Here is a 60,948-nt window from a genome sequence, read left to right on the forward strand (position 1 = left end):
CTGGCAGCACCCTGAGCAGGACACTTGAGCAATCACAGATTACTCCTCTGTGGAAGTTGCAGAAGAAAGTATCAGGACATGGGAAAATGTTTGTGATGTATTGATAAGTGAGAAAAAACGAGGTTACAAAACAGGCCATGGAGTGGGCTCCCTATTTTGTAACACTGGCTGGAAAGACACCAAGACGTCAGCCGTGGTTATCCCTGCTAGAGCAAGGATGACTTGCATTTCTTCCTGGAGCCTTGCTGTATTTTCCAGATTTTCTACAATAAACTTGGAATGTGATTTTTGTGCCTACCAGGAAGGGTTATTTTAGAAGAAGATTCGTTGACTATTTATTGAGCGCTTGTTAAATTCTGCGGTGTTGGAACCACACATGATGCAGAGAAATGTCAGCCATGGCCACTGCTCTCAGATGACCCTTAAATCCAGCCATGGCACAGGGGTAGAGATCAGTGCACAAGAATGTGGCCTCTGGAATCAGACTGCCTGGGTTCAAGTCCCTGTTCTGCAGCTTCGTAGCTGTGTGATCTGGGCAAGTGCCTTGACCTCTCTGTGTTTTGGTTGCCTCATCTGTAAAGTGGGGATAATAATAGTACCTGTAGGGTTAGTTGAGCTGATACATGTGAACACTTAGAAGAGCAGCTGGCACAGGGTGATCACGACCTCAATCTTAGCTGTGACTATTATTAGTGGTTAAGATCTTTGCCTTTGGAGCCACCCTGTCTGGGTTCAAATCCTTCTTTGGTCTCTGTCTGGCTCGGTTTTCTAATCTTTAAAATAGGGGTGAACGTCACGATGCTTTATTCATAGAGTTGTTATAAAAATGAACCGAGTAACTACGGATAAAGTACTTAGAACAGTGCCTGGCATGTAGAAAGTGCTCAATAAGTGTGAGCTGCTATAATACTAATTATGACTGTTACTATTATTATTATTGTATTAGGGGAGGCAGGAAATGGGGTGAGGAACCACTGGAACACCCTGTGTAGAGCCAGCACAGGGTCCAGGATGCATGAGCTGGGCTGAGCTGGGCTCTGCGGGATGGCCCCAGCCTCTCTCTTGCCTCTCCTGTGTCTTCCTCCAGCCCGGGGAATTCTGGTCCCTTTAAGTTTGGGCCCAGATGCCACTCCTCGCACATACACCACTACCTCCCTAATCCGTTTTTGGCCGCACACACTGGTGGATATCTGCTGAAGCTAATGAATGAAGGGGGCTTCCAGGACTCTCATCTGTGTGGGGTGCCCTTACAGTACGTTTATAATTGTGTCTTCTCTTTCTTGTGGAAGACTTCTGTCATTGCATAAATTTCAGCCCCACCTGGGTCCTCCCGGTTTTAGGAGAGGGACTCCTCATTCAGACTTGCAAGGCCCATCTGCTGAAAGCCAGCCCCTTTCTTTAACTGGGCCTGGTCTCCAGACACCTATCTGGGTTGTATCTTTGCCCAGGTGAGCATGCTTTCCTTTGTTCCTGATGCACAGTATTTCACGTCTCCTCCTGCAGCCATAGCCTCTACCTGTCACCACTTGGGCTGGTAATATCATGAATGAATGGTTGGATGGATGGATGGATGAATATACTCTGCGTCTGTTTTCTTCTCAAGGAAAACCAGCAGGGAAATGACTGCGTCCTGGGGTGGAGCAAAGCCCTTGGCAGACAGAAGATGGAAGGCCTTTTGAATCTGTGTGGGACAAGAAGCCTCTAAAATCACACAGTGTTTGGCACTTAGACGCGTGACTGCAAGTCTAGCTGGGAAAATGTGTTAAGTGTGGAGTGTTCGCCAGAAGCTGAGACGGAGGAACAGTCACAGGTCAGGGAGAAAGGAGCCCTGTCCTACTGTGTTCTTGATTGAGAACTTGTGTTCTCCTTACCATTAGGCTTTATTGATCCTTGTCCACTTTATTGAAGATTTATGTTATTTAAAAATGAGTGAAATCCATAGAAGAGGGGCCTGCTTGTCCCAATTTTAGGCATGAACTCCCAGCGTCTCTCTGGACTTCATTTGAGGGGACTTTTCTAGGCTGTGTTCAGAACCTCACACTTTATCCCACACTATACTTCTTCATACTCTGGGATTGTTTCATGTGCCCCAGCTTTATCTGCTCTGCAACTCACTCTCTCTCACATCCGGTCCCTGACAAACGCTCAAAGTGGAAGAGTTGGGTGTTAAACAGGAGTCATGGTTAATTTGTGTCAACTTGGTACCCAGTTGTTTGGTCAAATGCCAGTCAAGATGTTGCTGTGATGGTATTTATTAGATGTGATTAACATTTAAATTAGTAGACTCAGAGTAAAACTGATTACTCTCCATAAGGTGGGTGGGCGTCGTCCAATCTGTTGAAGGCCTAAGAGAAAAGACTGAGGTCCCCACCACAAGAAAGAATTCTGCCTCCAGACTAACTTCAGACTCAAGTCACGACATCAACTGAAATTGATAGCCGCTTGGCCTGCCCCACGGGTTATGAATTTGCTGGTCCCGGTAATTGCATGAACCAATTCCTTACAGTAAACCCATCTCTCTGTCTCTCTTTCTCTCCCCTATCCTATCAGTTCTGTTTCTCTGGAGAACCCTAATACAGTGGGTCTGAATGTAAGCCATTCTCTTGCTTGGAAAAATCATTCTTAACGTGAACGACTTTTCACGGTGTAAGTGGATGGACAGGTGCAGATGGCCCATGGGCCCTCAGCAGGTCTTCTTGTCTCTCCCCTCGCTTCTGAGCAGGCTTGGACTGTCACTTTCAGTCACAAATAAGCATCAGGAATGAAGATCCAACTCCTCCTCTGCTACCCCCTGTGCAGTTAGCTACATCTAAAACTGTGTGTGTTAGTGAGAGCAGAAGGCTGGGGACAGCCTGAACATTCACCCACATCAGCAAGAAGGAACTGAGGGCTTTCTCTGGACCGATGTGGAACAGCTCTAAGATAAATTTAGTGAATAAAGCGAGGTGCCCAACACTGCGTTTCCCTCCGGGCTGGTGAAAAGAAAACGTGCATATTTGCTTACAGGTCCACCGTCCCTCCTCCGCAATTCCAAAATCCAGAAAACTCGGAAAAGAAAAAGGTTTTTCTTTGGTTTGTGGCAAATGTATTTGGTAGCGAAACCAGAGCCGAAAGGGTGTGAAGCTGTTTGCAGTTGCTCTCCCTGTTGGTGTGAAAAACCCACACTGCAGACCTGGGTGATGATCGTCCTCTTTCCCTGGGACTGAGGGGTTCCCCAGGCATGGAACTTTCGGTGCTAAAACTGGGGTAATGGGTCATCCTATACAGAGCCTATGGGAGGTGGGGGTTGTTACAGAATATATGTTATACAGCCCAGTTACCTATCTAAAATCTGGAAAGTTCTGGATCCTGACACTCATCTGTCCCAAGGGTTTTGGATGAAGGGCTGTGGACCTGGATGTTCATAGACCATCTCTGGAAGGAGACACAGCAGCAGCCACGGCGTCAGGGGAGGAAACGGATGGCTGGAGGGAGCGTTTCCACCTCACATCACTGTGCCTCTTTTGACTGTGAACCATGTGAATGTATTATCTCTGCAAAAAATAAATACAGGAAATTATGGAAAAACACAACTCTGCCCTTTTGACTAAACTACAAATAGAATTTTAAAGATTTTTGAAAAAATAAGTTACTGTGCTGCTGTTACTGATGCTGTCAAAGCAATTATTTGTCTTTCTGAGTCTGCTGATTTCAGCGTATCCTGTCCTCAGAGCCGCTTCATTTATTGAGCCCTGATTTGGGGGTCAAGAGATTTGTTTGAGTTTCCTAGGCCGAGTGCCGGGTAGGTCTCTCCGGGAGCGGAAGGTGGACCCCTGGCTTCAGCAGTGTGCTCCCCAGCCCCAGGCGATTTTTTTCCTGGTTGGTAATTGTTATTATTATTTTGAAAAATCAAGAACAATCATGCATAGCGAGTAGAAACAGGCTGGGTCAGCTGAAAAATGCCCACATGCTCCCACCCTGGGTCTCCGGGTGATATAATTAGCTGGTTTTATCCAGCGGTGAGTGGGTGGCTTGCTCCCCGGGCACCCAGCAAGGCCAGAGGATGATGCAATGAAAGGCAAGCCCGGGCAAGGCCAGGCCTGAACGGTGCTGGCCAGAGATGCTGAGGCGACGCGCTGGGGCGGGGAGAGGGCGGGATGGAAGCGGGGTGTTTCAGGGCTGAGGGGTGTGGGGGACCCAACTGCCCACCAGGCACAGCTGGGCTTCTGCTGCCTCAGCCTTGAGCTCCCAACCCCCCTTCCCCAAATCCTGGCTCCCTCCTCCCTTTCCCCATCCCCGCTTGGTGACAGAATCTATTCTTAGTTCTCTCATTCTCCTGAGATGCAAGGGTCTGCTGGGAGCTTCTAGAGGTGAGACCGGGGCCCTTGGCATGGACAGAGCCTGAGGCTGGCGGCCGGGGAGGTTTCCATTACCCGGGGAGGTTTTTCAAAAGACCCGTACACTTGCATAGCTGTCTGACCCTCACTCAGTTTTAATTCAGTAGGGTCAGATAGGGTCAGAAATTAGAATGTGTTTTTAAATTGTGTTAATTATTATCTGAGATAGTATTAACTATTTAAAAAAATATATGATGAGGCCTTGCACCCTGAGAGGCAGACTGTGCACAGCACAACTCCAGGGAGCGCTGTTCCCCCAGACTCGGATGCTGCTAATGGTGCCCTTGGAGGTGGGCAAGACGGTGGACCTGCTCCTCTCCCCAGAGACCACCACTGTCATTGTTTCTTGTTTCTTCTTCCAGAGAGAGCCCACATGCATGTTGGACCTGAGCAGTTTTTCAAAAGGGTTTTCCTCTCCTTCCCCTCCCTGTGTTGAGAATCACTGAGCTGGAGGGAGGAAGCTCTAGCAGGGAGTTCAGGCAGCTGCCAGGAGACAAAGGAGGACGACGCCCTCCCTGCAGTCTCACCAGAGCCAGCCCCCTCCCTCCACCCAGTCAGGGATGGGTCCCACGCACCCTGTCCAGACCCTGTCAGTCTCTGTATCTGCATTTTGGTCAACAAAAAGAGGCCGCCTTTTCTTAGTCATCCTCCTGGGCCCCCAGGCCGTTTTCAGACAGATTTGCTGAGTAAGGGATTTTCCTGCATTTCAGCCCCAAGACTTCCAGGCAGACTTTGATGTTGGCTAGTAAAAACAAAACAAAACAAAACAAGCTTGTGTATCAGAAAGGGGAAATTGGGTCCTGCTGTGTGACTTTAGGAAAGTCACACTGTCTCTTTGTGTCCTCGTTTCCTTCTATGGGAACTGGGGACATCACATCTCCCTCATTTTTTTTTAACCTCTCAGGAAGGTTGTAAGATCCTAGGCCTGAGAGCACCCATTTTATAGACGAAGATGTTGAGGCCCAAGCTCATGCAGCTCAGGGGTGGCACTGTTCTTGTGGCCAGGTCCAGAGACTGGGCGGGAAGAGCCCTTGTAGGGAGAGTAGGGAGGTGAACGGGGTCTCATCTCCCTCCCTCCCCTGCTGGGGCAGACAGCCAGTAGGTCACCACAAATCTGTGCCTGGACTCTCGCATCCAGGTGGGGACACATGACAAGTTCTCACTAACGGAATGTGGATAGGCAATGATGCGGGTCACCTCTGAGACGGGTGTGAAGAAATTCATATGCCTTCTTTATGCTCTTCTTTCTCTTTCCTCCAGCTGGAAGCAGAGCTCCTAGGGCCCTAGGATCTGGTGCAGCCTCAGGATGGAAGGCGCCTGAGTCCCTGAGTCAGTGCATGGAGGTCTGCCCCTCACCAACCAGAACACCTCAACTGTACTCACATGTGAGTGAGAAATAAACTTCTGTTGGGTTGTCACTGAAATTTGACAGTTTGTCTGTTACAATGGCTAGTGTCATCCTAACACAACCCCACTTTTCTCCCTAAGTCCCTCCCCGAGCTGTTTGCATGTACCCGAGAGGAGACACCAGCAAGTACCCCTCCCAGCAGGTGCAGGGCTGTCAGAAGCCACCGAGGTTGGGGAGGCAGAGGCATCCTCTCCACCCGGCCTCTGATTTTGGCTCTAGTGAGGCCACCAGCATTTGGGGCTTAGGGGTTGCAGCTGTTGCATTCCACAGCGTCTCTGGTGGCGTTATGCCTTGTGTGACGCTCAGAGCCATCCTAGGGAAGCAGAAAGAAGGACAAGCAGCTGATGGGGGTGGGGAGCAGAGGGGCCACAGCTAGAACCTTGAGTCTGCCCTGAGTCCCTGCCTGTGCCACCTCAGCCAAGGCCCACACCTTCTGGAGCCCCCACTTGCCCGTCTGTAATATGAGTCCAAACCACCTGTCCTGGATAGAGGAGGGCGGGGTGGGGAGGCTGAGGAGGCGGATAATGCCTCTGAAATCAGAGGATCCAAACCCAAGACCCTCAGAACGTTCACGTATGCTGGGGGTTTTTCTTGAGAGGCGCTTAAAGACAGTTTGTGAGGGAAGAAAAAAGTGAAGGAATGCATAATTCCTACTCTTTTGGAATCATCCAGAAGGCTGTTCCCAGCTAAAGGGCCTGGGATGAGGGGCGTCTTGGGGGCTTTGAAGGCCAGCTCAGGGCACTAACTCTGTGTCTGTGGGCAGTTCCTTTTGCCACCACATGTCTACTCTCAGGTGTCACAGTCTCTGAAATTCCACCATTAATGCTTCATTCCTTTGGATTCCTTTTTGGTCCTCTACAAAAATGCAAGCAATGATAATCCCAAACACGTGTTCTGGGCTTTATACTTGTTCCAATAACCCTGAAAAAGACCGACGGCAAGGCCCAAACACCTGGTGCGGGCGCTTCTCCATGCACTTTCCTTGAGGCGGGAAGGTGGTGAGCCGTTCTCCCCCTGGGCGGACATTCAGAGAAACTCCCGCACAGGTGCCCCAGAGACCCGGGAAGGAATCGTCACAGCAGCCCTGTGCATAGTAACACGGAACAGGAAATAACCAAGTGCCCTTGACAGGAGAAGGGGTTACTGGATGTTAAATAACAGTAAAGAGGATGGAGCCCTGTTTTAGTTATGCCTTGCTGCGTAACAAAACGTGTTCAAACGGAGGGGCAACCCCAGTCATTTGTGTGCTCACAATTCTGCCATTTGAGCGGGGCTCAGGAGGGGCTCGTCTCTACTCCACGTGGCTTCATCTGGGGACCCTCAACTGGGGCTGAAAGATCAGCTTTCACGATGGTCCGGCTCACACGCCGGCACGTTGATGCCGGCTGTCGGCCAGGGGATCAGCCGGGGCTATTGGGGGTGGGGGGCTGGGTTATCTCGGATGGCCTCTTCCCACGACTGCTCGCAGCACAGTGGTCTCACAGTAATCCAGCTCCTCAGAGCGGGGCTCAAGGCCCCCAGGAGTGGAAAAGCAGAAGTTGCTAGACCTTCTCAAGGCTTAGGCCTGGAATGGGCACAGGGTTACTTCTGTCCCATTCTATTGGCTAAAAGTGTCACAAGCCAGATGTATTTCAGGGGAGACGACTACGAAAGCGTGTGACCACCCAGAGGTGTACTTTCCTGGGTGTCACAGGCTTCCTCAACCTCCCTCCCAGCCATGCGGATCAACCTTGGGTAGGTCATACTGCAGAACAAATATCCTCTACGTTTCAGTGACGTCACACAAGGGTTCCTTCTTTCTCACACACAGATCCCACACGCTCTGCTCCACACAGACATTCAGGAACCCAGGCCGACGCAGGGCCACTGGGTGGAGGTGGGACCGTCTGGGACATGAGACTTCCCTTTTGCCACAGCTGCAGGGGACGACAATGCTGGAGAGTTTCACTCAGCCTCAGCCTGAAAGAGACAAATGTCACTTGTGCTCATATTTCATGAGCTAGAACTAGTCACATGACCCTATCTAGACTGCAAGGCTGGGAAATGTGGGAGAGCACGTGGGAAAACGGGTGAGCAATCCTGTCTTTGCCACAGGGGATAAAATTATTGAAAACAAGGGAAAGTTCAACGTAAAATTCAAGATGGTGTTTACTTCAGGGTGGGGGAGGAAGGGCCAGGATAGTAGGGGACCTCACAGGGAGGTGTCAGTGATCTGTAACGTTCTAGTTCTTGGGTTGAGGAGTGAGTGTTAATTATATTATTATATTTTTAATGAAAAGATGAGTGAATAAATAAAAGAGAGGGCCCAGAAGCAGTGGCACTAACGCCTCAGCTTGTGAGCCAAAGAGAGCCCTTCCATAACCGAGCTCTAGCTGAGGCTGCCGGGCCTCAAAGGTACAAATAAATAAGTGAATAAAATATGGGCTCATCCCCTCAGGTCCCAGCTCAGAGGATGTAGTGGGCATGTAAACCCAGCAGGCCAGCAAAGCACAGTGGCGTGGATCCCTCAGCAGGAGCTCTGGGAACCAGAGGGGGTCCCGAGAAGGCCTTCCCCCAAGGGGTCATGTAGGTTGGGTCACAAAGGATCAATAGGCGTTCAGCAGGTGGAGAAAGGAGTAGAGGTGGGGTGGGATGGTCAGGAACACTCATTCCAAGAAGGGGGAACAGTACGTGCACAGGCACAGAAAGCCCTTCACTCCTCAGGTGGCCTGTGTTCACGGCATTTCCTCACCACATTCTAGGCCCTAAACGATCTGATCGACTCATTCGCACCGTGCTGTGCCGTCCAGGAGTTCCTGCAGGAGCCGGGCACTCCTTCTCCGCACTGGCTGTTGGGAACGTTGGCTGCTGACGCTCCAGCTGAGTCCTCCTTCAGGACTCATCTTCAGATAAGGGAGCTCTTTTGGGCAAGGTCACGCCCCCCTCTACCCCAGGGGCAGCCACATCCAAAAGACTGGTGGAAACAGGAGTATAAAGGCCCAGCCCTCTCGCTTAAATCCAGGGAACTCTGGAGGACCAGTGCAGCTCCAGAGCTCCCTGTGGGGTCAGCTGAGGCCTGTCTAGGGCCTCCAGCGTCCATCACAGCCCGACTCCTCTCTCTGCCCAATCCAGTTTCCTTTATATGCCCACGGGGGTTGATTGCAAAGGCCCTCCCCAAGAAGCCTCCTTCAAGCAAGTCTGTACTTTAGAGTGTGTTTTCTGGGAAACCTACCTAAGATACCCACTAAAGTATAAATGATTACTCAGTTCCAAGGGATGTCTTCCCTGGGGGTGTTTGCATAGCAAGAATAATAGCTAACATTCATGGAGCAATTTCTATGTGCCAGGCACTGTGCTAAGCACTTTGCCTGTATCACCTTATTTAACGAGGAATAGAACTTACGCCAAAGGAATGAATTTCTAATGGTGAAATTTCAAGCTTAAGGAGGCTGGAAATGTTTATGTGGCACAAATTCTGTTACAAATTTCTCTGCCTCACGGTATTCTCAGTCCTGATCTTTGTACTGGCTGAGTAAAGCCCCCAGAAGTTCAGGATGCGGGCTCCCAATCTCATTCTTCCTCAAAAAAAAGCATTTTTTGTTCTGCTGAGGAAGATTCTCCCTGAGTTAACATCCATTGCCAATCCTCTTTTTTTTGCTTGAGGAAGATTAGCCCTGAGCTAACATCTGTACCAATCTTCCTCTATTTTTTTCATTTTGGGGGATACCTCCATAGCGTGGCTGGTGAGTGGAGTAGGTCTGCACCAGGGATCCGAACCCACAAATCTGGGCTGCCGAAGCGGGGTGTGCATAACCTTAACCACTCAGTCACGGGGCCGGGCCCAAGAAAGGCTTCTTCTGCTTAGTCACAAAATAATATTTCTGTTCTGCCTCTTTTCTGGGGTCTCAATTCTTGGAAGCCTGTGTGAAGGCTAATTCCTCTTAAAGCTGACTGCCACTGTTTGGGACTCCCCAGGGACTTTTCTGAGAAATGGTGACATTGTTCCCAGCACTTCCTCTCCCTTCCTAGGCACTCCTGCACCCACCACTGAGCCCTCCTCACATCCTCTGTCTTCAGGCTCAAACTTTCCCTCTTTCCTTTCCATCATCAGCTCCCTCCTGGGTGGGACTGACCTGGCCCCTCTGGTCCCCCAGGCTGAGCCTCGCTCCATCCCTAAGCCGCCTGCTTCCTGGGGAGCATGCCCGGGCAGCAGGCTGGGGCCCTGACTGGCTCTCTGGCCCTCGGGGACATGTCCCAACATGCTGAGCCCTGAGACTTAGAAGAGGCTGGGCTTGTCCTCGGGGCAGCCTGCTTTGGGGGAAGAGGAGGGTGGTAGGAGACAGAAGACCCCCCCCACCAGAGACCCCAGGGAGACCCCAGGGAGAGCTTGGTCTGAGTTTCTCTGAAAGGCTCTGTTCCGTGCACACATGTGTGTATGTGTGTGTGTGTGTGTGTGTCTTGTGTGTGACTTTAAAGAACCTGCTCCTTCCTTCCTTCAGGAGGACCTCCTCCTGAGGCAGGAGCCCTCCTTAAGGGCATGCCTAACTACACATTCAAGTGTATGTATGGTTGGAAAGAGTTTTTGTTTTTGTCTTTTTTTGAGGAAGATTAGCCCTGAACTAACTGCTGCCAATCCTCCTCTTTTTGCTGAGGAAGACTGGCCCTGAGCTCACATCTTTGCCCATCTTCCTCTACTTTATATGTGGGACACCTACCACAGCATGGTGTGCCAAGCGGTACCATGTCCGAACCCAGGATTCAAACCGGCGAACCCCAGGCCACCGAAACAGAACGTGTGCACTTAACTGCTGTGCCACCTGGCCGGCCCCAGAAAGTTGTTTCTTAAAGTACTGAAGTATTAGGCACTTAGTAGGTGCATAATAAATATTTGTTGAATTCTGTTGTGGTGGTGGCATTTAGCTAGAAGTTATATAAAAAAAAAAACCCTCTCACTTCCCAACAACAACAACAAAAAGAATTATTTCATTGTGAAGCTCAGTACCACAAAACTTTAAGTAATTCAATACAAGCTTTCATTAAAAATTTTTTTTTCCCAAAATAAACAGACAGACAATGTCAAGTCTATTTGAAACGCCTGAAAGCCAAGGGGATTCAAGGCAGGAGGAGGAGATGCCTGTGCTGCTGGACATTTGACACCCCAGCCTTTGGGTGGTGGGGGTGTGTGTGTTGGGGTGGAGAAAGGAGCTGGGGAGGAGGGGCTGCCCCGGGGGTCCTGGCCTTTTTGAGGCCCTCCTGAGGTTGGGCTGCAATCCCAGCAGACTCCAACATGAGGCATGCCGGGGTCAGGTGCTGTGCCCTCCTGCCCTCCCCCGGCTGCATCCCCGCAGTAACGGAGGAGCCTGTGCTCGAGGTCAGCTGCCTTAGAGGAAGGAGACCGGGCATGTCTGGGCAGAGGTTTCAGACACCCCATGGCCCTCGATGTCAGCAATTGCAGCCGCTCCGCTCCAAGCCTCAAGTCCGTTTTCTAGTGGGAATTCTGTTCAGATTAACGCTCTGCTCTCTGCAATTTTTTAAGAGCAGAAACTGCAAATGTTTTGGGTAAAGGAAAGAGGCAACGGTCGGGGGCACTGGGGGCAGGGGGTGTGGAGGTAGGCAGGAGCTGATGGGCGCTTCACTGGCCTCTGTGTCTGTCAAGAGCATCAGTGGACATTTCCAGAATTGTCCTTCGTCAATGTCACCTCAGCAAGCTGCCTGGAAATGAGGGGTGCTGGCTGTGTCCCCCGTTCTCGTGTTTCTAGAGCCACTGAAATAGAAAAGGCAAGAAGCAGAGGGCTCTGGGTGAGAGGCAAAAGCCCTCTGTGCCAACCATAGCCATTTATTTGCTGTGTGACCTGAGTCAGGTCAATGAACTTCTCTGAGCCTCAGTTTCCCCAGCAGTGTATGTGGGCTGTGTGGGGAATATTCAGGAGCTAGCTCATCAGATCCTTCTCTCCTTCCCAGCTATCAAATCAAATCACAGTCACATCAAATGCAGTCACAGAGGTTTCATCTGTCGAGGTGAGACAGAGCTGGGTGTGGGGAGGAGGAGGCAGCAAGAGCTTGGTTCAAGGTCCCATTTCCCCTGGAGACCACATTGGCCCTTTCTGGGAACTGTCCCCAATTCCCTCTTTTTGCGAAGCATTTGACAAGCAATAACCTTGCATCCCTTTAGTTCTGAGGGCCTCAGTTTCCTCGTCGGTGAAATAAAGCGGATTGAATCCGGTTCAGGCCTCCACGATGCTTTGCGCGGCTGTCTGCGCGCCCCAGCTGCTTGGGGGGAGAGCTTGTCTGGGGACGGATCCGTGGGAACAGCGCTGGTCTAGTGGGGCTTTTCTGGGAAAGGCAAAGTGAGACGCATCATTTTTATTATTTAAGGATTTTCATTTATGAAGGTCACCCCTGGTCTTTTCAGCTGCTTTGGGTAAATCCTTGCTCACAGTCGGTCCGCAGCGGTCCAGAGACGGGCACATCCTAGCAAGGACGTCCCTTCCTGGGGAGCGCCAACTCACTCCCCAACTGAAAAAACCCCAGATTTGTGGCTTGGTCCGTGGGGAAGTGTGTCAAGCGCACACCCAGGCGCGGTGGGGGGGCGGCAGCACGCGCCGGTGGCACCCGCGCGCCGAGCCGGTGGAGCGCGGCCAGGGGGAGCGGCCGCCGGCCGGGGCGGGCCGGGCGCGGGGGGCGGAGCCAGGCCTTTTTATTGGGGCTGCGCCGGCGGCGCCAGCGGAGGTGTGAGCGGCGGCCGCGGTCGGTGGCTCGGAGGACCCAGCCGGGCGCGGATTCACGGAGACCCCGAGACCCTGAGAGGAGGTGAGGGAGCCGTGGGGGCTGGAGCGGACCCCAGGGGGGCGGCTGGGAGCCCAGCGGAGCGTGGCGGCGTGTCCGTGTGTGTGCGTCCGCGGGGACGCGGGTGTCCGGGGGTGTGTGCCGGGTTCGCAGGTGAATGACGCGCGTGGGTCTGCGCGTGGGTCTCGGTTTTGCGCACACGGGTGTCTGTAAGCGCGCGTGTGATGGCGTCGGGATGTGTCGGGCGGGGAGCACAGAACGAGGGACCCCTGCCACGCTCGCGTCCCCTTGAAACCCAGCCGGCCCGAGGGAAGGCGTGGGCCCTCCGCCCCCGGAGCTCTCCGCCCGCGCCGTTGCGCCCAGGTCCCCCTCGCGCCCGCCCGCGGCGCGGGCAGGACACCCCGGTCCGCCGAGGGTCCGGGAGGGGCGGGGAGCGCCGGGCCGAGCAGGTTCATCCGGGAGCCGCTCCCGGGCGGCTCTCGGACCCGATCGGTGCCGCCCCGGCCCGGCCCCCTGAGGTCTGGGTCCTCGACGCCGCCGTGTCCGCCACCCGCCTGGGTGCTGAGGTCAGCGCGGGCTGTGTCCCCGGCCCTTGGGAACGTGTCGAGACACGTCCCTTAAGGGCAAGCGAGGAGGTGACTCACGGTGACAAGGGGACCCCAGGGAACGGGCCGAGTGAGGTCAGAACCCCGCCCGGGCTCGGGGACAGTGGCGACCCAGAAGTCGCCTTCCCTGCCCCTCTGCGCCTTGTTCCCCCATAGACACAGTGACCTATCTGGCTGGCACAGAGTGTTCCCAGGGAAGCCCGGACACCGGGAGGTCCAGGACCGGGTGTCCGGTCCCCGCCCCGCGGCGCGCCCTCGGGCACTCGGAGCCGCGGCCCCGCGCTGAGTGGGCTCGCGCCCGCCGGTCAGCTCAGTAGTCCGCCTACCTCTCTCCCGCCCCCGGGAGCCCCGGGCCGGGCCTGCGCTGGGGTCGCCGATGGACTCCGGGGCGCGCAGCCCCCGCCGGGCCGGGAGGGGGGAGGGGTCGTATCTTTGAGGGGTGGGGCTTCAGGGGGCGCGACGCTGCTCGGGGCCTCTGTGGGCTGCGTACCCGGCCCGGGCGCCCCCACCCTGGTGGAGATCCCCCCTCCGAGGGCGGCTGGACTGGGCGGAGCAGGAGGGGGAGTCGCCCTTCGGGCGCGGCTGCCCCGCGCGGACCACAGCGCGTCCGCCCGGCCGCGGGCCTCGGGGGACCCCGGCGCCCTGCTCGCGGGGGAGAGAATCTTGGAACTGGTTTGGCACTTCAGGGCGCCCGGGCAGCTCCCCCGATCCTCCCCTCCCTCCACGTCGCGTTTCGGGGAGGACTTTCGAGCGGTTTTGTTTTCCTTGCTCCCGTCTATTTTTATTTTCCAGGGGTCTGACTCATCCCGTGCTTTGGGCGTGGAGATAAGGTGGAGGGACCAGATCCCTGCGCGCCTGTGCGTGCGGGGGGTGTGTGTGCGCGCGCGCGTGTGTGCGTGTCACGGAGACGGCGCGAGAGCGCGCGGTTACCCAACCGTGGCGGGGGTTTCGGGAGCGGGGCTGGCTCAGCGTGACGTGTTCGCGGCCCCCAGGCCCCCTCCCGCTCTCCCCCTCCCCACCCGGGGTGACGCGCAGCCGGAGTGGAAGCGAAGTTTTGGCGGGCGGGCGCTTTACAGGAAACTGACTCATCGCGACTCCCTGCCCCTGTCCCCGGCCCGGCCCGCGCGCCTCCGCCCTGCGCGCGATTTCCTGGAGACCGGCGCCCCCTGGCGGCCGGCGCGAGCGCCCACACGCCGTCCCGCGCCCCGCCGAGAGGACCCCACTGGCTCCACGGTGTCCGCCGAGGGCTCGCTGCTTCCTTGGGGGTTAAAATATGCTTGGCGTCTGAGGCACAGAGGCCTACAAAGGAAGCCACTCTCAGTGACTTGTTTGTGAAACATCTTTGTGTTTCTGAGTTTGCTCTGAGCTGGCAGTTCTGGCAGTGGGCGCGAGAGCAGATTTTGATGGGGGGCCTATGAGAGCCGCAAGGGAGGAGGTGGTGCAAGGAGAGAGGGCTCCTGCCTGGAGGCCGGTCCCCTGGAATAGCCAGCTCCCGGAGAATGTCCCAGACACATGAGGCACTGAGACCCACAGTGTCCATGTCACCCACCCTGTGTGTCCTCTCTTGGCGGGCACCCCGAGAGCGCCCATCTGGGGAACTGCCGAAGGCTTATTTAAATCCTCTTGAATTTGAATTAAGTTGGTCTGGGGACGGAGGGGCCTATCAATCTATATTTTGAAAAAGCTTCCCAAGTGATTCTGCTGGGCGTCTCTGGTTAAGAAACCACGAAGTTAGAGAGTGTGCTGGGCTCAACACCAGAGCACAGAACCCAGGGCAGATAGGCCTGGCTTCAAATCCTGGCTGTGCCACTTGCGAGCTGTGTGACCTTGGGCAAATTACGTAACTTCTCTGAGCCTTGGTTACCTCTTCTGTAAAAAAGAACGAGTATACCCACTTTTTAGGAAAATTCATATTTGTAAACTTCTTAGAACAGCCCTTGGCACATAAAAATACATAAGTAAATATCAACCGTCGCCCTGAAGAGAGTGGACAAAGGTTATTTTAGGGCTCTGCCCACTGTACTGGGTGACCCCTCCATGAAGCAGTGGCCTTTGGCCTTTTGAGCTGTGTGGCTTGGGGACAAGTCTCATATCTGTTTGAACTCCTGGCCCTTAAACTTGGTGTAAGGTCACCTGGTGCCTGTGCTCCCTGTCAGCTGAGACCATGGGCTCCACTCAGTGTGCGAGGTGGAGTGGGGAGGGTAGGTGTGGCTCGGGGCCAGGGCTTCCTGCCCCAGGAGGCCACTCAGCACAGCTTTCCCCGTCAGAGCCTGCAAATCCGGACTTGTCCCCAGGAAAACCCAGTCCTTGCTAAGGGGGAGCCAGGCCAGAGCAGGGCAGGTGGGTGCCAGCCTCGCTCGTGGGCACGCTCCCCTCCCTCTCCTGAGGTGGGAGGGGAGGAACCGGGCAAACCGGATGCCTTTCATTTTCTTCCCCTGCAAAACTTGGATGCAGGCACACGGGCAGGGGCTTTGAGGTTGTCTAGACGTCTGTCACCTGATGTGCCTGGCAGGATGTGGCCCAGCCTGGGAGAAATCGTGGCCCTGCCCTGCCCCACCCAGCTCCTCCTCACCCCCAGGCCGCCGCCTGATGACATCCTTGGGAAAGGCCCTCGGCCCCCAGCACCTGTCAGCTGCTGTCTGAGGAGGGTGGTGGCCCCGGGAGTGCTGGGGAGGAGGCCCAGCCGGAACTGAAGGCGGAGTTCTGCCGCCTGTGTTTTCCCAGGACTTCTGTAAACCAGGGGCCCCTCCGGGCACGTTAACGCCATTAGCTCAGTCGGTGCTCACATCTGTCCTCTGAGACATTCGCTCTTCCTGTCTCCATTTTACGGTTATGGAAAATAGAGCCCAGAGAAGTTAAGCCCTTTCTCCAGGGTCACCCAGCAGAGCCTGGGTTCCAATCCAGGCAGAGCTCACAAGACACAGCCTCTCAACTCTTCCATCCGCCTTGCTTGGAGGGACGCCCCAACAATGGCTTGAGCTTGCTTCCTCACCCACGCTCTTTAAACCTTCACACAACCCTGCTTTACAGATGAGGAAACTGAGGCCCAGAGACATTAAGTGGCTTTTTAAGTGGCAGAACTAGCAATAGAACCCAGGTGTTTTTTGCCCCAAAGTCTGGATACTTTTGAGATGCAGAGCAGGGTCACCCCACATGGGCATCAGGTGGCTGGAGGACCTGTCAGCCTGTCCGTTCATTTGGGAACTGACCTGCTGGACCCTGGCAATTCACACCTACGAGCTTGGGGCATTCACACCCAGGAGGGACACCTCGGGCGCAAACAAATTGATTTTAGCTGATAAGACCGGCAAACAAGCAGGCCCCTGATCCTGCTGTCGCAGTAGCCTTGCCTTTGTTGACACAGCTTGCCCTTGAGCTTCCTCAGTGACCTTGGGGTGCCAGGCTGGCTGAACTCTGCCCCTGCCCAGTGTCTCTGGGGAGGGGGGAGCCTGTGGGGAGGAGATGATGGGAAATCAGCTGGAAGGAGCCGGAGAGACCCTGTGATCATGCTCTCCTGGGAGGACCTCACCTGAGGTCGCACAGAAAAGCCCGGCCTGGGGAGGGAGGGTCGTTTCCCGAGTGACCTGGGTCCCCTGTGTCTCAGCAGCAGGCGCCATGTCGGAGCCGGCCAGGGATGCTCGTCCGATCCCGCGTGGCAGCAAGGCCTGCCGCCGCCTCTTCGGCCCGGTGGACGGCGAGCAGCTGCGCCGAGACTGTGACGCGCTGATGGCCAGCTGCGCACAGGAGGCCCGGGAGCGATGGAACTTCGATTTTGTCACCGAGACACCGCTGGAGGGCGACTTCGCCTGGGAGCGCGTGCGGGGCCTCGGCCTGCCCAAGCTCTACCTGTCCCCGGGGCCCCGGGGGGGCCGGGACGACCTGAGAGGGGGCAAGCGGCCCAGCACGTCGCCTGCCCTGCTGCAGGGGACAGCCGAGGAGGACCACGTGGACCTGTCGCTGTCCTGTACCCTCCTGCCTCACCCCCCTGAGCGGCCTGAGGGGTCCCCGGGGGAGCCTGGCACCTCTCAGGGCCGAAAACGGCGGCAGACCATCATGACAGGTGAGGACAGGTGCAGGGAAGGACACTGCAAGGGACCAAGGCTCTCAGAATTCATGGTGCAGGGGCTAACCTCTCTGGTCCAGCTTGCTCATCAGGCAGAGGGGGAAACAGGCCCAGAGAGGGGAAGCGATTTGCCTGGGGTCACACAGCAAGCCTGCAGTCAAGACCAACTAGCAAGCATTTATTGGGAACATTCATTATATGCCAGGCCCTTTGCTAAGTTTCTAAGTGGATTTTGTTTAGTCCTCATAGCAATCCTGTACCAAAGGACATTCTTGCCCCCCTTTTATAGGCAAGGAAACAAGGCTCAGAGAGCTGGAGTGATTTGCCTAAGGTCCCACAGTGAATTTGCAGTGGAGAGAAAACGAATAACAGTAATTTCCTGACTGTCCTGTCCCGTCTTAACTCCCCTTCCCATCACACACACACACACACACATACACATACGCACATGCACACACACACGCACACACGCCCCGTCCCCCTTCCCTGCCGATTTTGTTCTCTCTGGCACTTTTTTACTATGAACAGCTCCCTCCTTATCTTGATATTGTCCTTGTCCCCAGTAGGATCTTATCTCCACCAGAAAGGGGTCTGTATCTCTCTTGTTCGTTGCTGAATCCCTGGCACCTAGGATGGTGTCTGGCACATAGCAGGTGCTTGACCAATGGCGAATGAGTGATGCTGACGTTCGAGCATTGCTCTGCCGGGCCCTGGGCCAAAGTCTTCACAGAGAGCATTTTATGAATCCTTAGAGCATCACCCTGGCGTTGTCCCCGTTGTTTGGGTGAGGAAACTGAGGCTCAGAGATGCAGCCAGGACCCCACTGCAAATCTGCAGCTGAGTGAGAGCGAACAATAGTGATGATGATAATAATAACTAACATTTCCACGGCCCAGGCACTGAGCAGAACACTTTCACGGAGTATCTAAGGGAACTCCTAGAACAGCGTGGTCCAGTCGAGCTCGGCAATAATGCACATGTCCGGGGCCACGACCCCGTCAGCCGTTGAGCGCCTGACGTGTGGCAAGTGCAACTGAGGAACTGAATTTTCCCTTTTATTTGGTTTCTGTAAAGTTAAATAAGCTCGCTGGGCTAGCGGCTCCTGTCCTGGGGAGTGTGGCTTGGAGCCAGCCTGGGATGGAGGTCCCATCATCAGTCACATCTGTGAAGCTGGCAGGAGTCTCCGTAAACACCCCCTGGGAGACAGGGTGGAAGTGGCCAGAGCTGTCCCTGTGCTTGGCGACATGTCCCTTTGGCCTTAGGGTGGGGTCCCTGGCTGGCTGGGTGGCTCTGTTGCGCCTTTCTCCCCCCGGCCTGGCTGACTTCTGTTCTCTCTCCCCAGATTTCTATCACTCCAAACGCCGCCGGATCTTCTCCAAGAGGAAGCCCTAACCTTGCGCTCCTGGAAGCATGGGGCTCCCGTGGGCCCCTGCCCCATCTTTGGCCTTGGTCCTTCAGTTTGTGTGTCTTAATTATTATTTGTGTTTTAACTTAAATTCCCCCCCATGTACATACTCTGCTTGCCACCCCCGACCCCAGCCTCTGGCATTCTAATTATTTAAAAAAACATTAGACAGCAGAATGATAGGCTGATTAGAGGGCTAGGTATTTTTATTATGCAATTATTTAAAACCCCCTCATCCTCTGCTCTCCGTTTCCTCTCTCCCCAAGTCAGGCGGGGCTGGCATGACCCTCAGCCGCTGGGGGCTGCTCTCCAGAGGGGCCTGGCTCCCTCGGCTCACTATCTCCTGGGCTTTATAAGGTTCTGCCCCTTTCCTGCATCCTCAGATCTGAATTCCTTACAATTTGAGAAGTAGACAGATAGCACTTTGAAGGGGGCCCAGCAGAGTGGGGGCGTCATCAAGACTTTGGAGTGCCCTTGCCTCCTCTAAGGTGGGCAGGGTGACCTTGAAGTGGGCACAGCCTAGGACATGGCTGGGGACTTGGCACCCTCCTGGCCCCTGACCCCCCACTCTGTCCTGTGAAGCCTGGGGTAGGTAGGGTCCCGTAGCAAGCCGCCCCGCCTCCCCGCCCGCCCCTCTGCCGCCCACAGGGTAGCCAGCCTCAGTGTTGGGCCTCTACCCTGTTGGCTTCCTCTGCACTTTTCGAGGAGCCCAGGTGCCCCTCTTTTTTTTTTTCTGTTTGAGGAAGATTCGCCCTGAGCTAACATCTGTGCTAATCTTCCTCCACTTTGTATGTGGGTCGCCGCAACAGCATGGCTGAAAGGTAGTGTAGGTCCACAGTTGGGATCCAAACCTGTGAACCCAGGCTGCTGAAGTGGCGTGTGCCAGACTCGACCACTGCACTACAGGGCTGGCCCCCCAGATGCCTCTTTTCAAGCTGGGCTCTCCCCTCCCCCTCTGCTCCTCCCCTCTCCCCCCGTCCTTTCGCTCCAGTACCCTCTCAGCCCTGGATGGCAGCTCTGGGGTGCCTGTCCCCCCAGCTCGGTGGACTGGAAGGGAGGGCCGTGCTCAAAGCAGGGCTCTCCAGTTCTCCCTCAGGCAGCTCGAGCAGCGACCGCCTGCTCCTCCTGGCTCGCGGGGTAGGGGTCCTGGGTGGTTGGACAGGCCTCCTTGAGAGGGGAGCTCTCTGTGTTAGGGGTTTGTGTGGGGGCAAGCAGATTTTTCTAGGAGGGAGAGGGTGCCCTCAGCCCCTGGACCTCATCCAAGGCCCTTCCCATCTGCCCCACCCTCCCCCGTGTTGTTGCACTTTGAAAAGCAGCTGAACAAGGAGTCAGATGTTTGAAGATGGCGGGAGGAGAGGCTGTGGCTGGGGCACACCAATGGGCCACTCTGGGCCCGGGAGTTGGGCGCTATTGTCTTTCCTGGCCCTGAACATGGAGCCCCTGACTCCAGACAGCTTCCAGCTCCCGTCACATCCTGGCCTGGACTGTTTTCTCCTGGCTCCTCGTGTGTCCTGGTTCTCCCGTCTCCACCTAGACTGTAAGCCTCTCAAGGGCAGGGACCACGTCCTGTACTGCTCTGTCTCCTTTACAGCCTCTCCCCCAGTGCTGGTATACAGCAGGTGCTCAATAAATATTTCGTGATAACTTTCCTTGTAATAGTATTGTTGTGGTCAATATATTTCGTCATTCATAAGAACAAGTAGGTGGAGGGTTTTTTTTATTGTTTTTATAATTTTAAAAGTTAAGCATGTAAATTTAAACACAGAAAGCAAACAGAAAGACCATGAGGCAAAAAAGACGAACAAGGAGGGGCTGGCCCCGTGGCCGAGTGGTTGGGTTCGCGCGCTCCGCTGCAGGCGGCCCAGTGTTTCGTTGGTTCGAATCCAGGGCGCGGACATGGCACTGCTCATCGGACCGTGCTGAGGCGGCGTCCCACATGCCACAGCTAGAGGAACCCACAACGAAGGATACACAACTATGTGCCGGGGGGTGTTGGGGAGAAAAAGGAAAAAATAAAATCTTTAAAAAAAAAAAAAAAAACGAACAAGGAAACAAAAACAAGAAATCATCACAGCTTTGCAAAGATCGCCAACTGTCAATATTTTGGTTTGTTGCATTCTTTTTTAGTAAAGAATATATCATAGCTTGACATCATTAGTCATCAAGTAAATGCAAATTAAAACCACAATAAGATACCACCGAGTACCTACCAGAACCACTAAGATGAAAAAAACTGACGATGCCATGTGTGGGCGAGGGTATGGAGCAGCTGCAATTTTTAGACCTTGTTGGTGGAAGTATAAAATATTTCAACGACTTTGCAAAAACCGTTTAGCAATAGCTTCTAAAGATGCCTCCCCTCGTGCCCACTGCATGACCCAGGGATGCCATACCTAGGTTTGTTCTCAAGAGAAATGAGTACATATTTCCAGCAAAAGACATGTTTATAGCAGCATTATTCTTACCAGACCCAAACCGGAAACAACCCAACTGTCCATAACAGAAGAATAGATACGCAAATGGTGATATATGTATGTAGTGGAATACTGTACAGCCTGAAAAAGAACAAAGTACTGTTACATGCATGTTCTGATGATCTATTTATAGCTAATCACCTCAAGACTTAGTGGCTGAAAACAATAATCATTTATTTGCTCTCAATTCTGCCATTTGGGTGAGAACTACTTTTGAAATGCTGAATAATTCCTTGCTGTACAGGGCTTGGCTTCGCTCCAGCGCCCTAGTGGTCTGAGATAAGACTCTCCCATCGGGGCTTTTCAGAGAACCCCCCACACTGTCTGCTCATCTCCCGTGGATGTTCCTAGTACGTGGGATATGCTGGGTCATAAGTCCCAAGCGCTGTGCCCTAGCCTGGACCTGTTGCAGAGCTTTTCTCTGGACTCTGCTCAAACATGGCAGCTTCCCGAGTCACCCAATAAACGGGCTGGAGAAGTGTTTAGTAAACGGCCTCCAGAGTCCAAATTGGCCTGCCAGTGCTGTGCCTCTTTTTGGTGGTAGGATGTCCACGGTATGTCCTTCCCCATAGAGGGAATATCCCATCATGCCCCAGTTCATTTGACTGCTGAAAACTTAACTAACGTGATGGGTTTCAGAATTTTTGTAGGGAATGTCAACATGACCCACTTTTTTTTTTTTTTTTTTTAAGATTGGCACCTGAGCTAACATCTGCTGCCAATCTGTTTTTGTTCTTCTTCCTTCTCCCCAAAGCCCCCCAGTACATAGTTGTATATCCTAGTTGTGAGTGCCTCTGGTTGTGCTGTGTGGGCTGCTGCCTCAGCATAGCTTGCTAGTTGGTGGCATGTGCTCGCCTGGGATCCGAACCAGCGAAAACCCGGGCCGCTGAAGCGGAGCATGAGAACTTAGCCGCTCCGCCACGGGGTCGGCCTCCGAACATGACCCACTGTTGATCCCCTTTCCTGATATGGGTTGGAAAGAAAATATTGGCTATATTATTAGCTTCTTACAGTCAGAGGCGTGTAGACTATTCTAGTAACAATACCATATCTGATATAAGGGCTGCAATTAGGGCCACCACGTGGATAACCATCGATCACCACGCTTCGTTTCACCTTCACAGGAGTAGTCTGGGGTGGATGGCATGGGGACATGATGAGGACCATCTTGCAGCCTTTACGTCTTTGCGGGTGGCTCTGGTCTCTGCAGTTCCACCTGGGATGCAGTATTGCTTCTGACCTACTATCTTGGCTAGTGGAGTAATTTTAAAGGCTCCTGCTTGGTCCTCTTTCCCATAGATTAGGGAACCAATGTGAGAGTTCTGTCAACTGCTGAGTAAACCCATCCCAATTTGCACTCAGGGACGAGGAAATAGCCACAGACCCATGGGACCCATTCATCACCTGGCCTCGTGTGTCCCCTACTCTACGAGGGGGTTATAATGGTATTTGGGGTCATCTGGTACCAGTGTAAACTCAGACTCTGTATCCAACCGACCTCAAAAGATCTGGTTGTTCCCTTTTCCCCAGGTGGTTTACTTGGGAGGTGGTTCCTGGAAGCCCAAGGAGAGTGGCAAGTGGGAGAAAGGAAAGGAAAAAGCCAATAAAGGTGTTGGTGAGCAGTTCTTCTGTTGCAGCTGGGACCTAAATCCACTAGAGGTCTGAGGAGAGCATGTGGAACATGCCCCAGAATTGTCCCTCTGGGGCACTTGCCTAGCTACCTCTGGGGTACTTAACTCCCACCGCCATCCATTGCAAGCCCAGGCTGCTCCTCACGGGCGGAGCAAGTTCCCGTGAGCTGGAGAAAACCAGGACTCTCTCATTTGAGGTGAGAAGCTGCATCCCTGCCAGGAACTAATTACCAAATCTTCGGGTGAACACAGAGGCTGTCGGGAACGTGGCTGGGGCATCAGCAGTGCTGCTGTAACCACCCTTCAGCCAGCCTACTGCCCAGGTGAGCATGTTGGCAGAAATCACCGTAGCTTCCACCTGGTGCACAGGAATGTGAGTTCCATGGCGGGGGGTGGTGGGGAAGGGGAGGTGGAGGAGTGGAGCGGGGGCTGGGGTGGTCTTTGCCTATTTTGTTGCTGCTGTATCCCAGCACATAGTAGGTGTTCAATAAATGTTTGTTGAATGAATGAATGATTCACCATGGCTTGAATCTCCTTCCTGATCCGAGCGCTTATCTCCCAAGCCCCACCCTAGGCCCCAGCCTGGACCCTATCCCATACTATCCCAGCTCCCAGGTCACTTGACATCACTTGACAGTCAGTCTGGCACATGAACCAGGCCATCTGCCCATCGGTAGGATGGAGAAGTTGGAGATTCTCTAACTCAGTTTCCTTTCTTTTAACAACCACAAAAATAACAACGGCTCACGTTGATTATCACCTGCCTAACGTCGTTCCAAATGCTCCCTATGGTTTATAGCATTTCATCCTTACAACAAACCTATGAGGTGGGCCCTTGTATGGCCTCTATTTACAGATGAGAAACTGAGGGAGCAAGCCCTTCAGCCCCGTGCCTGAAGTCACGCCCCTAGGAAGTGGTGGGGAGCAGGATATCCACGCTGCCCTGCTCGTGACCCAGGTCACACCGCCTCCTCGATCAGCCAGAAAGGGGAAGTGCCTCGCCCAGCCTCTACAAGGGGGCGCGAAGAGGAGGCTGCCGGACCATCTCCTGCGTCTTTAAGGTAACCTAGGTTTTCTCAATCTTATGTAAAGTGTGCTGTACAAATGCAACTTCAGAGCAAGCTCCCTGCCTGGTTCCCTGCACGACTGCCAGCCTCCTAAGCTCCATCTAGAGGTGGTTTAGAGCCGGCAGCTGGAGGCAGGGGACCCAGGCCTCCTGGTTTGAGCCCCCCGCTCCCACCACTGCACCCCAGCACAGCGCATCTTGCCTCAGGGGCACTAAACCATGAAGTGAAGTCAAGCATCTTTAGGGAATTGAAAATTCGTGAGTGTGAAAACTTTCCCATTCATAAACTGTCTGGCTGTCTTTGATCCTTGTTCATTAACTCAGTGCTTGTAAAATTTAGTTTCTGAGCTCAGTGTTTTTAAATCTGGCGAGACGAGATTTTAAAACTAGCTCCACTGTTTCCAAAAAGGAAACTTTCTGGATCTGACTTTTTTCCTAGCACTTGCTGCTGACCTCGTGCCAGTTGGCTCTGGGGCGGGTTTCTCCCCTGGGGCTGGTGCAGAGGGCAGGCCGGCCGGGATCTCACCGCCCCCAGACTCCGCTCGGGGCACTCTGAGGGCTGTGCACCCTCTCCCGGGCTCTCCCGGCCTCTTTTATTTCTGTGGTTAGGAGGATAAGGGGCACATGACCGGGGAGTGCCTTGAGATCCTTGGGCTGGGTCTGGAAATCCAACCTCGCTGTGTTCCCAGAGAAGTGGAGAGAGTCCCGAGCTGGAGAGACAAAGTTCTGGATTTGCTGTATTTGCCCAAACCCAGCAGCAAACGCTGCTGGCCCTACTCTCAGAATTTATCCAGGGTCCAGGCACCTCTGGTCACCACCTCCAGTGCTGCCTCCTGTCCGAGCCATCGCTTCTCGTCTGGATTATTCTGACAGCCCCCTCACGGTCTCCCTGCTCCTGCCTTTACCTCGTACAGTCTATTCTCCACAAGGAAAGCAGCCAGGGGATCCTTTTAAAACCTACGCTGGATTGTGTCATCCTCCAGTGGCTTCTATCTCACGGTAGAAACCCAGGTCCTTACACGGCCAACAGGTCGTACTCTTACCTCTGACTTCATCTCCACCTGCCCTCCATTCCCTGCTCCAGCCACACTGGTCTCCTCACTGTTCCTCAAACACACAAAGCCTGCTCCTGCCTCAGGGCCTTTGCACTCACTGTGCCTTCTCCCTGAACACTCTTCTTTCAGGTCTTCTTCCTTGTATACTCTATTCCACTATCACCTCCTCAGACAGGCTTCCCCCAGACTACCCATCTAAATACACTTCCCACCATTCTATCCCTTCACCCTGATTTACACCTCTTCATAGCACTACGTTACATATGGATTTTTTATGTCTTTTTCCCCCCATTTTTGTATTCTCAGTACCTAGCACAGTGTCCGGCACATATTAGGTGCTCAATAAATAATTGTTGACTGAAACAATGAATGCCTTATTTGGTTAAATAAAGTCACAGAAACTCTCTGAGTATCAATTTTCCAGTGGTAAAAAAAAAAGGGGTGAAAGGATGGTTGGTTGTGAGAATGTGTGTTTATTTAGAAATTAAATTTATTACTTTTGAAAACTTTGTTTTGAAATAATTTCAGACATACAGAAAAGTTGCAAAAATAGTAAAATAATTCCCATATACCCTTCCCCACCAGTCGTTGAATGTCACCATAATTTTACCATGTTTCCTTCATTATTCTCTCTCTGAATACGTACAAATTATTCTCAGATTTAATTTTGAATGGGTAATGTATAAAGATGGCACATCTTCTCCATCCTTCTCCGTTCCAACACTTTTTCTCCTCAGCCCTACTGCTACCAGCTTCTTGGCTCTTCCGTCAGAAATATTCTATGCATTTACAAACAGATATGAATACCCATGCATTTATATAGCATTAATTTCATCCACACACATACAATTTTTTCTTCACGCAAAGCATACTACGTTCACTGTTTCCCACCTTATTTTTTTCATTCAACAACATATTTAGAAAGCCATTCCATATCGATCCACCTGGATCTTTCTCATTTTTCTTCACAGTTGCATAGTAGGTCGATATGTGGACGGATCAGAGCTCATTCAACCAGCTCCCTGTTGATGGAAACTTAGGTGGTTTCCAGTCCTTTGCCGCCACAGACAATGCTGTGATGAATGTCCTTTCATATCATCATTTTTTACATCACCTGTGGGACGAATGACTGGAAGTGAAATTGTTGAGTGAAAAGCTTTTAGCCTTCTAAATGCTGATAGACATCACCGCATTGCTTTTCATGAACGGTTTACCAGTTTATGTTCTAACCAACAATGTGTGCAAGTGTTTTCCCACATCCTTTATAACATAGGCTGTTATTTTTTTTTAAATCGTGTCAGTTGGATAACTTAAAATGATATCTCATTGTAGTTACAATTTTTATTTCTTTTATTATGAGTGAAGATTAACCTTTTTTTCACGTGTTGAAGAGCAATTGATGTTTTCCCCCATGCATTGTCTATTCACACATGGTGCCAATTTCTCTAATGCATTATTGATTTTTCAATGATCTGTAGGAACTCATGATATAAGGAGGAAATTAGCTTATTTTCTGTGATATGGGAATATTTTTTCACAATTCGTTTGCCCTTTGATTTGTCAATGGTGACTTTTTTTTTGCTACTCAGTCTTTTTTTTTTAATTTTAAAATTTCTGTATAGCAGAATATCTCAATTTTTTATGGCTTCTAATGCTTTGTGATACACCTGGAAAGGCCTTGCCTGCTCCAAGATTATTTTAAAATTATCCCATGACCCCTTATGGCATTTGTGCAAACATACACAAAAGTAGAGCGAGGGATGGAATGAGCCAGTGGTTCCCCCACCAGCTTCACCAGAAACCAGAACCAGGCCAGGGCCTGTGTATTATTTGGTCTGTGTCCGGCTCCTTCCCCACATCCCTTGATTATTTTGAAGCAAATTCCAAACGGTATATAATTGTATGATTTTTATTATTATTATTTTTTTGGTGAGGAAGATTGGCCCTGAGCTCGCATCTGTTGCTAATCTTCCTCTTTTTGCTTGAGGAAGATTGTCACTGAGCTAACATCTGTGCCGGTCTTCTACTTTATGTGGGAGGGTGCCACAGCGTGGCTCCATGAGCGGTGCTAGGTCCGTGCCTGGGATCCGAACCTTCAAACTCTGGGCCACCAAAGTGGAACCTGTGTACTTAACCACTACACCATCCAGCTGACCTCCAACTGTAAGATGTTTTCAATACTTAAACTTTTGATCCACCCGTAATTATTTTAGAGTTAGACCTCCACCTTGGTTTTTGCAGATACCTAGCCCATTCTCCCGGTTGTTCAATGAAGAAACCATCTTTTCTCACTGATTTGAAGTGTCACCCTTATCAAACGCTAAATTCCCACATATGTTTGAGTCTATTTCTTTATTGTGTACCATTGTTTTGTCCACTTAGCTTCACGCTCCAGTACCACACAGTTCTGATAGTCGCAGCTCTACGAGACGCTTTGGTATTAGGTTTGACTATTCTGTAGAAGACGACTTGGGTGTCAGCCTCCCCTGGTCTTCCAAGCCGCTGTCAGAGAGTGAGGACCTGAGGTCAGACCCGGGGTGCAGTTACCTCAGCTTGTTCTGTCCCCGGCTTTAGCCATAACTGTGCCCATCAACGCTCCAGCTGGGATGAGGCGTGGCATCGCCCTGGCAACCAGAGAGTGGGATCTGAGTCCTAGCTTTGCCGCTGAGGGCTGGGTGACCTTGAGACTTCTACCTCACCCTTTGGAGTCTCTGCTCAGAAGGGCCTCCCTCCCGTCTCCAGCAGCTCCAAGATTCTAGGGCGAGGGGGCCTTGGGAGTACCAGGCAGCATTGTGAAAGGATAAACAGTGGTCACTTCTACAGGAAGTCCCATAGATTAACACAGGAGATCTGCTCTCTGGGGAACGGAAAGAGTGGTTGGGCAAGAGACAAGACAGTTAACAGCTCCACAGCTCGTGGGCACCTTGGGGCAGTGGCTGCCTCATCACGAGGCCAGGAGGCACGGGTCTGCAGGCACAGCTGGGAGCCTTCAAGAGGTGGGAGCCACCCGGGGTTGCAATACTTCTTTTCTGTGGAGGGGTGAGGCTTGGGGAGGGAGCAGCGGTCCCTGTCCAGCTCCTGTGACAAGGCTGTGGGTTTGGTCTAGTGCATGGTCTGCGTGGTCTGGTGGAGGGCACCGGGGCATGAGGCTGGGGTCGATTACCGACCCTTCAGTGGTTGTGTGACCTTGGGCAAGTCTCCTGGCGTCTCAGAGCCTCAGTTTTTCTGTCACGTTAGTGAGGGGAAGAGAGAGGGGAAGCAGACCAGAACAAGGCAGTAGGTGGTCTCTCAGACCAGCCAACTGGACAGTTGGATTCTGTAACCGTTGCCATTACGTGCAGTTGCTGGAGTAAGTGGGATGGAGAGCAGACCCAGGTCCTCGCCCATTCGTGAGAGAATGATGGCCCTGGGGAAGCCAGAGGTGCCTGTGGAGTGTATTGCACTCCTGCCACTGACGCCCACCCCCCTCTTGTGTGCTCTGCACTTCCTGACCTGCGGTGCCCACTCTCCCACCCAGATCCCGCGAGCCCCCGGCAGGGAGCCGGGCCTGCAGACGCCCGGGAGGGGATCTGCTTGCTCTATTGTTTGGCTTCAAGCTTCATATGATTTCTGGGGAACATGGGGAGAGGCGGCAGTGCTGAGGGGTGTGCGTGTATGTGTCCCTGGTCACAAGGGGGCTTCTGGCTGTTAAGGGGGTGAGATAGCGATGATCCGGTCAGGGGAGTATGGCAGAGGAGGGGCGTGACGGGGTGCCCCCGCTGGCTCACTCAGAGGGCTGCTGTTCTGAGTGACTCTGAGGGGGCAGGGTCCTTTGGGCATGCCGTGAGAGGTGTCACATCCGACTGTGAGAGAGCTGCCCGTGAGGGAGTGGTGGGCGACGGCTGACTGAGTGGGAGCCGGCTGAGGAGGGAGGGCGTGTGTGTGTGTGTGTGTGTGGGTGGGTGGGTGGGTGGGTGGGTGTGGTGCACGTACAGGTGTGTGAGGATTGACTGAAGGATGTCTCCACTCTCTCTGCATGGCCATGCCTGGCCTCGAAGGGGGCACAGACTGTGTTTAAGATGTTCTGTGAGGCCGTGAGGGGGAGCACACCACACCTGGCTGACGGTGACAGGATCTTCGAGGCAGTGCTGGTGGTGGGACACCCGCCTTCCTGCCCCAGGCCTCCTGACAGGCAAGGAGGGGCCACTGAGTGACCCTCCAGGGAAAGAAAGACAGGCTGGCTAACGGGGCAGATGCTGAGGCCCGTGACAGCATGGGGGCTGGCCAAGATGTCCAGAAGGCGCCGCTTTCTTACAAAGTGCCAGGGGACTGCTGGAAATGGGCAAGGAGGCACAGCTCAGCCAGGAACTCCTCGAAAGGGATGTCGAGAGTGTCCCATGTCCTGGGATACAGCCACACAGGATTTATTTCAGGATTCTAGTTTCCTTTACTTGTGGGAGCCTGACAGACTCAGCGACATGGCACCCACGTCACAGGAGACTCTTCCCCTAGTGCTTTGGTTCTAGAAACTTCCGCACTGGGGATCTTATCTCGCTGCCTCGCGTGTGTTATCTCCATCAGCAAAAGTACAGGGGAAACTTCTTCTAAGTCTCACAACCCTGCTCTGCCCTGCTCCAGCGAGGCCTTTTGTGCTCCCACAGAGGAGCCCCTGTTCAGGAAGTGGTCTTGGGGGAAGTCCCTCCCATGACAAACCGGGAGAGTGGATCTGGTGCCACCACCGCTGCTGATGTCGTGGCTTGGGCCTCCATCCCTCAGTTTCCTCATCTGTCAAGTGGGGATAAATCATATCTGTACAGAACCTAACTTTTATGACGCTCAAATGGAATTTCACCCTCATCCGTGCTGTCACCACCATTGTCGGGGCACCTTTGCCCAGCGGTCACTCTGTGCATGGCAGAGCCAGGAGTAGTGTACATGGATCATGAGTTAACAGACCACATGTGCCGAGCGCCACCTGTGTGCGAGGCACCGGTCTCAGCACATGGGATGGAGCAGCGATCGGAAGAATAAACTCCCTACTCACAGGAGAATTGCGTTTCAGTAAGAGGAGACGGAAATTTACAAAATAAACGAATAAGGTGACAAGTGCTAAGAGACCGTAAAGCCAGAAAGGGAGGTGGACCGTGCTGGGGAACGGGAGGTGGCGTTTCAACAGCAATTATCTCGTTTAATCCTCATGGCAACCTTGTGGTCAGTATGCGCCTCATGTTCCAGTGGGGAAACTGAGGCACAGGGACATTGAGCGACTTGCCCAAGGTTGCACAGCTAGCGAGCGGCAGGCCTGGGAGACGCAGAGGTCTGTCTGACTCCAGAGCACCGACTGGAAGTCCTGGGCCTCCTTTTCCACATCTGGGTGTCGGGAGGGTGGGATGGACTGCCAGGAGAAAGGGGCACCTTGTCCTAATTCAACTGAGGGGACCCCATGTATCGTGGCAGGCCCGCTTACCACTTCACCGGCATTCAGCTGGTGCTCGCTAACTGCTTGACACTTAAGTGAGTGCTAGATCTCGGGAAGGGTTTGGGCAGAAGGAAGGCTTCTCAGAAGAGGTGTGTTGGTAATGGCTCTTTGCGGGGAAGAGGTCCTGGTTTGCAGCATCAGCCGGTTCTCGTGGTGTGAGTGCTCCCCGGTGCTGATTCCAGCCACTCGGGGAGGAGGGAGGAGCACAGGTGGCCTCGAGAGCACCTAGGCTCTGGCTCCAGGACACACTGCAGTTTTACATCTGTGATCTCAGAGACGGAGAGAAGGAGAGAAACAGAGAGACAGAACAGACAGGAAGAAAGAGAGACACAAAGACTGGTGGAGAGAGATTCTACTTCACTTTAAAGTTTAGGGGCCTCCCCAGGGTGAGGGGTTTCTTCATTCAAGTCCTAGGCAACCTCTGGGAGGGAACTTGCCCGAGGCGAGGCGACCTATGGGCTCTAGTCCCCTGCAATGAGCCCATCATCCCTGAAGCAGAGCTCCCAGACTCCTCTACTCAGCCTGTCTGTGATCTTTGGCTCCAATGGGGGCCTTGTTCCCGTTGCCTCAGTTCCTTTGCACCTGCTGTTCACTGCTTTTAAATCCTGCCTGCCTCCTTTAGAGCTTGGCTCAAGTCCTCTGACCTGCAGGAAGCTGCCTGACTGTGTGCACATTAAGCCCCTTCCACTCCGTACAGTTTTCTGTACCCCAGACTTAGTCCCCCCAGGGCAGGCCCAGACTCTACCCCTTCCAGGCTCCACCTCCCTTTTTCCTGGCCTGGGGACTCACCTGGACAAATCCTTATCCATCAAAATCCTTATCAATTGACTGACCTAAGACCTTCAGTGACAAATGAAAGAACCTCAATTAATGAATTGGACAACCCTTGCTTGAGCACCTACTGTGTGCTAAGGAGCTGGGAGCAATTTGGACCAAGGCATACGGTGACATCCATAGGGGGAGCCCGGAACATCATGAGGCCACAGACAAGGGGGCACTGAACCCTGCTTGAAGTGTGGGGGTGGCTGCAAGGAAGGCTTCTTGGAGGAGGAGGCCTCTAAGGTGAGGGAGGAAAAGGTATCAGCTAGACAAGGGGGTGAGAGAATTGGGGTGGTTTGGGGCAACACAAGCAAGGGTGGGAGGGAATCTGAGATTCCAGGAACAGTGTGTGGTTCAGAAGGGTTGACGTGGACCGTGAGGATGTGGGGGTAGACCCCGGCCGGCACAGGGCTCTCTCATATGACGGCTGGAGAAGACTTGTGACAGTTGAGGATTCCAGGCAGAGGGAATAGAGGGCGAAGGCCCTGAGCAGGATGTGCTGGAGGCCATGGTGGTGGTGGTGGGACGGGGGACAGGGGGGCGTCAAGTCAGAGAGTCCAGCACGGTCTGATCAGGCAGGGCTGCGTCCGCCGTGGTGACGGGGCGCTGGGGGAGGCTGGCAGCAGGGAGTGGCTCTGCTCAGCAGCCCAGTGCCCCCTCATGTCTCCTCTGTCCCCAGGCCAAAGCAGCATGGAGAGTGAGAGAGTGCCCCGAAAAGGCCGGAAGCTGGGCTCCAGCCGCCGGCGCCAGATTCGAGAGCTGGCTGATGGCCAGGATGCCCCCGTGGCCCCAGAGACAGAGTCCTGGTCCTCCCAGGCAGCTGCAGAACTGCAGGGCTTTTTCAAGGACTGTGGTGCCAAGGAAAGGGGCTTTGTCACCCGAGAGGACCTGGCGGTGAGTCTAAGACCCCCTCCCACCCCTGAATCCCTTTTCTACAGCCTTCTGAGAACTCCTATCCCAGGAAGGCAGGGCTTGCCTGCTCCTTCCCCTTCTCTCTTCTAAAATTTGCTGTCAGAAAAGACCAGGAATTTGTTTATACTAACGTGTAAATGACTGATAAGGCTTTATGTGTCACTCTCTTCCGGAAACACTAGCATTTTAACAAAGGAAAGGACTTTAAGCCAAAGAGGTAACTTGCAAATGCTATAATTCTAGGTCCATTGAGTAGGAAAGTTTATCTTGGAGAGCAGTTAGAGCCCTGGAAATCAAACGATGTTGACGACTGATGAGTCTTTAGTTTTTCCTCATTCCCTGCAAAGGGGCCTCCGTGGGTTGCTGGTCTCCCTGGGCCTGCCGTCTCCACGCTCCAGACTTTGTCCTTCCCCCATCAACACTGACTCTCCTTACATTCCACCCTCAGGGACACAACAAAGTACAAAGAGCTGATGTTAAAATATAATTTTCAAAAGGGTTAAGAAAAAAAACAAGGACTGTTGAGTACACTTATCCAAGGTCTTATCTAATTAGTTATTGTTATTAATTAATGAGAGAACCAGTAACATGTTGTGACAGGTTCAAGAGCATTTGAGAAGCAGGATTTTTAGGGGCCATTTGAGACAAGAGCGTTAGGATAAGATCACTGAGTTCAACTTTAAAAATGGCTAATGTCCAACTGGCCGTAAATCTTTGGGGTTATCTGTTCTACTAGACGAAAATTCTTCTCATGTCTTCTGGACAAAAATCTACAAGTTAACAAGTAACTTCAGTAAGTCTGGGACTTTTAATTAAAGGTAAACAATGAAATGAACTGAGTGAATTCCTCCGGTCTAGACAACGCCTGGGTAGTCTTTACCCCCATATATTATTTAAAAGATGTGCTGCCTTATTTCCAAGTTTCAGATAATTTTTCTTTGATCATAAATAACCTCCAGAGTTTCTTCTTGCTATAAAAAAGGCTGGTCTCGTTGGGTTTGGCTTGACCATTTCCATAAGGGCAGGGAGGGTGTAAATGAAACAGCGGGGCCTCCTTGAGCTTACTCTGCAAACCTGGGCTTTCGAAGTGTTGAGCCATTTTAGCTTCTGTTCAGAAGGTTTCTTAGGGAATCTCAGGTTGGACTTTTAAAACCTCTATTTGCTCTTTTATCTAGAGTGACCACCTCTCCCAGTTTGCCTGGAGGGCACCTGGGATGTGGCACTTTCACTGCTAAAACTGGGAAGGTCTTGGGCAAACTGGGGTGGGTTGGCCACCCTACTTCTCGCCTAAGGTGAGGAAACCACGCCCAGGACTCTCTCTCCGCCAGCTTTCACCCATAGCACCTGTAAATGTGAGTGACTGCCTCTCTTCTTGAGGTTCTCACTTTTTCTAAGGTCCCTCTCCTGCCCAGAAGTGGCCTTCCTTATCTCCTGGTCCAGCCACCCTGCTGGGAGGGCTTTGCAGGCATCGGCTCCATGGGTGTTCCTTACAGTGGACATGTCCCACCCGATTAAACGAGAATTATTCCCCAGTATGACACTCCAGTTACACAATTGATTTATCCAACTATAGCCCAGCTAGAGGGAGGGCAGATTCTCACTGAGCTTGTGTAAAGAACTATATTGCCACGGACCCTGTGTAAATAACTATATTGCCATGAAATTATATTGCCAGTAAAAGTATTGGTTTCTAAAGCAGGAGAGGGTCAGTAAGATTCAGATACCATTTAAAATGTTTAATTTCAGTTTACAAAAGCATAATCTACTAAACCAAAGGTTAGAGACAGCTCAAGAAGACAAAGAACTTCCTTATAGATCCATAAAAATAGAACAATAAAAAATAATGCCAACTATATTCCCAACAAATAACCACAACTAGATTTCCTCGAATCATTCTTTCAGTTCCATGTAATTAATTCCTGTTCCGCCGGATCTTGGGTGAGCTGGCTGTTTCTGGACTCAAAGAGACCCAGAAACTGTCAGTCGGCTAGCTCAATCTGAAAGTCAGCTAGTGTCAGCTCAGAATTGTGTATCTGAGGGAAGCATCAGTAGTTCGTAGAACCTGGTACCGGCCTTTCCCACAAAGTTTTGAGGCTGTCCTTTGTGGAAGACAGAAACTGTGGCCTGCAGCTTTCAGCTGAGCCCTCAGGCAAGTGTAGGAAACAGAAACTTATTTAGTAACGAGACTGAAAGGCTGTGGTTATTTATGACAGTAACCAATAATATCAGAGTGGAAGAGAGTAAAGTTCCCCATTGGGATACAGTACATCCCTAGTTCATAATGGTTTGATCAGTGTTTCCCCTGAAGACAAGAACAAATTAGGAATGGCAGAGGTGTTGAAAGATCTCTAGGGCCTTTCCATAAAGCATGTAATTTCTGAAATATTTATATTAATAGCATTTACCTGTGTAAGCTTACCCTAGGAAAGGCTGAAAATCTCTTCTGATTTGACGGTTCTTCCTATAATGCTCTTTTGTTTTTTGAACTCAAGTCATGTTTAATACCAGATTTCGTTACAGGTTAAAAGTCTGAGTTTTTGTTTTCTTCCCCATGCAACAAATATCACAAGATTTTTCTTTATTGAGAATGATCAGTTTCTCATCTTTTAGGAGCAGGTGTTAAACACAACTGTCTTAATTAATCTTAATGAACTTTTAAAATACATTATAAGTTATCTATATTGTCCAAAAGAACTTCAGAAATATTTTAGCTTCAAGGGTTTGAAGTAAGAATTTCCCTATAATTTTTGAAAATCATTTTTTTCATATGTTTTTAAATTGAGGTATAATTGACATAAGCTTATATTAGTTTCAGGTGTACAATGTAATGATTTCATATTTGTATGTTGCAAAATGATCACCCCAGTAAGTCCAGTTAACATCTGTTACCATACATAGTTACAAATTTTTTTTCCTCGTGACTAGAACTTTCAAGAGCCACTCTCCTAGCTACTTTCAAATACGCCATAAAACATTGTTGGCTGTAGTCACCATGCTGTCTATCACATCCCCACGACTTATTCATTTTATAACTGGAAACTTGTTCCTTTTGATCCCCTACACCCATTTTTGCCCATTCCCACCCTCCGCCTCAGCCAGCCACCAGTCTGTTCTTTATATCCATGAGCTCGATTTTTTTTGTTAGATTCTACATATAAGTGAGATCATATGGTATTTCTGTCTTTTTCTGTCTGACTTATTTTGCATAGCATAATGCCCTCAAGGGCCATCATGTTGTCGCAAATTGCAAGACTTCATTCTTTTTTTATGGCTGAATAATATTTCATGGTATATATATATATATATATATACACTACATTTTCTTTATCCATTCATCCTTCGATGGACATTTGTTTCCAAATCTTGGCTGCTGTAAATAATGCTGAAATGAACATGGGGGTGTATATATCTTTTTGAATTAGTGTTTTTGTTTTCTCCAAGAAAATACCCAGAAGGATTGCTGGATTATATGGTAGTTCTATTTTTAATTTTTTGAGGAGTCTCCATAATGTTTTCCATAGTGGCTGCACCAATTTACATTCTCACCAACAGTGCACAAGGGTTCCCTTTTCTCCACATCCTTGTCAACATTTGTTATTTCTTGCCCATGATGCTCCTATAATAGTGATGAGGTATTTAATAAATATAGAGAAAGATATCTTGAAATTTTTATTTTTTTTTCCTGAATTTATTGTCTGATATTGGGCAGGCAAAATCAAAAGAGCTACCAGAGAAGATTTGGGCACTAGATTAAGATAAGATCATGAGGGGCCGGCCCAGTGGTGCAGCGGTTAAGTGCGCATGTTCCGCTTTGGCGGCCCGGGGTTCGCCGCTTCAGATCTGGGGTGCAGACATGGCACCGCTTGACAACCCATGCTGTGGTTGGCATCCCACATATAAAGTAGAGGAAGATGGGCACAGATGTTAGCTCACAGCCAGTCTTCCTCAGCAAAAAGAGGAGGATTGGCAGATGTTAGCTCAGGGCTAATCTTCCTCAAAAAAAAAAGAAAAAAAAGATAGGATCATGGGAGTTTCAGAAATATTACTTGATTACCTATTTAATCAAAGTGACAATCAAATAAAATATTTTGAAATAAACATAGAAGAAGTTAACAGGATTGCAAGGATATTTAGCTCTTTCATAAGAGAGATGCCTTAGCTTTTTATTTTTTAAAAAATTAGAACATGATAAAGCCAAACAAAGCAGAGAAAATTGTTCTGTTGACATATGAAATCAGTTATCTGGGCAACTTACACAGAAGATAAATAGTAACCTCTTTTGAACGCTTGCTAAGAGTGCTAAGATCAATTTATCATTTTAATAGAGATGGAGCCAAATTCTAGCTTTGCATTAACATAACATATGGCAGTAAAAGTTCCACAGGCTTTTTTTTTTTAATTCATTTTTAAACTCATCAAGACTGAGCCAAATTTGGCAAAATGTTAACCTATTTCAGAGCTTATTTTCAGATTAGGTGTAATAAAACAAGGTGAATAACGTGCCCTCTCAGCAAAGCCTCCACAACTCTACGTCCATTCTGCTTTTGCCTTTTTATCCTTTTTCATGTTCAGAAACAACCAGACACTTAAGACAAAACCACTCCCCTTGTCCCTGGGAAGGCAGAACAGCGTCCCATTTCGCCTGCAGACACAGCTGCGTTTGTCCGCCGCTGCTGTTCCCAGGATAGGCTCCAGCATCCGTAGTGATTACAACTTTTACAAAGCAATTAACTTCTATTTCACAGAAAGAACTGGGGGGGAAGCAACTGAGAACTGTCTGTCTTGCACAAGCATTTCAGCAGACTAGCAGAGCTCACAAACACACAAAACACAGCTTTCTACAGTCACACGTGTACCGTGCACAACTTTTTAAAAAAATTGTGATAAAATACACACAACGTAAAATTTGCTATTTTAACCATTCTTATGTGTAGAGTTCAGTGGCATTAAATAGATTCACGTTGTTGTACAGTCGTCACTGCCATCCATCTCCGGAAGTTTTCGTCTTACCCCGCTGCAGCTCTGTCCCCACGAAAGCTAACTCTCCTTCTCCCGTGTCCTCGTCCCCTGGTAGCTTCCGTTCTACTTTCTGTCTCTATGCATCTGACCCCTCTAGGGACCTCATGTAAGTGGATTCATCCAGTGTTTGTCTTTTTGTGACCAGCTTATTTCATTTAGCATCATGTCCTTAAAGTTCATCCACATCGTAGCAAACCTCGGAATTCCCTTCCTCGTTAAGACTGAATAATATTCCATTATATGTATGTAACACATTTTGCGTATCCTTTCATCTGTTGACGGACACTTGGGTTGCTTCCGTGTTTTTGTTGTTGTGAATATTGCTGCTGCGAACATGGGTGTGCAAACAGCTACTCGAGTCCCTGCTTTCCTTTGCACAACTATTTAAAGTGGCAAAAATGAATTCACTTGTTAACATGACCAAAAGATATAGCTGCTCTCTAGCGTGTAAAAGTAAGAAGTAAAAGGATATAAACTTAAAATTATGCTTAGCAATCAATGTTTCAGTATTAAACTTTTCCTAGAAATTATCCAGGTAGCCAAAAATAATTTATTAATTAACTTAACATTCAGTTTTTTCAAGTTACCTAAGGACCCTGGAAACTGTGTTTAAGGTGACACACTACAAAATTTAAGTACTGTTGATGTAAAATTTGTTAGAATAATGAATCAATTTAGTTGAACACAAATTTACATCTTTATAACCTTAAACATTATGTAAGGATAATGTTGACTTATTTGATCAGTAAGACAAAATGAAGAGAATAGGAATTCTGATTAACTAGCTCCTTTACAAAAAACAAATCGATATTTTATTAAAAAAAAAGAAGGTATAATTGTGTTATACTTAAGGCAGAGAAAGCACAAATGGCTATTATTTGTGTTTTATCAACTAGAACTATTAAGCCACTCTAATTTGTCTAAAAATTCACTTTAATTACGTGAACATAGCTCCTTAAAGGCTTTTCGAGCTAACACTTTCTTGTGAGAGGGATTAAAAACAAACATCTAGCACATTTAAGGCATTAGAAGTTGGGTTTCTGTATTTTCAGTGATTTGGGGGGCTATTAGTTTCTATAAGCACTTATTTGTCTCAACAAACCAATCGGCACAGCACCCCTTTAAGAGACGGAGTCCGCCGTTATTAATGCCCTCCACATAATATTTCACACTCCCAGTGAGAGTTAAAGGTCTCTCTGAATCACAGACATGTAGACACACACAGATGTAGAGAGTCTGGCTTCATTGCTATGACTCCAAGCCGCAGGTCAAAAGCGAACCCAGAAACACAGGAACTCGCCAATCCAGATCTCAGAGAACTGTTCTTCCCGGAAGGACAGAATTCTTAACTGATCTGAGGTCGCACCTAGAAAAACAAACACCACCAGCCGCCAACAAAAAATTCCAAACCAGACTTTCTGTTGTCTCTCAACCAACAGACCTCGGTCTCTATCATTCAGCCAAAGGTGAGACCATAAAAATCAAATTCCACATCATTGCTGCCACCAAAAACAAAAACACAAAATCAGCAAAAACAAAACAAAAAATGAGAGAAACAGAGAGCGCACAGACTTAAAGTCCTACTGCTTGGAATGCTTTCTAAGTGCCACACAGCGCCGGGGCTCGCAGAGCCCGTGGAGGGCACTTCTCCAGCAATGCCGTTGACTTGTTCTGACAGCAGAGTCCCCTGGGGCATCTCCACGGGACCTCCAAAACTGATGAAGCATCATCTCCACAAAGGTCAGATCACGACCTGGGACAAACGTAAAATGGATCCATCCCGAAGATTTTATTTAACTCGTTAATTAATGAGAGATGTTATGAATGGTTGGAAGAGCATTTAAAAACCCAGGTAATTCAACAAAGACATGTTAGAATCAGGTTGCTGGGTTAGAGTTCCCCAAGCTGGTTAATGTCCAACGGGCCATAAATCTTTGGGGTTATCTGTGCCATCAGACAAACATTATTTACATCTCTCCTGGACGAAATCTACAAGCTGACATGTGACTTTATTTAGTCTGGGACCTTTAATCAGTCCTGTCAGATGAAGCAGTACACAGCTATAGTCTAGAAAATGCTTGGGTGGCCTTTGCCCCAGGAGGGTACTGCAACGACATGCTGTCCACCTTTTGGACTTATTTTTGAGTTCCAGATGACTTTTGCACACCGATAAACACATTCTGGGGAGGATCAGCTGCTGTCCTTTATTAGGGTCCTAAAGGGATGAGACCCAGGAGAGAGTTTTGATGCTGGATGGAGGAAGGGGAAAGATTGGAGGAAGTTCGAGGCTCTGCTGAGAGGGCTGTCTTGCATGGGGTCCGGGAGCCTCAGGGGCAGGCCCTGAGTCAGGGTCTGGGTGGGATTCCAAAACTGGGGAGAAGGGAAGTGGGGATGGCTGAAGACAAACCCCTCTTTTTTTGAGGGTGGCCCAGAGCTTTCCCCGGTGGGAACAGCCACTCAGCTCCCCCCTTCCTTCCAGGTGGCCAAGTTCAGCTTCCTGGGCAGCGAGGAGGAGCCTGGGATGATCTTCGACTGGGTGGACGTGGAGCGGAAGGGACGCCTCTCCCTCGAAGAATTCAGCTCTGGGCTCCGTATGTCTGTCCCGGGAGGGTGTCTGGGGACGTGCCGCACTGCCAGGAGTCCCCTGCACTGTGCCCAGCACAGGGCGAGGCTGGGCTGACAGGAAAGTCAAGAGTGACACCTTACTAGCTAGAGGACCTTCAAACACCCCCTGGAGCAGATGCTAATTCGGATTACTGTGGAGATAAGGATGCTAAACCTGGGTGGGGACGTCAGTTGGTTCGAGGCAGAGCGGAGCCTTAAGACTGTAGCTCAGGAGACCTGCTCGCTTCCTTTCCCAACAGTGAGGGCAGTTCATTGGCTGGCGGCTCCCCTGGGCATCCCCCTCCTCCAGAGAGGCCTCCAGGCTTGCTTTCTAAGCAAGGAATTCCAGGCCCCAGGGAGCAGCAGAGGGTGATATTTAGGGGATGAGGGTTTCCCAGGCCCTTAAGACCCACTGGGCAGGGCCACTCCAAAACCTGCTTCTCAAGACAGACCCGAAGGGACCCAGAGAGACCAAGGCCAGCAGTGCACAAAGCTCCCACTGGTCTCCATGGGGAGATCTTCCGGCCCAGGGAGGGGAAGGTGTGGTGGCCTTGCAGAGACCCTGCAAAGCACAGTTCAGCCTAAACGTCTGCAAAGCCATCCAGAGTTCTCAGGTCTGCTGAGCCTCCAGAATCTGAGGGACAACAGAGGGGGAGGCCAGGAATCAGCATTCACAGGTCGGGGCAACCCCAGGAGCCAGTCGCTCCAGTTCTGGTGATTGAGAAGCTGGGAGTAGGGAGGGAGACTTGGGGCCTGGAACCAGGGGGTCAGGGCCAGGCAGGGAAGGGCAGAGGGAACAGTGTTGTCCATGTAGCCCTAAGGGGCCGTCTTCACATCTGTAGCCAGTCATGCCCACCACACCAGGGCCTTTCCGATGCCTGTGGAACAAAGTCCAAATCCTTGCCCCAGGCCCACAGGCAGCACCATCCAGACTCGCCACCCTCTGCAGCTCCCTTGGGGCTGTTCACCCCTTCCTGTGTGCCAGTCTGGCTCCTACCACAGGGCCTTTGCATGTGTTGCCCTCTCTGCCTGCAGTGCACTTCCCTAGAAATCCACATGGCTTGCTCCTTCTTGTTATTCACATCTCAATTTCATGTCACCTCCTCGGGACACTCCTGACCGCCTCCGCTGAAGTAGACCCTGTCCAATCCCACAATGGAAATTACCCTGTTTATTTCTTTAGCTCACTTAACAAATTTATTTTTTAAATATGTCCTTTCTCAGCCATCACTAGAATGTCAGCTCCACCAGGGCAGGGATTTTGGCCACTTTTGTCCCCAGCACATAGTAGATGCTCAATAAATATCCCTTGACTGAGGGAATGAAAAATCTGTTGGCTACCATGGAGCTGCTGTGTGACATCCAGCAAGTCTCTTGGCCTCTCTGGGCTTGAGGTGTTCAGCTGTAAAATGGGTACCTTGTCTACCTTGAGTCGACTCCCAAGGTTGATGTGAGGAACCTATGAACACGGCCCTGTGTAAATGTGATTGACACAGATAGAATTACTCCCTCAAGGGCTGGAGCAGGGGCGGGGCCTGGGCCTAACCCTACTCTGCTCCCTTCTCTCTCCCTCTGTCTCACAGAGAACATCTTTGGCTCCAGCCCGAGAACCCACAGGCTCCGCAGAAGGAGGCCACTGACGTCCCAGCAAAGATCCCTGGCCAGCAGCCTCCCAGCGCTGGAAGAGGCTGACCCAGAGGAGAAGGCAGCCTTCTTTGCCTTCATGCAGCAGCTGGGGGCCGGCCACTTACTTCCTGAGTAAGGCCAGCTCCGTGTATGGTGGGGGGCAAGCGCTCACCTGGACACAGAGCCCAGGTGGGAGCTGCCAGGCCGAGCTGGGTGCACATCCTGATTCAGCCCCTTGTTAGCTGTGTGACCTTGGGCAAGCTACTGAACCTCTGATTCTGTTTCCCCTGCAGAAGGAGTGTAAGAGCTGTGGGATTAAACGCAGCCGTGTGTGTGTGGGATGCCCGACTGGCCCCAAGCAGCCCTTCCCACCCCGCTGCCCCCTCTCTGTCCTGTCCTGTGGGATCACGCCCCAGAACACCCCCTAATAATCCGGGGGTGGGCAGGTCTGGAGACAGGAGAGCATTCTTCAGACTGTCGCAGTCTCTGGGCTCATGGACTTCACTCCTGCTCAGAAAAGAGGGGCCCCGCTGTGTCTGATAGAGCCAGCGAGGGAAGCACCCTCACCGCTTCTGGGGGAGGCAGGGCTCCTGGGGCAAGCAGGGCGGGACTTGGGGTGTAGGCTGGCAGGGCGTGCGGTGGGGTGCCACTGACTCGCTTGGCAGCTCGGCCTGGCTCCACCCTCTGGCGTCTGTCTTCGTGACTTAAATCTGCACGAAAGTTGCGTTTATTGAGCACCAACCTTGTGCCAGGCCCCGTGCTGGGGCTTTCACTGGGCGTGTCTCTCGTTCTCCAGCCACCTCGCTGGGCAGGTGTCAGCCCCCCCATTTTACAAGTAAGCCCAGAGGGGGCATGCAACTTGCGAAGGTCACACTGCTACAGAGTGGGAGAAGAGAGAAGGCAGGTGGAAGCCCCGGGCCATCAAGTCCCCCTACCCCACAATTAATCACCAAACAATGGAGACAAAGTGTTGTGGGGATTCAAGAAGGGAGAGGGCGCATCTGGGAAAGGATCCTGGAGGAGGCGGCCTTTGAATTGCGCCTTGAAGGGTGTCAATAGATCTTTGTGGCCCAGGTGCCCAAGTTTCTTGGAGTGGCGTCCCTCCGCTTCTCCATCCCGCCTTATATCTCAACTCTGGCCGTCTTCCCTCCCCAGGCAGGCGGAGATCTGGCAGCTGTGGGGGAAGCTGCGGCAGGAGGAGCCCCAGCTGGCAGGCAACCTGGAGGGCTTTCTGGCCAAGATGACCAGCCGCCTGCAGGAGGCTCGGGCCGACAAGGAGGCTCTGGAGCTGAGCCTGAGGAAGTGAGTGGGGCGCCCCGCCGGTGTCTGGTGCACAGTGGGTGCTCTTCACGTCTTCGTTGAATCTTAATTGAATTCCTTCAGCTTCAGAAGAGTGGAGGCCAGGGGTCCACAGCAGGGCCTGGGAGCGGGGTGGGGCAGAGCTGAGCTGGAAGAAGGGGCTTCTTAGGGGACCCGCTGGGGAGAACTGCGTTGGGCCTTTCGCAGAAAGGGAATGGAAAGTGTGCCTTGGGGCAGGGCCACTGCGGCACCACATGCTGGGGGCCCTGCTCACAAAGGTTATAATGCATGTGGTGACCCTGGGGTTGGCATGGGTGCAGCCCTGCCAGGAGGTCTGAGTTATGGGGCTAGGGGAATGGTGACAGCAGTAAGTGGGGACAGAGTGAAGGGGCGACGGAGACCATGTGATAGGGCCAGGGGAGCCACTATCCTGGTGATGGTTGCAGGAGCTGGTGTGACTAATGTCAAAGCCGTGTGAGTCAGGGCGCTATTACTGGGATGACTGTTCTCAGGGCGACAGGGTTCAGTGACCGCTGGCAGAGCGAGGTGGGCAGTAGGGTGGACTCCAAACCCAGGCCCAGGCCACCCCTGCCGGCAGCAGAGTCCCAGGGTGCTGATGCGCTGGCCGGCCCCCCTCCACCCCTTGCAGGCGGGACTCTGACCACCACCGTGAGGTCCAGCAGCTCTACGAGGAGATGGAGCAGCAGATCCGGCGGGAGAAGCAGCAGCTGCAGGCGGAGGTGGGCTCCCCCCCAGCTCTCCCCTCCCCTCCCCGACCCCTCTGCTGGCAGAGCTGCGCGCTGGGCGCGCGTCCTCTCACTCCCTGACCAGCTCGCTCCTCTGAGAGGTGGGGTGGGGTGCTGAGCCTTGGCCCCCCTGCCCATCTCAGCCGGGTCTTGCTGTGTCCCCCGGAGCCAGTCCTTCTGATCTCTGGGCCTCAGTCTCCTTGTTGCCACAATCCAGGCCTGAGCCAGGGAAGTTGTCCCAAGACCCCTCCTTGCTGGGGCATCCTGGACCCTGCACCCCGGGCACGGGTGGAGGCAAAGTGTGGGGAGGGCCGGCCACGCCCAGCTGGGTCTTGGAGTCTGTGGGGCAGGGGCTGAGCCCTCTCTGCTCCCCAGAGCGACTCCCGGGACCTGGCCCTCAGCTCCCAGATGCAGGAGGCCCTGGAGGCCAAGGAGCGCGAGGTGCAGCGGCTGACTGAGGACCAGAGGGAGGTGAGTGACAGGCTGAGGACCAGAGGGAGGTGAGTGACAGGCTTCCCCAGGGGCCCAACCTCTGAGGATTCGCAGACCCTGACACCATCTCCTGGGACCTACCGTGAACGCTCGCTGATTCCGACTGGATAAGTCAGCCTGAAGCCACCAGTCCCGCCCTGAGGGTCCACTGGGCTGGTTGGGCACCCGTATGAGAATAGCCCCTGGGAAAGAGGTGTCCTGGGCCCTTTTCTGCCGTGAGGCCAGGTAGCACAGCGGGAGCCCTGGGACTTGAGTCAGCAGGTCCCTGCTGTTCCTTAGGAGCCAGGCAGATCTGAGGAAATAACTTGGCTTGTCTTGGCCTTAGTTTCTCCACCTGTAAAATGGGAACAGCCACGTCTGCTGTGCCTTCCCGGCTAGCTGTGTCAGACGAGGCAATAAACGGGAAAACACTTTGGAACAGGAAAGCACAGCAAGCGCGAGGTCTCAGCGTTGGCGAGGCTGGGCAATAGAGTGGTTCCACTCTCGTCTCTTCCGTCAGCTGAGTGACCCTGGGCGGGTTTTCAAGCTCTCCGAGCCTTGGTTTCCTCATCAGAGAAGTGGAAATCAGAACTCCTGCCTTGGAAGGCTGTTGTGAGGACTAGAGATACTATATTTGGGGACCTAGGATGGTGCCTGGCGCATAGTAGTTTCTTTATACATCACAGTCATTACTGTCTCTGAAGCTGACCTAGCTTCCCGGTCAGAAGAGCTGCTGCCCCGACACCCCAGGTGTCGTCGCCTGCGGTCACTTCCAGTTGGCCCTGTGGTCACTTCCAGTTGGCCCTGTGGCTGAGTCTTTGGGTCTGAGGCCCCTCCCTGCTGTCCTTCCTTCCTCAACTTCCAGACCGCTGACTGTGGTAAAACCCCCATCTGTTGTGACCAGGACAGCCAGCATCCCCTGAGCCCTGGACAAGGTGCCCAGAGCCTTCCCCACCACGGCTGTGGCTGGCTCTGCCACCTGGTCTCGCCCTCCCGACACGGGCTGACTTCCCAGGTGCCTCTGCTGCAGCTGCCCCTTGGAAATGGGGGCGGGCCCCCTCTGCCCAGGGAGGAGGGCTGGGCCTTCCTCACGGGGCCATTTCATCCTGTACCCTGGGGATGTGAAGCCTCTCCCCCCAGGCCATTCATTCCTTTACCCAACAACTATTTATGATGCTCCTACTGTGTGCCAGGCACTGTCCTAGGTTCTGAGGAACCTGATCGACACAAACCTCTGCCCATGGAGTGATTGTCTAGTCACAGAAATGGATGATAAAATAAGCAAATAAAATCTAGAACAGATTAGCTAGTGGAAGTGCTAAGGAGAATAAAGTAGAGCAGGGCAGGGGGATCGAAGGACTTTGATAGGAGAGTCACGAAGACTCACTGACATGATGACCTGGAGTAAAGACCAGAAGGAGGTGATTAGCAGGCCATGTGACATCTGGGGGAAGGGTAGTCCAGGCAGAGAGGACAGTGGGTGCAAAGGCCCTGAGGTGGGCATGTGATATGAATGTTCAAGGAACAGCAGGGGACCTGGGGGCTGGAGCCGACTGAGGGAGAGGAGCTCAGGGACGTCACAGGGGTCAGGTGGGGGAGGCTGCAAGGCCCTGGAGGCCATTGGGAGGACTTTGCCGGCCACTCCACCGAGTCAGGCAGCTCTCTGTCTCCGAGTCCTGTGACTTGCTGTTGGATCAGGAGCTCCCTGCAGACCACTTGGCGCTTGGAGATGAGCGGCCATAACAGCTCTGAGCAGAGGGTGGCGTGCTCCCGTTTACGTTCGGGCCTGGTGGTACTGGCAGTTTTATCCTTACACAGGCCCCTCTCTCCTCCCCACCCTGACAATTCCAATGTCGCTCCCGGGGGGAGGTAATGGGGCTAACTAGGCCACTGAGGGGTGACCCCTCTCCCAATCCTATGCTTTAAACTGGGTGTCCGGGAGCCTGGAGTCTCTGCCCACAATGGCCCGGAGGGCATGGGGCCTCTCTCTCCCCCACCCTGCACCCCCGCAGCTGGAGGCCCAGCTCCGCCACCTCAGCAGCTCTCACCAGGCGGCCAGCTCCGAGAACCAGCAGCTTCGGGAGGCCGAGCGCGACCTGGCTGGGCAGCTGGAGGAGGTGCGGGGGCAGCTGCAGGTGACCCAAGGGCGCCTGAACACCGCCAGGAGCTGCGTGTCCTGGCAGATGGAGGAGGACCCGAGGCAAGTGGCTGCCATGCCTGGGCGGAGGCCGAGGCCCGGGGCTTCCTGGAAGAAGAAGGAAGCTCTGAGTTCTCTGAGGCTCTGGTCAGCCCCAGGACACAATCTCCCTCCTTAAACCTCACAACCCTGCCAGGCTGGGATTATCATGCTCATTTCTCAGACAAAGAATTTTGAGGCATGGAGAGGGGAAAGTTGTGTGCCCAAGATCACACAGATGGGATTCAGATACACACCCCCCCCGCCCCCCCACACGGGTGTAGCGCAGTGCTGGATCCCCGGCAGGCACTCACTCTACTTGTTAAACTCAGAGGAGTGGGATGGGCCAGAACGGTCAGGGAAGGCTTCCTGGAGGAGGTGAGGCTTCATATAAGCCTTGAAGATGGAGCAGGATTGGATGAGGGGGAGGCATGGGGAGCACGGGTCTGGTGAGAAGGATGGTCTGCCCAAAGCCTGGGAGGGCGGGCCAACCTGCAGGTGTGCAAAGGACGGTGAGGGATGAAGATGGGATTGGTACGACCTCTACCCACCCCTCCCCTGATCCTCACTTCCCTGTTCCCTTTCCAGTGGCCCCAAAGCAGGTGAAGAGAAGCCTCCAGACCCTCAGGCAGTGTCCTCTGAGGGGTCTCCCCTGCCTGGACTGTTTGGGGACAATGATGACTGGGACCAGCTCCTGGGGAGCTTCAGCAGCCCCCCGCAGAAATATTTGCAGCTCTCCTGGAGCCCACCCCTGACCCCGAGATCCCCCGCAGGCCCCCAGACACCCCGAGGGGTCAGGCAGATCTCCATCTCCGAGCCACAGGCTTTGCTGTTTGGTCAGGAGCCATCTTCAGATCCGGATGGAGCTCCCAGGAGCCCCCCGGGGGTGCCTTCCAGGGCCAAGGAAGGGGAAGGAGGGGACCCGGATGGGCAGGACATCAGTCCAGAGCAGCCAGTGCAGCCTCACAGCCTGGAACCTAAGGAGGAGTCAGGGCCTGGCCCCGAGGACCACTTCCTCTGGGGTCTCCCGGGGACCCCCACTGGGGAGTCTGGGGCCGTGGTGGCGGCTGCACTCAAAGTGCTCATTCCCTTGGAGGATGGACCCCCTCCTCGTGTGAACTCTCCCCCTCCCTCGCCTCCAGCTGGGCCCAGCGAGCAGTTCCATGCCTCATTCCTGGATGACAGGGGTCCCGGGCCTGGGCCTGTCCCAGCCACGCCACCCAGGCAGAGAGAGGTCCTCTGTCAGGACCCATACACCACTGGCTCTGGGCCAGAGCTGGGGTCCCCAGGAGCTGAAGCCCTCACCCCAGGGCTACCTGAGCCCTCCCAGGGTCTGGAGCCTGCGGGTGAGGCTCCCGCAGAGGAACTGGAGCAGGGCGAGCTGCGCCCAGACGCGCAGGAGGGCTGTCCCAGGGGGCTCAGAGAAGCTCATGGCCAGGTCCTCGCAGCAGATGGGCTGCCTGCCCTCCGTCACCAGAGTCTGGAAGAGGGGCCCAGGGCGGAGGAAAGGAAAGAAGCGGATGGAGGAGGGCAGGCTGGCAGTTCAGAGCAGCCAGCTGAGGCTCATGGCCTGAAACCTGGGCGTTCAGAACTGCCCCAGCAGGATCCTCCACCTGCCCCTCTCCCGTATGCCACACCGCAGGCTCAGGCTCCCGGAAGACCGTCACCCCCAAGGGGCTCTCCCCCCAGGGGGGCTCAGCCTGGGGATGCAGCAGGGCCCCAGGAGCCCACGAAAACCCTCCCCACCGCAGAGGAGCTGGAAGTCCCACCCACAATTGTGCACGCGGAAGGAGAGCAAGGCCCCTCTCAACGCAGAGAGCCAAGGGCGCAGAGCAGGCTTGAAGACCCAGGAATGGACTCCAGGGAGGCTGGGCTGACCCCATCCCCAGGGGACCCCGTGGCCAGTGAGCCTCTAGCCAACCCTGATTACATCTTCCATGTCGTCTTCCTGGGGGACTCGAACGTGGGCAAAACATCCTTCCTGTACCTCCTTCACCATAACTCCTTCGCCACCGGGCTGACAGCTACAGTGGGTAAGGCCCGCCTGGGAGGGCGTGGGGGTGGGAGGGGGCCCAGGGGCGCAGACCAACGAGCCGGAGCAGGCCCGGAGGGAGCAATCCCCGGGGAAACTACAGGCTCTGTCCTGGCCACAGGCCCCGCGTTAGACATGATTTTATGTGGGCATAATCGTGCTATTTTACTAATCCTCTCTAATTACAGGTAATTTGCTTTTTCTGCATTGATCTGATTAGCTTATAATGTGCCCCATCAACAAAGCACCCTGCAATTTAGGTGCCAGTGCTGGCTGAGGGTGAAAACAAGCAAGTCCCCACCACGTGGCCCATGGGCAGGCCGCTGCAGGGGCCGTGCTGGGCGGATCTGTCACGACCAGCTCCAGGCCCGTCCGCCACGCTCCAGCAGGAAGCCACCTTGGGCAAGTGGAATATTTCACACAAACTGTATTTCTAGAGTGCAAATCCCAGCTCTGCCACTTAGAACAGTATGAACTCGGGCAAATTATTTAACCCCTCTGAGCTGCCAAATCCTAATCTGCATAATGGGGACAATAGTCGTGCTGACTTCATAGAGGGGGTACAAGGATAGGTCAGTTAATACGCGCCAAGCTCTTAGGATAATATCTGGATGTAATATGGATAAATATTTTTATTGTTATTATTATAACAAGTAAATATTTGATAACGTCTAATTCAACAGCTCCTACAAATGACATACCCCAAAGCACGAAGGCTCCTCTCCCTAAAAATATTGGGATATTTGCCCACTTGATAGACCCACCGTGTAGACCACAGGAGAGCGAGCTTGTGGGAGTGAAAGGGCCATCCACTTAGGGACAGAGATGGGGTGATCCACGTCTTTGTGTCACCCAGGGTGCATGCTGACCGGGGACCAGGGCCAGGCTGGGAGATAAATGACAGCCCTCATGCCAGAGAGGCCCCAGACAAGTTCTCAAACTTTTTTCTGCCTAAGAATCCTCAACTGGGGAGCCGGTGAAAAATGCAGGGTCCTTGGGAAGGGGGAAGCCGCAGCTGGCCTGGCCTGACATGGAGCAGGGTCTGCAAGGCCACCCTTTTGAATCCCCTGAGATCCTGGTCACCAACCACCTGCAGTGCACCAGGCATCATCCATACAAGTCTTACTGCTTACAGCGACCCTCCTATAAATGAAACTCCGTCATTACTGTGTGGTCAGAAAGTTCCACAAAATTCAGTCAAGAGAAACACAGGTGCATAACTATGAAAAGACAGGGCAAGGCTGCATGCGCTGCTAGCCTGCGGTGGGTACCTGAGGGCCAGGTGCGGATCCAAGGCTGTCTGTGCCCCAGCTGCAGTTTGGTGCCCCCTGGTGGCTGCTATCCATCTGGTTTGATCATCCCTGGGGACCATTCTGGCTTCCTCAGTCGTGGACACGCCCCCCTCAGCATCAGGCTCCTCCATTCCCGCCGCCATCTCTCAGAAGATGGAAACTACGGCCTGTCCGCGTTTAAGAACAGGGCCAGGTGGAGGCCCGAGCCAACTGAGTTAGATCTGAATGTGCATTTTTGCCACGCTTTTCCACATCTTTCCCCATTTTACAGATGAGGAAAACAGAGACTGGAAGGCCTGATGAAGTCTCTTGCCCTAGCTGGGCCCCAAAGTGGATGCCCAGGGCCACCCGCCCTCATAGCGCGTGCCCCACTCCAGAAGTTCCGCCCCCTTTTGGTTCAGCCTTGCCCTCTCCCTGCGGCTGCTCGTCTGAAATCACAGATTCCTGGGGAAGGAGAAAACGTGATATTCCTAACAGTTTATGTGGTTAAGTTGTAACACGTTTGGGGGAGAAGGTGGGGACACTTGGGTGAATTGCGGAGGCGCTGGGCAGGGAGGTGGAGAAGTGGGAGTACTGGGGAGCTATTGCATGCACAGAATAATCCTTCTAGTTGCTCAATAGGTTACACGGCGGCGGGTATTTAAACAGAGGCTGGATTTTATCGGTGGTGGCTCAGATTAGGCACCTGGGGGGTTCCTGAGACCCTGGGCTTCCTAAGACCTTCAGGAAGGAGGGCGGTAAAGAGCGGTGGATGCTACAGACTTCTGCTTCAGCACTGTGCTGCGCTCAGGCCTGGGGGCGGCCACTTCTCCCGGCTTCCTATGGAGAACATGGGGGGTGGGGAGGGTCTGTGGTTCCAGTCCCGGCAGCGGCAGCAGCCGGTGCCTATGAGGGTCACCGTGAGCGACCTTGAGAAAGGTGTCCGCCAGCCCCGGGCTGATATGAGGAGATGCCCTTTTCCTGAGCTGGCCTGGGGCCTGCAGTGGGATCTGCAGCCTCGGGGCTCGGCTAGGAGAGGGGGTGGGGATGGAGACAATGAGGCCCCTCTCACACCCCCCACCCCACCTGGTTTCCTCGGGAACAGGGGTTGTCAGAGCGTGCACCCCAAAGATTCCAAACCTCCCTGGGATTTCACTCTTGCCTCCATATTTCCAGGGACAGAAAGAATTTCCTGGGCCATGTGGAATCATGGCCACAGGGAGGGGTGGAGCTGTGAAATTTGAGGGGCCGGGGTTCAGCGAGATGAGAATTAAGAATGATAATAAAAATTACCACCTCTCAGGCACCCCGCCCCCCAAAACTGGGCTGGACCTCTGACACGAGTCATTTAATCCTCTCACCCACCCTGCACTGTGGGTCGTTGTACATCGCCACCTTGCAGACGAGGAAGGCAGGCTCAGAGAGGCCAAGTGACTTGCCTGAGGTCCCTCAGCCGGTTCAGCAGTACAGGGTGGACACCTCACAGCCCAGTCAGTCACCCCTGAAGTCAGTGCTCCTTCCACCTTCCTAGGCTGCCTATGTACCCCACGGTCCGGTTGAAGGGGGAAGATGCATGCAATAAATAGGGGATGAAACAGGGAGTATTATAAAAATAAAATAATGAAGCCGACTTTCCCGAGTGGCCTGAGGAATAAATGTTGCTGTGCAGGTGGGAAGACAGATAAGTTCATAGAGGTCAGAACGATGCAAGGTGCCTTGTATTGGCACGGACTGGCAGGGTGCAGAAGTGAACCCCATGCGCTGGGTGGCAAGGAAGCCTTCTTGGAGGATGTGGGCCCTTGAGGGTGAATAAAATTTGGAGAGGGGTCTGCCCAGTGGCACAGAAGTTAAGTTCGCACGTTCCGCTTCGGCAGCCCCAGGTCTGCTGGTTCGGATCCCGGGTGTGGACCTATGTACCACTTAGCAAGCCGTGCTATGATGGGTGTCCCACACATAAAGTAGAGGAAGATGGGCACGGATGTTAGCTCAGGGCCAGTCTTCCTCAGCAAAAAGAGGAGGGATTGGCAGCAGATGTTAGCTCAGGGCTAATCTTCCTAAAAAAAAAAAAAAAAAGAAAAGAAAAAAGATTTGGAGAGTGGACAGAAGCCCAGCAGCTGGAGGTTCCCACCCCCTGGGGCTGGTGTTGGGGACAGGTATATATTCGGGCAGGCCTTGGCTTGAAGTGCTGGACGGTAACTTGGAAGTAGGCCTAACCCCCTTCTGTGTGTCCTAGGAGTGGATTTTCGGGTCAAAAACCTGCTGGTGGACGGCAAGTGCTTTGCCCTGCAGTTCTGGGACACGGCTGGCCAGGAGAGGTGACAGGCACTGTCTATACTAGAAATATTGGGACCTGGGCTGAGCCCGGGGTGTGGACGGGTGGAGGGCAGCCCAACATGAGCAAGAGGAAACCGAGTGCAAAAGCGGCATCTGCCCTTAAGGATCCAGGGGGTCGGGAAGGAGAGATGGGTCCAGCTCCAGTGGGGGAGACAGGGCAGCAGACCCAGAGGCCCCCTCGGCCTGGCAGGGCATCTGTGAGAGCCATCCCAACGTGGCCCACGGGGACAGATGCCCAATCGCTTGTCCTTCTGAAGACACTGGCCTTCCACTTTCCAGCTGGGCAGTAGTGAGCAAAACATAGAAGGCACATCTTTGACCCAGCGGTTCCACTTCCAGAAATTCATTCTACTGATAAACTCACACATGACTACAGTGTCAGGGGGACAAGATCGTCCACAGCAACATCGGCTAAATTGTGAAAGATGGGAAACAACCTAAATGGCATCAGTAGCGGACGGGTTAAGTCAGTCAGGCTCTAGCCACACAGTGGAATATTACGAAGCCACAAAAAAGACGGAGGACCCTTTTTATGGACCAATAGGGAAACACCTCCCAGCCATTTTATTAACGGGAAAAAGCTAACTATAGACTACTGAACATTAATGAGTATAGTGAGCGTTTTACACCATATTTATGTTAAACAGGGGAAAAAGTGTATGTGTATGTATGTGTATATTATATATGTATGTCTGTGTATGCTTATATACATTTATGTATATTCATAAAATACTTCTGGAAAGATATTTAAGAAACTGGAACCCCTGGTCGCTTCTGGGGAAGGGGATTGGGTGGCTGCAGGTTGGGGGTGTCCTTGAGGGGACAGACTTTTCGCTGGGTGCCCTTTGGTACCTTTTGAAATCTGAGCCCTGAGCACTGTCACCTGTTCAACACTAGCTAGGCTGTAGGAAGGAAAGCACACGCACGCTCTTCGGGAAGCAGTTAGAAGCAGGAGAGGTTAATTCTCCCGCTTTGCGGATGGAGGGGCTGACCCCCAGAGAGGCCAGGGCCTGGGGTCAGCCCACCAGGCCTGGCCTCACGCAGACTCTCTGGGCCACAGGTACCACAGCGTGACGCGGCAGCTGCTCCGCAAGGCTGACGGAGTGGTGCTCATGTACGATGTCACCTCCCAGGAGAGCTTTGCCCACATACGCTACTGGCTGGACTGTCTCCAGGTGAGCAGATGGCTGATGGAATTGGCCCCAGTTTTTGGAGTCAAGAAGGAACTTGTATCCTGACTATTCCCCCCTTTTCTCCCAGGATTACAAATGACATGACAGATATGTGGGTGACATGACCCACTAAGGGCATGTGGCTGGATGGGCTAGGAGAATAGTAGTATAAAGAAACCACAACCACATAGTATAGCCTCCAAAACAAACTACCTCCTTTGTGCTATGAACATTTCTTTCCTGCATACAGCTCTGTGACATCTTCTTAACAGCTGGGAATAATGCAATTCTAGTACCACTCTAGGTGATAATTCCTCTATCCACACATCTCTAGTTCTTTCCCCTATGTAGTTAATTGATAGACATCTATCAAAATTCTGCACTAGGTACCAGCACAGCAGAGAGGTATGCAGTAAGACATGCTGTCTTCTCTCTAGAAGTTGCCAGTCTAGTTGAAGAGATGCAAAACAAGTAGGATAAGATAATGATGAGGGGAGCTGGGCTCTGGGGTCTGACAGGACCTAGGTTTGAATCCCAACTACCCAACCCCCCCAACTCTGTGACCGTGGGCCAATGACTTAACCTCTCTGAACTTCATTTCCTGACTTCTCTCATAGAGGAATTTTGGGGATTAACTGATATAATTGCCTTCAGCAGTCCCTGGTATATAGTAAACTCTCAGTAAACAGAAGCTGTTATTATTATTATTATTGTCCATGCAACAATTAGGAAATGATCCACGCAGCCCAAGTGCTGGGCTGTTCAGCACAGGCAGGAAGGGAGGGACCTGGGCAGGAGCAAACCAGGAAGGCTTCCTGGGGGAGGAAACTTTGAGGTGGGCCTTGGAAAGTGGGTGACATGTTTTCAGGCAGAGGGAGGGACAGACCCCCTGCAGATGGAGGGGGAGGCGTCAAGGCGGAAGGGTGTGGAGGGAGTGTGACGTGGAAGGTGGGTGTGTGTGTGGGGAGGAGGCGCATGCCCAGCTTCCTGGAGGGCAGGTCCAAATCCCCCAGGGCCTGGCACACAGCAGGCGCTCAGCGTGTGTGGCTGAGGGCGTGTGTTCTGTGTGCAGGATGTAGGGTCCGGCGGGGTGGTCATCCTTCTCCTGGGAAACAAGATGGACTGTGAGGAGGAGCGGCAGGTGCCCACCGAGGCTGGGCAGCAACTGGCCCAGGTGAGCACCCGGGCGTCGGACCCTCCCCCAGCCAGCACTGGGCAGACCCCTCCCCAGAGGGTGGTGCATATGTCACCCTGGCCTGGGCACCCGAGAAGGACCTGTTGCTCATTCCTGCCCCTGCCCCACCAAGGGCCAGGTCAGCATGGACAGCAGCCTGGCCACCTCTGCCCCCCACCCACCCCTGACTTAGACCCACATGTGAGGCTGTAATGGTGGGCACAACATTGAACCTCACTGTTGAATTAGCAGATGCCCACACAAAGTCCTAACAACAAAAAACATCCTTAGAGTATAAAGGTTTTAAAAGCGTCACTTAAAATTCCCAATCAAATCTTAACTTTACCTCTGGTCTCTAATCAACATAACATTCCTTCTAATTTATTCTATCTTAAGACCCAAATTCTTGCCTGGGAAGATGGCATCAAAGGCCCCACCACCAGACAGTGGCTACTACTTATTTATGAATAGACTTTGACCACATCCCGGAAAATCTAAAGAATAATAAAGAAGGGAAAAAGAGTCATGCCCCGGCCCGCCTCGGACACCAACCCTTGTGGCATTTCCGTGTTTATTTCCTTCCTGTTTCTCCTCTCATTTCTCATAACCCTGAGGTCATCACTGCGGCTCCTGGTCGGCGGGAGTTTTTTCCTCCTGAAAGTAGTGGCTCCTCTCTTTGACATAGTTCTTCCTTTTCTAGCAACTTATCCTGAGGAGAGAATCAGAAATAAGGATCCCTGAGAGAATAGCGTCACGGATCCCCGTACATAATGTATAATCACACTTGTTTATATGAGGATGTTCCTGACAGTCTGATTTATAAGAACAAACATTTGGCAGCAGTTGGTGGTTAAATTGTGGAGGTTCCTGGGAGAGGCTAGCATTTGCCATAAGAATCCCGTCTTGGAAGAATGTTTAAGGATGTGGAAGAAATACTCATAAATAATGTGAAGTCAGAAAGGCAGCTGCAAGTCCTGGTATAGGTTAGGTTGAACCCTATGAGATGGCTGATATTTGACTGTTTGGGGCCCACCAAAACGGCAGTTTCATAGGGTCTAACCTAACAGTATGATGACATTTAGTGCCCCGCCCTCCAATAAAAGGTTATGTAAAACGGAATGGAAATATATACTCAAATACTAACAAGAGTGGTTTGCATTTCGTACTTATACTTTTTATGCTGTATTTTCCAATACGTCCTCCAATTATTTTTAAGATTAAAAAAACATAGCTAATGGTTTACAAATGTCCCCAAGGGGGCCAGCCCTGTGGCCTAGTAGTTAAGTTCAGTGTGCTTTGCTTTAGCAGTCCAAGTTTGGTTCCTGGGCGCAGACCTACACCACTCGTCAGTGGCCATATTGTGGTGGCAACCCACCTACAAAGTAGAGGAAGATTGGCACAGATGTTAGCTCAGGGAGAATCTTCTTCAGCAAAAAAAAAAAAAAAAAAAAAAGGGACCCAAGGACATTTCTCCAAGTGGGGCCACAGGCTTCCCACTGACAGTCTGAAGGCTGTGGAGTGTTTCCAAGGTGGCATTTTTGACACCTTGGCCAGCCAGGGTGGAGGGGCAGTGGGCAGAGGAGTGAGGATGGGGACCTGGGCCACATGGACACAGGGCTGCCTCACCTGCTGGAGTTGGCCAGGGGACGTACCAGGTGTGATGCTGCCTGATGGCCAGGCCTTTGGTGGGGAAGGCTGCCGCCTGGACTCTGGGTGGTCTCCCCCAAGGCACCCACACCCCTGTCTGTCTGGCCTGCAGGAGCTGGGGGTCTCCTTTGGAGAGTGTAGTGCTGCCCTGGGCCACAACATCTTGGAGCCCATGGTGAACCTGGCCCGGTGAGTGCCACCTGCTGCGCCCCACCCAGAATCCTCTTGTGTGAGATGGGACACCTGTGACATCATAGAGCTCCCCAGTCTGGGGAAGGACAGAAAGCACTGTGTGGGGAGTCTTCTCACTCCAGTTCTACCAGTCCCATTAGCTCCATCCCCTCCCCAAAGTCTCACGTCCCCTCTCTGGGCCCCAGTGTTCTCATCTGTTAAGTGCGGCAGGAGAGTCACTCCCCTACCTCCAACCTTCTAGTGACTTCCACTGGATTTGGAATAAAATCCGAACGCCTCACAGTGGGCTGCATCGTCTCCAGAGCCATCTCCCCTGACCCCTGTGCCGTGTGTGCACTCACTATCGCTCTCTCTCTCTCTCTCTCTCTAAGCTTCAGCCGCTCAGGGCCCTTCCCCGACCGCGCCCCCTCCCACCACTATTCTGGATCACCGTCCTCTGTCGTGTCCTTCGCAGCCCTTCTTGATGAGTCGTAATTGCACAGGCGTTTGTTTCCTTGTTGCCTCTGCCTCCCGCACGAGGCCGCCTGCAGCTCCCGGAGGGCAGGCCTGGGTCTGCGGGGCTCTCCCCTCCCTGCTCCTGGGGCTGCGGGGCTGGCGCAGACCAGGTGCTCCATACGTGGATGAAGTGAGTCGGGGGAGGGTATTGGACCCGAGGATCTCTAAGCCCCTGCTTTGACAAAGCCGCGAGGGTCACCTTGCTCCACTGCACCCCGATCCCGTGGCGACGGCCTCCAGAAGACAGCTGCTCGGGGCTTCCCTTTGCTTTAGGATAAAAGGCCGAGTTCCTGAATGTGGCTCCCAGGCCCACAGAGCCCTGAGCCCCTGCTGCCTCCAAGGCTTCTTTCTGGCCGCTCAGTCCGGAGGCTCCGGGATTTAGCGCAGTGCCCGGCGCACAGCAAGTACATTGTGAGTGAATGCACGCATGCATGAATGAATGAACGAATGAATGAAGGAGCTTCCTTCGCTTCCCCAGCCCTCAAGTTCTCTTGATCCTGTGCCTTTGCCCTCTGCCTGGAGTACACCCCTCTTTTATGCTAGTGAACGCTTGTCCACTGCTGGGTCTCAGCACCGACTGCCGCCTTCGTCCCTAGATCTCTCCAGGACCTGCCGTGAAGTCCCCCTCTGTGCCTCCCCACTCCTGGGTCCTGACCACCCCTTCTCCTCTCTGCCTCCCTCACCACTCAAGGCAAGGACATGTGACTTCATGGTCATAATCAGAGTCCCTTTCTTGGTGCCTGGCGCACTGTAGGCTGGAAAGAATGCCAGGAAAGAGACAGAAGGCCGAGTCCCTGTAGCCTGGTTTTCCTGGTGCCGCGTGGAATGCCGGGCAGCGGCAGAGCAGGTGGGAGGGGAAGCTCAGGAGTCCAGCCCCCCAGCCTCCCAGCTGCACTCCAGGGCCCCTCCCTGCTGCCCCTGGGAGGTGAGAGAGAGGACTGATGCCTGGGTGTCACGCAGGTCACTCAAGATGCAAGAAGACCGCCTGATGGGCTCCCTGGTGAAGGTGGCCCCAGAGAGGCCGCCGAAGAGAGCTTTCTGCTGCTTCTGACCACCTGGCCTGGCCGGGGTAGGACAGCCACCCCTCAGGGGCCTCCTGTTCCTCAGCTCCTGTCCCACCTGCCCAGACAACGACAGAGAGGGCCAGTCCAGGAAAACCATCCTCAGATCAGGACTCGGATTCCAGGGGCAGCACTTAAGCTGCCCTTTGTGCTCCAGAGAAGGACTTTGCTGAGTAAATAAGGCTTGGGGGGTGTTGGGGAGGGGGGGAGTTTAAAACTTTTAAAGAATGGGCAAGTCTAGAAAAACAACTTAAGGAAAATACGCCACACATCTCTGAGTAGTAAAATTATAGGGTGAATGCCTGGGGGTGTTATTTTCCTTTTTATATGTATTTGTATTTTCAGATCTTCTACAGTGACTGGGTATTCCTTATATAATCAGAAATAAAAATAAATGCTGAGAGGAGGGAAAGAGACTTCTCAAGGAGCTTGCTTTGGTGCTGATTACGAATTGCTCTAGCCTGTTTATTACAAAGCACGCTGTTTACGAAAGCAGCGCCACTGTCTGTGCCTGGCACAGCTGGTGGCCCCTGCCTCACTCATCATCTGTCTGCAAGCATGAGGTGTCTTCTGCGCAGAATCCCATTCCTGGGGAGCAACAATGTTCTGATGGCCCCTGATATGCCCCCTCCCCAACCCCCGGCTCCCTGAGCCCCAGCCCCACTCCCTTTCCCCAAGATCTGCCTCTAAGGGGTCACATTCGGGGATCCCACCCCCACCCCAATGCCGTGGTGTCCCCTGGTGCAGCCCCCAGCCCTGAGGTGCAGCTGGGTGCCCTTGGGGTGCAGCTGGGGTGTGGCCTAGGGAGCCAGGGGAATGGGATTCAGCTCACTCATGGGCTTCTCTTTGGGACTTTTGAGGGAATTCCCAGAATTGCACAACATTTGCCTCCGGAAAGGTGTGCGTGACAACCCGGGGCTGCGGTTGTCAGCGCCCTGGGGGAGCTTGCTTTGAGGGGCATAGGGGGATGGCCTCTTGGTGCTGGACCATCTCCTGTCACCTGTGTTTGCAAAAGTGTTGTCTGCCTCCTCTCACCGTAACCCCAATGAGGCTCACCATGTCAGAGTCCAGTGTGTGCAGGGCGCTGAGCTGGGAACCTTGTGGTCATTCGGGTGCTGGTGAATTCCTTAGCTGAATCAGAGGAAACCCCAGTGTCATAGAGAGACAAGCCAAGACAGCTCAGGAGACAGACGGGCAGAGAGAGAACGGAGGGGAAAGAGGGCAGGCAGGTGATAGAGGACAGGGCCTCCAACTTGTTTAATCAAGGTCTCTGCCCTTGGCCCCTGTCCCTCTGCTCAATTCCAAAAAGGGAGGCCTCAGCAGCAGGGAGCTCTCTGTCACTAGAGGCATACAAGCAGAAGCCAGGTGACACTTGGTAACAGGTGAGGTGGAGAAGATTCAGGCATCAGAAGCTACCAAAGGTTGGATCAGATGTCCTCAGTGGACCCCATTCAACCTCTAGACCATCCACAGGGTGATTCCGTGACCTGCCAGTTCTCTTACCAGCCACCCTTGCTGATTCTTTCTTACCCCCACTGTCTTCTCTGTTCCTGGATCCTCTCCGTCAGCACACAACCGCCTCCTGCTCTGAGTAATTTCTAGGCCTGTGGTATGCTCAGAGAAGACAGAGACAGAGACTGAGAGACAGAGAGACATGGAGAAGCAGACTGGAGTGAGTGATGCCTGGCCCTGGGCGGGGATGGGGGGGTGGGGGACAGGTCCTGCTGTTGCTAATGGCCCTCTCTCTGGCGTCTGGGGACCTGGCAGGCACCGACATCTCTGTCCTGTGGGCCCTCGAGTTAATGAGGCAGGTAGGCAGGGTGTGATTCCTGGGGGAGCCAGCAGAGCGGATAGAGCCCCTGTCCCTTGGGGGACCTGGTACAGAAGTGGCCCCCGGACCTGCCCCCGCATCTCAGCTCTGCCCCGGCCTCAGGCAGCTAGCTCAGGTTCCCTAGAGGTGGGGCGCAGGAAGCGACGCACACCTGCCCAGAGCCCTCTCTCGGCTTTCTCTGGCTCGATCCAGCTTCTGTGCAGAGAACAGTGGTGGAGGGGAGGCCAGCCTCTCCCGGTGTCTCAGAGGGCTCCAAGTCAGCAAGCAGGGCTCAGGAACCACAGAGCAGCACAAGGCAGGCGAGGAGAGCCCCCGGGAGGGACTCAGGCTGGACTTCAGAGCGAACTTCCAGGCAAGCGGTGAGTCCTCGGGGCATGTCAGCCAAGGGGCCTCTGGTCACAACTGAGCTTGAGGCTGATTAAGAAAAGGAGGGTGGGACTGGGCTGATGGGGCTCAGGATGTGGAGTGAGGGGGGAGGGCAGGGATGTTAAGGCAGAGAGCTTTGGGAACTAAGGGTGTGCAGGAGCAGAGCAACGGCCTTCATTTACCAAGCGCCTACTCTGTGCCAGGCGCTGTTCTGAGCACTTAACTTGTGTTACTTCATTTAATCCTCACATCAACCCTATGAGATTGGGCCTATTATTATCCCATTTTACAGACGAGGAAAGTGAGGCACAGAGGACTGAGTAACTTGTCCACAGTCACACAGCCAGCAGGTGGTGGGAGCGGGGTTTTGAACCCAGGCTGCAGTGCCCACAAGCTTGACCACGTAGTCATGGAGCTTCTTAGAGGCAGGAAAGGAAGCTTGGGTGGAGCAGGGGCCCGGTCCCTCGAACCTTTCTTTCCCTCTCCCCATCCCTTCTTCTTTTTCCTCTGCCTTTCCCGCCCCTCCCCTTCCTTCCAGGCATGTCACTGGCAGGCAGGCCTGGGCCAGGTGGAAAAAATATACAGTAACAAATGCAGAGAGAGTGGCTTCATTACAGTGTCCCTCCAGGGCAGTTAGGGTGTTGGCCTGTCCCTCATTCCTCCCTCCCCTGCAGGCCCTGGGGCAGTCTGAGACCCCACAGAGAGTCCGCAGTCTCCGGCTCTTCTGAGCTGCCCTCAGGCAGGTTGATGCTACAGGGTCCCCGAGACCAAGCAAGTCCCCCAGACAGGGCTCTGCAGGAGGGGCTCGGGGGACCCCCAGTCCTTGCTCCGAGCCAGCTAGAGAGGGGTCTCTCCAGCCCCACCCCCAGTGCAGGAGGAAAGGGAATGGGGACTAGAATTAGGACCCCACTGTCTTGTTTGCTGCCGGATTCCCAGAACCTGGCTCAGGGTAAACACTCAGGAACTATTTATTCATTGAGTTAATGGGCAAGTCTCTCCCCACTAAAGCTGGGGTCCTGGCCCCCAGGCACAGGTTGGGATGTCTAGACCCCACCTCCCAGCCTGAGTCCTCTCAGTTGGGGGTTCCCCATGTCTTCAGCCTGTGGGAAGGAGCCAGGGTGAGGAGGAAGATCCGACAGCTGGGGTGCAGTGCTTGCCCCTACCCTGTTAGGTACCAGCACAGCACTACCATAGAGGGTGTGGTTCCCAAGGTGGTCTGCCCCTTACAGTCATCGGGGATCTTTCAAAAATGCCAAAGCCTAGATCAATTAAATCACGTCTTCGGGGGTGGGACTCAGGCATTTGTTTGTTTGTTTTGTTGTTGTTGTTGTTTTTGGTGAAGAAGATTGGCCCTGAACCAACATCTGTGCCAATCTTCCTCTATTCTGTATGCGG

The 60,948-nt window shown here is 52.9% G+C and overlaps 2 protein-coding genes and 2 long non-coding RNA genes across 9 annotated transcripts; 3 read left to right on the forward strand and 1 right to left on the reverse strand.

Moving 5' to 3' along the window:
• The first annotated feature begins 4,075 nt into the window (after positions 1-4,075).
• LOC111769316 (uncharacterized) lies at positions 4,076-10,826 on the forward strand. The gene is made up of 3 exons (XR_002802231.2): positions 4,076-4,349; positions 5,637-5,761; positions 8,526-10,826. It is a non-coding gene; the product is annotated as an uncharacterized lncRNA (long non-coding RNA).
• A 1,623-nt stretch (positions 10,827-12,449) lies between these two features.
• CDKN1A (cyclin dependent kinase inhibitor 1A) lies at positions 12,450-20,278 on the forward strand. Of its 2 annotated transcripts, none has more exons than XM_023624843.2 (3): positions 12,450-12,573; positions 16,762-17,214; positions 18,560-20,278. In XM_023624843.2, exons 2-3 carry the CDS (start codon positions 16,770-16,772, stop codon positions 18,607-18,609), a joined length of 495 nt encoding a protein of 164 aa, XP_023480611.1. In that variant the 5' UTR covers positions 12,450-12,573; positions 16,762-16,769; the 3' UTR covers positions 18,610-20,278. The 2 variants fall into 2 exon arrangements, with proteins under 2 accessions (XP_023480611.1, XP_023480612.1); XM_023624844.2 differs by having other exon boundaries at positions 12,467-12,573; positions 16,759-17,214.
• A 3,382-nt stretch (positions 20,279-23,660) lies between these two features.
• On the forward strand, positions 23,661-57,768 carry RAB44 (RAB44, member RAS oncogene family). Of its 5 annotated transcripts, none has more exons than XM_023624846.2 (14): positions 23,661-23,788; positions 31,805-32,019; positions 39,536-39,647; positions 41,244-41,418; positions 42,442-42,588; positions 43,235-43,325; positions 43,707-43,802; positions 45,815-46,002; positions 46,567-48,011; positions 51,515-51,596; positions 52,676-52,790; positions 53,860-53,961; positions 55,721-55,797; positions 57,256-57,768. In XM_023624846.2, the coding sequence occupies exons 2-14, from the start codon at positions 31,816-31,818 to the stop codon at positions 57,344-57,346; spliced, it is 2,925 nt and encodes a 974-aa protein (XP_023480614.2). In that variant the 5' UTR covers positions 23,661-23,788; positions 31,805-31,815; the 3' UTR covers positions 57,347-57,768. The 5 variants fall into 5 exon arrangements, with proteins under 5 accessions (XP_023480614.2, XP_070100585.1, XP_070100586.1 ...); XM_023624845.2 differs by lacking the exon at positions 23,661-23,788 and adding an exon at positions 27,749-27,844; XM_070244484.1 differs by lacking the exons at positions 55,721-55,797; positions 57,256-57,768 and adding an exon at positions 54,358-55,119.
• On the reverse strand, positions 53,470-56,035 carry LOC106782260 (uncharacterized). The gene is made up of 3 exons (XR_001379208.3): positions 55,588-56,035; positions 54,514-54,670; positions 53,470-53,892 (listed from the first exon to the last, which is right to left on the reverse strand). It is a non-coding gene; the product is annotated as an uncharacterized lncRNA (long non-coding RNA).
• Positions 57,769-60,948: the final 3,180 nt, after the last annotated feature.

The sequence above is a fragment of the Equus caballus genome, chromosome 20, assembly GCF_041296265.1.
Source record: "Equus caballus isolate H_3958 breed thoroughbred chromosome 20, TB-T2T, whole genome shotgun sequence".
Lineage (NCBI taxonomy): Eukaryota > Metazoa > Chordata > Mammalia > Perissodactyla > Equidae > Equus > Equus caballus.

What these genes read in the sequence shown, in the direction of transcription:
- CDKN1A (XM_023624843.2), top strand. Translation starts at nt 16,770, where the DNA reads ATGTCGGAGCCGGCCAGGGATGCTCGTCCGATCCCGCGTGGCAGCAAG. An exon ending in GCGGCAGACCATCATGACAG is followed by an intron (nt 17,215 to 18,559) that starts GTGAGGACAGGT and finishes CTCTCTCCCCAG; the next exon opens with ATTTCTATCACTCCAAACGC.
- RAB44 (XM_023624846.2), top strand. Translation starts at nt 31,816, where the DNA reads ATGGAGAGTGAGAGAGTGCCCCGAAAAGGCCGGAAGCTGGGCTCCAGC. An exon ending in GCCGGCCACTTACTTCCTGA is followed by an intron (nt 41,419 to 42,441) that starts GTAAGGCCAGCT and finishes TTCCCTCCCCAG; the next exon opens with GCAGGCGGAGATCTGGCAGC. An exon ending in TGACTGAGGACCAGAGGGAG is followed by an intron (nt 43,803 to 45,814) that starts GTGAGTGACAGG and finishes GCACCCCCGCAG; the next exon opens with CTGGAGGCCCAGCTCCGCCA.